This window comes from Triticum urartu, chromosome 5 (genome assembly GCF_003073215.2).
Source record: "Triticum urartu cultivar G1812 chromosome 5, Tu2.1, whole genome shotgun sequence".
Classification (NCBI taxonomy): domain Eukaryota; kingdom Viridiplantae; phylum Streptophyta; class Magnoliopsida; order Poales; family Poaceae; genus Triticum; species Triticum urartu.
Genome location: NC_053026.1, coordinates 185,058,324 through 185,130,412, shown reverse-complemented (window position 1 = coordinate 185,130,412; position 72,089 = coordinate 185,058,324). Strand labels below are relative to the sequence as shown.

At 45.8% G+C, this 72,089-nt stretch overlaps 1 protein-coding gene across 1 annotated transcript; it reads left to right on the top strand.

The window, feature by feature from the left end:
• Positions 1-42,844: 42,844 nt before the first annotated feature.
• On the top strand, positions 42,845-67,185 carry LOC125508341 (chaperone protein ClpC2, chloroplastic). Its single transcript, XM_048673035.1, has 10 exons — positions 42,845-43,005; positions 53,963-54,545; positions 62,581-62,696; positions 62,788-62,910; positions 62,987-63,172; positions 64,118-64,333; positions 64,490-64,707; positions 65,073-65,148; positions 65,228-65,317; positions 65,795-67,185. The coding sequence occupies exons 2-10, from the start codon at positions 53,987-53,989 to the stop codon at positions 66,971-66,973; spliced, it is 2,763 nt and encodes a 920-aa protein (XP_048528992.1). The 5' UTR covers positions 42,845-43,005; positions 53,963-53,986; the 3' UTR covers positions 66,974-67,185.
• The last annotated feature ends 4,904 nt before the right edge of the window (positions 67,186-72,089 follow it).

The following is a 72,089-nucleotide window of genomic DNA, read 5'->3' as shown; positions in this document are numbered from 1 at the left end:
GGCCCCTGCGCAGTCGTCTTCGGCTCCCTACCCCATTTGCGAGGGTAATGGAGGTCGAGCAGCCGCCGTGGTTGAGGCTGCACATGAGGGGCTGCTGCAACGACAGCATGAGGGCGGACGTTGAGTTCCCCGCTCCTCATGTCATGCTCCTCCTGCATGGCTAGAAGACATTCGTCCATGCCCATAGCTTGGCGGCTGGGCACGTTCTCCATTTCAAGTTAATGGATGCCGCCCTGCTCTCCGTCAAAGTCTTTGGATGCTCGGGTGCTCACTTGGGGTGCTGCATCGAGAGCTCGACTGACGACGAAGGCTCCTCCTCGAGCGATAGCGCTGAGGAGTACAGTGACGGCGATGACGATGGCGCTAATGGGGAGGATGACAGCTCCAACTCAGGCTGAACACTAGTCGCACCATCACCGTCAGCGGGAGGCTGGCGTCACCACCATCTGCACCTGCATCTCCTCCCCGGCAAGGTGATTTGCTAGGGTGTTGGGTGTGGATGGTGCCTCCGGCTCCTCCAGCAGTCTTCCAGCTGAGCCCTGACAGGCTTCCCCGTGGACTCCGACTTCAATCGCCATTCTGTGTCCTGCTGACCCTGGTGGCGGTGACCAGGGGATCGCCTAGCCGCTCTCCCTGCCCATCACCTTCGTCCGCGCCCTCCCAATCTTGTCAGGCTTCTCCTTGCAGCCCTTGACGGGGTCAGGCTGGGCTTCTGCCCAGGTGCTCCTTTTGCCCTCTTCACCTCCCACTATAGTTCCTAGGAGGAGAAGGACAAGAAAGGGATTACGGGGAACTTATCTTTTTTCAATCTAAAATATGTAGGCACCTGCCAAACTTTAGTTTCAAATATGTAATCTCTTTTATCCATGTTTGCACTCTGTAAGATTTGTACATGTTTACCTGCATATTAATGAAAAAGGGTGGTCTTGCCGGGTACTTGTGCATGTATTAAATCCATGCAGAGGTGGAATGCCTCTATACGTTTAAGTAAATAAGTTTTCTCCGGCAAGCTACCCTGTCGGTGCCTTCCGTTCGTTGCCACGTGGCTTGGCCTGCCGGGCTCGGAACTATGGAAGGAACCCCGCTCCTTGTCAGACCATCTCTGTCAAAAGCCACTACAACCATCTTGACTAAAGCAATGTTCGGGTCAAGGGATGGGAGCACAGATGCTTTGAAAGCAATGAGGTTTCTCTATGCACAAGGTTTTCCTCTTCCAGAGACAAGTATGGATAAACAGGAACTTATCTGTTTGGCTTGCCGGGGATCGGTATTTAGGCTTGCTTCCGTTTCTTCCTTTCGGGATCGAGTCCATGGCAACAGTGCTCCAGTAAGTGTAGAGGAAAGCAAGGTGATCATATGACCTCATCTACATGCTCGTCATATGTAGCAACATATGACCTCATCTACATGATCATGACATGCTCATTCTATGCTATGCATGCATGCAAGTTGTCGCGGGATATCCACGGCCACCTATGGGACCAGGAGGTCCCTTGCTGGTTCGGCAGGGGGACATCACATTGCACAAAGAGCAGACCAGCGTGAGGCAGCACGGCAGAGAGCACATAAGCAATTTACCCAGGTTTGGGCCGCCGTGAGGCATAAAACCCTACTCCCGCTTTGCTAGATTGATGGTAGAATGTGGATAACGCAATGCAGTACACTTGCCTGGCAGGGGTCGCCGTATAGCAGCGGCGACTACGCAGTGCGGGTTCCTCAACTTTCCAACCCCTCCTACGGGTGCCATGGGCCTCCTTTTATAGATTAAGGGGTCACCACAATGGCAAAGTGGTCATTATCCACTAATATGATAGCAAATAGTGCTATCATACCTAACTCTGTGGGCTGACAGGGTGCATTAAATGCACTGTTTAGTGTCACATCACTGGTTGCCCGGCAAGGCTTGTCGGGCTATCTCGCCAGCTCCGCGCTTGTTCGATTGACATGTCATAGGACGGGTGTCATCTGTATGTTCCTTCTGTAGGAAATGGCCTCCATGTGGAGAATGGCTGCCACTTAATCACCTTGCGGCTTGACACCGCACTGATTGATGACATGGGTCGCGCTTGAGTGGTTGGTGGGGTGGTTTCGCCCCCGGGAGCCCCGGCAGGCCCTGCCGGGGCGCCTTGGTTGCTTGCTTCTCGCGGTGGCCCTACCCCTTGCCTGGCTCGCCTGCCCGGCAAGGGAGGCCCTTCTCTTGCCGATATACTGCTCCTCTGGCTTAATCTTGATCCCTCTGAGTTGCATGTTAGTTCTTCGAATCTCTTGGTCCGTCAATCTCTGACTCCAAATGATGCTTCAATTCTGCTCTTGTGCCTATGCACAGTCTAGGCAATGGACCCAGGGTCTGTTGCACCGACAGAAGCCCCCGGGCCTGCCCTGAACGAGCTGTCGAGCGTCATCAGGGTAGGCCCTAAGAAGTGCACAGGCAGGGTTGCTGAAGGGGTTGGCCCCTTGAGATTTCCATTGCTGCTTCATTAGCCTTGATTTCAGCTCAGTTTTTGGGTTCCCCACGCATGGCTCATAACGTTGCGGGGGAACTTTGATCATGGCTTGTGAATTTGCCTCACCCCACGATCACGGGGCAGAAACCGCCATCCCACTTACCCCCCGTCCTGCATGCACCAGCCACGTGCTGCACATGCATTGGGCGTGGTAGGTGGTGGATGTGGAGGGCACGGGGAGGAGTGCCATGGTTGAAAATCGAATGTCGATGGTTGGAGTAGAGGGTCGGACTTGATTCCCAAAGTTGCCGAGGGTGCAGAGAGGCCGTATTGGAGGAGCAGGGTGGCCATCTTCTGCACGAGAGGCCAGCCCCTTGCCTCGTCCCCACTATAAAAAGAGACAACGGCCGAACCCCTATGCACATACCTCTCCTTCTCCGCAATTCTTCTCCCTTAGCCATGGTGAGAGGGCGAGGGCGTAGTAGTGTCCCGGCGGCGGCGGCGAGGGCTTCCACTCGGCAGCATATCCCTCCTCCTCCGGAACCCGAGGTGGCGGAGCCCGCCGCGAGAGGAGGAAGGAGGGGGCGAGGCCGAGGCCGCTGTGGTGCTCGAGGAGGAAGAGGGTGGGGGAGCTCTCTGGTTTGGAGGAAGCGGACGATGTGCCTTGCCCAAGTTGGAGCCTGGGGCTCGGCACCAAGGACTAGCGGCACCTCCTCGGCTATGGGAGCAACAACCTCATTCGCGGGGTCCATTGGCCCGGCTAGAGGGGGTGGTCCGGCAAGCTGTGAGGAGTTGTTTCCGGCAGGGTCTCTGCTGGGAGCGGATGGCTCGATCAGGAGAGGCTTACCGTCGTCCAACTTTCTCCTTTTCCATGCCATTGTGGTTGGTGCTACGGAGGGTTGATATAGACGGATAACAAAAGTTCCTGGTTCCACAGGAAGCTTCTACGCAACACACTTTGACAGGTGATTAGCTATGTTGTTTTCCGCACGTGGTACACGCTCTGTTTGCAACCCGTCAAAGTGCTCCTCCAATCTTCTCACTTCCTTGACGTATGCTTCCATCAACGGGTTTTGATAATCCTTGTTGACTTGTCTCACCACAAGATGCAAATCTCCTCATATGATCAACTTATTGATTCCCAATTCTGCTGCAATTCTGAGACCGACAAGGAGCCCTTCATACTCAGTTGTATTGTTGGTGGCTTCTTCCTGGGCAAAGTGCATCTCGACGACATACTTCAAGTGCTCCCCAGAGGGGCAGCAAGAAGCACGCCAGCCCCTGCACACTGTAGGGAAAAAACACCATCAAAATACATAATCCATTCTTGGGGTGATTCCTTGCTGGGCATAGCTGTCTCTGTCACTTCCTCATCAGGGGTTGGCGTCCATTCTGCAATAAACTCTGCCAGTGCCCTGCTCTGAATGGTTGATGTGCTCTCAAACTTCAAACCAAAGATGGATAACTCCAAAGCCCACACCACTATTATGTCGGTAGCCTCAGAGTTTCAAGGTATCCTTTGCAATGGAAAACTAGTAACAACCGTGATCTCATGGGCTTGGAAGTAATGGTGCAGTTTCCTTGAGGCCATAATGAGACCAAAAATCAACTTTTGCATGCCAGAGTGATACGTCTCCAACGTATCTATAATTTTTGATTGTTCCATGCTATTATATTATCTGTTTTGGATGTTTAATGGGCTTTAATATACCTTTTTATATTATTTTTGGGACTAACCTACTAACCAAAGGCCCGGTGCAAATTGCTGTTTTTTTGCCTATTTCGGTGTTTCGCAGAAAAGGAATATCAAACGGAATCCAAATGGAATGAAACCTTCGGGAGAGTTATTTTTGGAACAAACATGATCCAGGAGACCTGGAGTGGACGTCAAGAAATAAGCGAGGATGCCACGAGGCAGGAGGGCACGCCCCCCGCCCTCGTGGGCCCTCGCAGCTCCACCGACCTACTTCTTCCTCCTATATATACCCATATACCCTGAAAACATCTAGGAGCACCATGAAACCCTATTTCCACCGCCGCAACCTTCTGTACTCGTGAGATCCCATCTTGGGGCCTTTTCCGGCGCTCCGCCGGAGGGGGAATCGATCACCGAGGGCTTCTACATCAACACTATAGCCTCTCCGATGATGTGTGAGTAGTTTACCACATACCTTCAGGTCCATAGTTATTAGCTAGATGGATTCTTCTCTCTCTTTGGATCTCAATACAAAGTTCTCCTCGATTCTCTTGGAGATCTATTCGATGTAATTCTTTTTGCGGTGTGTTTGTCAAGATCCAATGAATTGTGGGTTTATGATCAAGATTATATATGAATAATATTTGATTCTTCTCTGAATTCTTTTATGCATGATTTAAAATCTTTGCAAGTCTCTTCGAATTATCAGTTTGGTTTGGCCTACTAGATTGATCTTTCTTGCAATGGGAGAAGTGCTTAGCTTTGGGTTCAATCTTGTGGTGTCCTTTCCCAGTGATAGTAGGGGCAGCAAGGCACGTATTGCATTATTGCCGTCGAGGATAAAAAGATGGGGTTTATATCATATTGCTTGAGTTTATCCCCCTACATCATGTCATCTTGCCTAATGCGTTACTCTGTTCTTATGAACTTAATACTCTAGATGCATACTGGATAGCGGTCGATGTGTGGAGTAATAGTAGTAGATGCAGAATCATTTCAGTCTACTTGTCGCGAACATGATGCCTATATACATGATCATGCCTAGATATTCTCATAACTATGCGCTTTTCTATCAATTGCTCGACAGTAATTTGTTCACCCACCGTAGAATTTGCTATCTTGAGAGAAGCCACTAGTGAAACCTATGGCCCCCGGGTCTATCTTCCATCATATTATTTTCATATCTACTTGCTATTTCTATCGTAGTTTATTTTGCAATCTTTATTTTCCAATCTATAAGATAAAACTGAGGGAAATACTTACGCTACTTTGCTGCATCACCCTTTCCTCTTCAAGGGAAAACCAACGCATGCCCAAGAGGTAGCAAGCAGGATTTATGGCGCTGTTGCTGGGGAGGTTGCACCAAGTCAAGTCAAGATTTGATCTCCCAGAAACTAGTCATTTCTGGCGTCGTCTACGCACAAGTCAAGACATACCAAGTACCCATCACAAACTCTTATCCCTCGCATTACATTATTTGCCATTTGCCTCTCGTTTTCCTGTCCCCCACTTCACCCTTGTCGTTTTAGTTGCCCTCTTTTCCGCTTGCCTCTTTTCCATTCGTCTCTTTTTGCTTGCTTCTTGTGTGGTTGTTTGTTGGATTGCTTGTCATGATGGCTCAAGACAATACTAAATTGTGTGACTTTTCCAATACCAACAATAATAATTTTCTTAGTACTCCGATTGCTCCTCTTACTGATGCTGAATCTTGTGAAATTAATACTGCTTTGCTGAACCTTGTTATGAAAGATCTGTTTTCTGGCCTTCCTAGTGAAGATGCCGCTACCCATCTAAACAACTTTGTTGATTTATGTGATATGCAAAAGAAGAAAGATGTGGATAATGATATTGTTAAATTGAAGCTATTTCCATTTTCGCTTAGAGATCGTGCTAAAACTTGGTTTTCGTCTTTGCCTAAAAATAGGATTGATTCATGGAATAAGTGCAAAGATGCTTTTATCTCTAAGTATTTTCTCCCGCTAAGATCATCTCTCTTAGAAACGATATTATGAATTTTAAGCAACTTGATCATGAGCATGTCGCACAAGCTTGGGAGAGGATGAAATTAATGATACATAATTGCCCTACCCATGGTTTGAATTTATGGATGATTATACAAAATTTTATGCCGGATTGAATTTTGCTTCTAGAAATCTTTTAGATTCGGACGTGGGAGGCACTTTTATGGAAATCACTTTATGAGAAGCTACTAAACTCCTAGATAATATTATGGTTAATTATTCTCAATGGCACACCGAAAGATCTACTAGTAAAAAGGTTCATGCTATAGAAGAAATTAATGTTTTGAGTGGAAAGATGGATGAACTTATGAAATTGTTTTCTAATAAGTGTGTTTCTTCTGATCCTAATGATATGCCTTTGTCTACTTTGATTGAGAATAATAATGAATCTATGGATGTGAATTTTGTTGGTAGGAACAATTTTGGTAACAACGCGTATAGAGAAAACTTTAATCCTAGGTCGTTTCCTAGTAATTCCTCTAATAATTATGGTAATTCCTACAACAACTCTTATGGAAATTTTAAGATGCCCTCTGATTTTGAGACTAGTGTTAAAGAATTTATGATTTCGCAAAAGAATTTCAATGCTTTGCTTGAAGAAAAATTGCCTAAGATTGATGAGTTGGCTACGAACGTGGATAGAATTTCTCTTGATGTTGATTCTTTGAAACTTAGATCTATTCCACTTAAGAATGAAATCAATGAGTCTCTCAAATCCATGAGAATTTCCATTGACGAGTGCAAAGAAAGAACCGCTAGGATACATGCTAAAAAAGATTGCTTTATAAAAGCGTGTTCTTCTAGTTTTCACGATAATAAGGATGAAGATCTAAAAGTTATTGATGTGTCTCCTATTAAATCTTTGTTTTGCAATATGAATCTTGATAATGATGGGACTGGAGATGAGTCAACTTTAGTTAAAAGGTGTCTCAATGATTCGGCGTTTTTAGGTCTTGATTCAAAAATTGGTAAAAGTGGGATTGAAGAGGTCAAAACTTTACATAGAAATGAACCCACTATTTTGGAGTTCAAGGAATTTAATTATGATAATTGCTCTTTAATAGATTGTATTTCCTTTTTGCAATCATTGCTAAATTCTCCTCATGCTTATGATCAAAATAAAACTTTTACCAAAAATATCATTGATGCCTTAATGCAATCCTATGAAGAAAAGCTTGAATTAGAAGTTTATATCCCTAGAAAACTTTATGATGAGTGGGAACCTACTATTAAAATTAAAATTAAAGATCATGAATGCTATGCTTTATGTGATTTGGGTGCTACTATTTCCACGATTCCAAAAACTTTGTGTGATGTGTTAGGTTTCCGTGAATTTGATGATTGTTCTTTAAATTTGCATCTTGCGGATTCCACCATTAAGAAACCTATGGGAAGGATTAGTGATGGCGTTATTTTTGCAAATAGGAATTATGTGCCCGTAGATTTCATTGTTCTTGATATAGATTGCAATTCCACTTGTCCTATTATTCTTGGTAGACCTTTCCTTAGAACAATTGGTGCAATTATTGATATGAAAGAAGGAAATATTAGATTCTAATTTCCATTAAGGAAGGGCATGGAACACTTCCATAGAAAGAAAATTAAATTACCTTATGAATCTATTATGAGAGCCACTTATGGATTGCATACCAAAGATGACAATACCTAGATCTATTCTTGTTTTTATGCCTAGCTAGGGGCGTTAAACGATAGCGCTTGTTGGGAGGCAATCCAATTTTATTTTTGTTTCTTGTTTTTTGTTCCTGTTTAGTAATAAATAATTCACCTAGATTATGTTTAGATGTGGTTTTATGTTTTTGATAAGTGTTTGTGCCAATTAGAACCTTTGGGAAGACTTGGGGGAAGTCTTTGTGATCTTGCTGTAAAAAACAGAAACTTTAGCGCTCACGAGATTGCTGCCATTTTTTACTGTAGAGTGCGATTAGGTTGATTATTTTTGCAGATGATTAATAGGGAAATTCCTCGTGTCCACCAATTTATTGCAGGATTTTTGGGGTTACAGAAGTATTCGAAACCTACAGATTACTACAGACTGTTCTGTTTTTGACAGATTCTTTTTTTCGTGTGTTGTTTGCTTATTTTGATGAATCTATGGCTAGTATCGGGGGGTATGAACCATAGGGAAGTTCGAATAAAGTAGTTTTAACACCCATATAAATAAATAATTAGTTCATTACAGTACCTTGAAGTGGTGGTTTGTTTTCTTATACTAACGGAGCTCATGAGATTTTCTTTGAGTTTTGTGTTGTGAAGTTTTCAAGTTTTGGGTAAAGATTTGATGGATTTTGGAATAAGGAGTGGCAAGAGCCTAAGCTTAGGGATGACCAAGGCAACCCAAGGTAAAATACAAGGACAGCCAAAAGCCTAAGCTTGGGGATGCCCCGGAAGGCATCCCCTCTTTTGTCTTCGTCCATCGATAACTTTACTTGAGGCTATATTTTTATTCACCACATGATATGTGTTTTGCTTGGAGCGTCTTGTATGATTTGAGTCTTTGCTTTTTAGTTTACCACAATCATACTTGTTGTACACACCTTTTGGAGACACACACATGAATCGGAATTTATTAGAATACTCTATGTGCTTCACTTATATCTTTTGAGCTAGATAATTTTGCTCTAGTGCTTCACTTATATCCTTTAAGAGCATGGTGGTGGTTTTATTTTATAAAAATTATTGATCTCTCATACTTCACTTATATCATTTTGAGAGTCTTTTAGAACAACATGGTAATTTGCTTTGGTTATAAAATTAGTCCTAATATGATAGGCATCCAAGATGGGTATAATAAAAACTTTCATAAAAAGTGCATTGAATACTATGAGAAGTTCGATACTTGATGATTGTTTTGAGATATGAAGATGGTGATATTAGAGTCATGCTAGTTGAGTAGTTGTGAATTTGAGAAATACTTGTTCTAATGTTTGTGATTCCCGTAGCATGCACGTATGGTGAACTGTTATGTGATGAAGTCGGAGCATGATTTATTTATTGATTGTCTTCCTTATGAGTGGCGGTCGGGGACGAGCGATGGTCTTTTCCTACCAATCTATCCCCCTAGGATCATGCGCGTAGTACTTTGTTTCGATAACTAATAGATTTTTGCAATAAGTATGTGAGTTCTTTATGACTAATGTTGAGTCCATGGATTAAACGCACTCTCACCCTTCCACCATTGCTAAACTCTCTAATACCGCACACCTTTCACCGGTATCATACACCCACCATATACCTTCCTCAAAACAGGCACCATACCTACCTATTATGGCATTTCCATAGCCATTCCGAGATATATTGCCATGCAACTTTCCACCGTTCTGTTTGTTATGACACGCTTCATCATTGTCATATTGCTTTGCATGATCATGTAGTTGACATCGTATTTGTGGCAAAGCCACCTTTATAATTCTTTCATGCATGTCACTCTTGATTCATTGCATATCCCGATACACCGCCGGAGGCATTCACATAGTCAAATTTTGTTCTAGTATCGAGTTGTAATTTTTGAGTTGTAAGTAAATAAAAGTGTGATGATCATCATTACTAGAGCATTGTCCCATGTGAGGAAAGGATGATGGAGACTATGACTCCCCCACAAGCCGAGATGAGACTCCGGATGAAAAAAAGAGAAAATGAGAGAAAAAGAGAGAAGGGACAATGTTACTATCCTTTTACCACACTTGTGCTTCAAAGTAGCACCATGATCTTCATGATAGAGAGTCTCCTATGTTGTCACTTTCATAAACTAGTGGGAATTTTTCATTATAGAACTTGGCTTGTATATTCCAATGATGGGCTTCCTCAAAATGCCCTAGGTCTACGTGAGCAAGCGAGTTGGATGCACACCCACTTAGTTTCTTTTTGAGCTTTCATATACTTATAGCTCTAGTGCATCCGTTGCATGGCAATCCCTACTCACTCACATTGATATCTATTGATGGGAATCTCCATAGCCCATTGATAGGCGTAGTTGATGTGAGACAATCTTCTCCTTTTTGTCTTCTCCACAACCACCATTCTATTCCACATATAGTGCTATGTCCATCGCTCACGCTCATATATTGCGTGAAGATTGAAAAAGTTTGAGAACATGAAAAGTATGAAACAATTGCTTGGCTTGTCATCGTGGTTGTGCATGATTAAATATTTTGTGTGATGAAGATAGAGCATAGCCAGACTATATGATTTTGTAGGGATAACTTTCTTTAGCCATGTTATTTTGAGAAGACATGATTGCTTTGTTAGTATGCTTGAAGTATTATTATTTTTATATCAATATTAAACTTTTGTCTTGAATCTTTCGGATCTGAACATTCATGCCAAAATAAAGAAAATTACATTGAGAATTATGCTTTGTAGCATTCCACATCAAAAATTCTGTTTTTATCATTTACCTACTCGAGGACGAGCAGGAATTAAGCTTGGGGATGCTTGATACGTCCCCAACGTATCTATAATTTTTTATTGTTCCATGCTATTATATTATCTGTTTTGGATGTTTAATGGGCTTTAATATACCTTTTTATATTATTTTTGGGACTAACCTACTAACCAAAGGCCCAGTGCAAATTCCCGTTTTTTGCCTATTTCAGTGTTTTGCAGAAAAGGAATATCAAACGGAATCCAAACGGAATGAAACCTTTGGGAGAGTTATTTTTGGAACAAACGTGATCCAGGAGACTTGGAGTGGACATCAAGAAAGAAGCGAGGAGGACACGAGGCAGGAGGGCGTGCCCCAGGGGGGTGGGCACGCCCCCCACCCTCGTGGGCCCCTCGTAGCTCCACCGACCTACTTCTTCCTCCTATATATATACCCATATACCCTGAAAACATCCAGGAGCACCACGAAACCCTATTTCCACCGCTGCAACCTTCTGTACCCGTGAGATCCCATCTTGGGGCCTTTTCCAGCGCTCCGCCGGAGGGGGAATCGATCACGGAGGGCTTCTACATCAACACCATAGCATCTTCGATGATGTGTGAGTAGTTTACCATAGACCTTCGGGTCCATAGTTATTAGCTAGATGGCTTCTTCTCTCTCTTTGGATCTCAACACAAAGTTCTCCTCGATTCTCTTGGAGATCTATTCGATGTAATTCTTTTTGCGGTGTGTTTGTCGAGATCCGATGAATTGTGGGTTTATGATCAAGATTATCTATGAACAAAATTTGATTCTTCTCTGAATTCTTTTATTTATGTTTTAATATCTTTGCAAGTCTCTTCAAATTATCAGTTTGGTTGGCCTACTAGATTGATCTTTCTTGCAATGGGAGAAGTGCTTAGCTTTGGGTTCAATCTTGTGGTGTCCTTTCCCAGTGACAGCAGGGGCAGCAAAGCACGTATTGTATTGTTGCCATCAAGGATAAAAAGATGGGGTTTATATCATATTGCTTGAGTTTATCCCTCTACATCATGTCATCTTGCCTAATGCGTTACTCTGTTCTTATGAACTTAATACTCTAGATGCATGCTGGATAGCGGTCGATGTGTGGAGTAATAGTAGTAGATGCAAAATCGTTTCGGTCTACCTGTCGCGGACGTGATGCCTATATACATGATCATGCCTAGATATTCTCATAACTATGCGCTTTTCTATCAATTGCTCGACAGTAATTTGTTCACCCATCGTAGAATTTGCTATTTTGAGAGAAGCCACTAGTGAAACCTATGGCCCCCGGGCCTATCTTCCATCATATTATTTTCATATCTACTTGTTATTTCTATCGTAGTTTATTTTGCAATCTTTATTTTCCAATCTATACAACAAAAATACCAAAAATATTTATCTTATTATCTCTATCAGATCTCACTTCCGTAAGTGATCGTGAAGGGATTCACAACCCCTTTATCATGTTGGTTGCGAGGTTCTTGTTTGTTTGTGCAGGTACTAGGCGACTTTCATGCTACCTCCTACTAGATTGATACCTTGGTTCTCAAGACTGAGGGAAATACTTACGCTACTTTGTTGCATCACCCTTTCCTCTTCAAGGGAAAACCAACGCATGCTCAAGAGGTACAAGGAGCTGACGAAGTACACTGAGCATTGCACCACCTTCTTCCTTGCCGCATCCCTAGGGTTGTTCTCATTGTCGTGCTCACTGCTGCTCTGATCCTTTTCTGACTTTGCCATTATCTATCCACTTTCTGCCTCATCCACTTCTTGTTGTGCTACGAAGGCCGCACTGACCACTTGGTTGGTTGCCGCCAAGTACAGCAACAACGGCTCTTGGGGTTTATGTGCAACCAAGGTAGGCACAGATGACTGGTAGGCCTTCAACTCCTGCAGAGCTCCATCTGCTTCTGGGGTCCACTTCATAGGCCCTGCCTTCTTCAAAATTTTGAAGAACAGCAGGGCACACTCAGCAGACTTGGAAATGAATCTACTTAGCACGGCAATGCATCCCGTCAAGCGTCTCACATCCTTAACTGTCCTTGGTGCTTGGATTTGCTCGATGGTGTCGGCCGCACCGTCGCCTAGCTCCTGATGACGCCAGCGGCGGTGATAGTGGTGGTGTTGCGTCCACGTAGTTGTGGGGCGACCGTCTGGGCAGCGGGATCGCGCGGCGGTGGTGCTCGAGGGTCAGCAGCTCCGCCGAGCGCAGCAGTTTGGTCGAATCATCCGAGAGGCCGTAGTCGCTCCTGCGATGGGGGCGGCCGGAGGGCAATGGCTCACCCCCACCGAGCGCCATTGTTGCGGTTGTACCCGTCATTGGGGGGAGAGGGTGCAGGCGAAGCGACCCCCTCGCCCACACCTTGCAGAGCACGACCGTCAAGGTGTTGTTGATGCAGTTCTCCTCCGACATCTCCAGCCCCCGTGTTGGCTGCAGGGGGAGTGGCGATGGCGCCACCTGCTCCAACCACGCCGGCGGCAGCGTTCACGTCTTCGCTCGCCTCCGCATCCTCTGGACGGATGGGCCGAAGGACCGGACTTCTTCTTCTTAGGCGCCATGGTCGAGGGCGCCGTCGATGACAAAGATGGTGATGAAGATGACGTGTTGCGCACACTTTCAGGTTCGCGCAAGCGAGCCCCCTACCTGGCGCGCCAAAGATGTCACGGGATATCCACGGCCACCTGTGGGACTAGGAGGTCCCTTGCTGGTTCAGTAGGGGGACATCGCGTTGCACAAAGAGCAGACCAGTGTGCGGCAGCACGACAGAGAGCACACAAGCAATTTACACAGGTTCGGGCCGCCATGCGGCGTAAAACCCTACTTCTGATATGGTGAATTGATGGTGGGATGTGGATAATGCAACGCATTACACTTGCCCGGCAGGGGTCGTTGCATGGCAGCGGCAACTACGCGCGTATGGGGTGCGGGTTCCTCAACTTTCCAACCCCTCCTACGAGTGCCATGGGCCTCCTTTTATAGATTAAGGGGTCACCACAATGGCAAAGTGGTCATTATCCACTAATATGATAGCAAATATTGCTATCATACCTAACTCTGCGGGCTGACAGGGTGCATTAAATGCACTGCTTAGTGTCACATCACTGGTTGCCCGGCAAGGCTTGTCGGGCTATCTCGCCAGCTCCGCGCTTGTTCTATTACCACGTCGTAGGATGGGTGTCATATGTATGTTCCTTCTGTAGGAAACGGCCGCCATGTGGCGAATGGTTGCCACTTAATCACCTTGCGGTTTGACACCGCACTGATTGACGAGATGGGTCACGCTTGAGTGGTTGGTGGGGTGGTTTCACCCTCGCGAGCCCCGGCAGGCCCTGCCGGGGCGCCTTGGTTGCTTGCTTCTGGTGGTGGCCCTGCCCCTTGCCGTGCTCGCCTGCCCAGCAAGGAAGGCCCTTCTCTTGCCGATATACTGCTCCTCTGGCTTGATCTTGATCCCTTGATGAGGACATCAATACCATTGTTACACCCACAGCCCCTACTGTTACATATACTGGACCAATTACTAGAGCTCGCGCACGCCAATTAAATTACCAGGTACTTTCATTTCTTGGTAATGATTCTAATGTTCATGAGATTATGATGCTGCCTAAATTGGATACATTTGTTTTGCTTACAAATGAAGGTCCTAGCTTGGAGAAGGATGAACATTGGAGCAAGAACACGAATGGAGTTGATGGCATGCGCAAGGGGATCAAGAACGGAGTTACAAGTGATGATTTCAGGACTTTGAAGCCGCCATAAGGAGTGCATGAAGCCTTGGACGAAATATACAAGATGCCACTTCATAATATTCGTCCATAGGCTATTCTAGGTGCTGCGTCACCTTATTAATGGGCCAGGCCCATGTAATTTCGAAATACTTAAGTATAGGCTATTTTTTAGAGTCCGTATGTGTGGGGAAACAAGAGTTAGGGTTGGTTTCGGACCCCACCCTCAAGGGCCACGAAATTCCCCTCTCTTCCTCCATATATACAGCCCTTAGGGCGTCGTTTAGACTTGGGTTTTGTTTAGATTAAAAGTTCGCCATAGCTGCAACTTCGCGTACTTCGTTTGTGTCCAACGACCAGACCAAGACGTCACAGAACCCCACCTTGATCAATAAAGCTTTCATCTTATATTCGCAATATCCAGATTGCAATCTCAGCTTCTTGCTTGTTCTTCGTTTGCTCGCAGGAAACAGGCCCTCGTGGTCAGGTTGATCGTGCTCCGGCGTGGTCAATAACCCCTCGGAAGTTGGTTTAGCGATTGCTAAGGCGCGATGTCTCGCACGTTCGTAGTCGGATCGTCAAGGTCGACTCCCACAGAAAACGATAGCCACCATCTCATCGAAACATCGGGACACCTTTGCCTCTATCATCCCTCTGAGCTTCATGTTGGTTCTTCAAATCTCTTGGTTCATCAATCTCTGACTCCAGCTGATGCTTCAATTCTGCTCTTGTGCATGTGCACGGTCTGGGAAATGGACCCAGGGTCTATTGCACCGACACAAGTTTTAGGGGGGGAAGCTCTTCGTTTATTTATCAGTTGCTCAGGGTCTGCGCCTGGCTTTGTACAAAGGGTTACATGCAACATTGGCAAGGCTTGTACAAAAGGGCAGCTGCCGGGCAGGGCCCGATAGCCGCACCTTATGGGTAGAACTTACGGAGATGCTCAATATTCCATGAGTTTTGCAATTGAATGTCATCTCCGGTCTCCAGACGGATTGCGCCAGGTCTAGTGACTCGTACTACCCGGTAAGGGCCTTCCCACTTTGGCGTCAACTTGTTTGTGCCCTTGGCGGACTGAACACACCTAAGGACAAGGTCGCCTTCCTCAAGGCTCCGGGCATGAACCCTGCGGCTATGATAGCGGCACAGGGCTTGTTGATAGCATGCAGCACGCGTAGCAGCCCGGAGACGGTTCTCCTCAAGGAGCACGGCATCGTCATGCTGGTGCCGCTCTTGCTCTACTTCATCGTAGGCAAATACTCGAGGTGACCCGTATATGAGTTCCATGGGGATCACTGCTTCAGCCCCATAGACTAGGGAGAAGGGAGTCTGGCTAGTAGCTCGATTTGGTGTCGTACAGAGGGACCAAAGAACCACCGGTAGCTCGTCAATCTAGCGCCTGCCGCACTTCTATAGCTTGTTAAAAGTTCTTTTCTTGAGTCCTCACAGCACTTCAGCATTCGCCCTCACAGCTTGTCCATTGCTTCTGGGATGGGTGACAGAGGTGAATGAAACTTTGCTTCCGAGGGCTTGAACATATTGCATGAAGGCGCGGCTTGTGAACTGGGTGTCGTTATCAGTGATGACTCTGGCGGGTACTCCGAAGCGGCACACCAATCCTTTCAAGAACTTGATAGTTGATTGTGCGGTCACCTTCCTCACGGGCTCCACTTCTGGCCACTTTGTAAACTTGTCGATTGCCACATACAAGAATTCAAAGCCCTCAGTAGCATGGGGGAAGGGGCCCAGGATGTCGAGCCACTGGACCGAAAAGGGCCATGACAAAGGGGTCGTCTGGAGAGCTTGGGAAGGATGATGGATATTCTTGGAGTGGAACTGGGAGGCTTCACAGCTGGTGACTAGCTCAACTGCGTCTTGGAGGGCCGTGGGCCAATAGAAACCTTACCGAAAAGCTTTTCCAACCAAGGCTCTTGACCCAATATGGGAGTTGTACATGCCCTTGTGTATCTCTGCCAATAGTTCCTTTCCCTCTTCCTAGCAAATGGACTTCAATTTCACTCCATTGGCCCTCCTTCTATACAGCGTGTCATCGACAAACTGATACATACTGGCCCTCTAGGCTATTCTTTCAGCTTCCTCTTGCTCTTCGGGAAGTTCTCCTATTTGGAGGAAATGGACTGTGTCGTGCCCAAGTTGGAGCCTAGGGCTCGGCAACAAGGATCAACAACACCTCCTCGTTTGTGGGAGCGCATGTCTAAACCGCAAGAACTGATAGTTCGGCAGGAGGGTGCTTCTCATCAGACGAAGTGGAGTTGTTGACGCCGACCTCTCTTCCAGGAGCTTCGGGAAGCTCCGCCAGGAGAGGCTTGGCGGAGTCCAGTTTCCTCCTATTTCTGACCTTTGTCGTTGGGGATATTAAGGGTTGAGTTAGGTGGAGAACAAAGGTCCCTGGTTCCACAGGAAGCTTTTGCGCAACACGTTTTGACAGATGATCAGCAATGTTGTTTTCCGCACATGGTATGTGCTCTATTTGCAATCCGTCAAAACGCTCCTCCAATTTTCTCACTTCCTCTATGTATGCCTCCATCAATGGACTATGGTAATCCTTGTTTACTTGTCTCACCTCTAGCTGTGAATCTCCACAAATGATTAACTTCTTAATTCCCAACTCTGTTGCGATTTTGAGCCCGACGAGGAGTCCTTCATATTCTGTAGTGTTATTGGTAGCTTTCTCTCATGGAAAATGCATTTGGACCACGTACTTGAGGTGCTCTCATGTAGGTGCGACAAGGAGCACGCCAGCTCCCGCAACCTGTAGTGAAAAGGAACCGTCAAAGTACATGATCCATTCTTGGGGCGCTTCCTTTCCGGGGATAACTGTTTTCGGCGTGTCTTCATCTAGAATGGGTATCCATTCTGTAATGAATTCCTCCAGTGCTCTACTCTGAATGGTTGACCTGCTCTCAAACTTCAAACCAAAGCTTGATAACTCCAAAGCCCATTCCACTATTCTGCCAGTGGCTTCCGGGTTCCTCAGTATGCGTTGCAAAGGGAAGCGGGTGACAACTATGATCTCATGGGCTTGGAAGTAGTGGTGCAGTTTCCTTGAGGCCGTAATGAGGCCAAAAAATCAACTTTTGCATGCCAGAGTACCTTGATCTAGCCCCTATAATAGGGAGATGACAAAGTATATCGGCCGCTGCACCACCTTCTTCCTTGCCGCGGTCTTGGAATCATCTCTGTCATTCTGATGTTCTTTTTCTTGATCTGCACTGGGTCCTGCCGGGATAGGTTCATTTCCTTCTTCGGAGGGGACAGTAGCTGCAGCTGCTTCCTCATCTACTTCGTGTTGCGCCACCAATGCTGCACTAACCACTTGATTGGTTGCCGCTAAGTATAGCAGCAACGGCTCTTGTGGTTTAGGAGCAACCAAGGTGGGAGTAGAGGAAAGATAGGCCTTCAAGTCTCACAGCGCTGCTTCTGCTTCTGGGGTCCACTTCATTGGCCCTGCCTTCTTCAAAATTTTGAAGAATGATAAGGCATGCTCAGCATACTTGGAAATGAACCTACTCAGCAAGGCAACACATTCGGTCAAGCGCCTCACGTCCTTGACTGTCTTGGGTGCTTGAATCTGTTCACTTGCTCTAATCTTGTCGGGGTTGGCCTCTATCCCTCGGTGAGACATGAAAAAGCCAAGTAGCTTGCCATAGGGAACACCAAATACACGCTTCTCTCGATTCAGCTTCAAGTTGACTCTACGCAGATTTGCAAAGGTTTCTTCTAGATCTTGGATGAGTGTTGATCTTTCCTTGGTCTTGGCCACTATGGCATCCATATAAGCTTCGATATTCCTATGCAACTGAGACTCAAAACCAATTTGCACTACTCTCGCAAAGGTAGACCTGGCGCTCTTTAACCCGAAGGGCATCCGTACAAAGCAGTACATGCCACATGGAGTTACGAATGTGTTCTTCTCCTCGTCTTCCTTGGACATGAATATCTGGTGATACCCGGAGTAAGCATCCAAGAAGGAAAGAAGATCACACCCGGAAGTGGAGTCCATGATCTGATCGATGTGCGGCAAGGGGAACGGGTCCTTCGGGCATGCTTTATTTAGATCTGTGAAATCTATGCAAAGCCTCCATTTCCCATTCGCCTTGTGCACTACCACTGGGTTTGCCAACCATGTTGGGTGCATTACACCTCTAACCAAACCAGCTGCTTTGAGTTTCTTGATCTCCTCGGCAATGAACTGTTGCCGCTCCAGAGCTTGTTTTCTGACCTTTTGCTTGACGGGTCGGGCGTGCGGGCAGACAGCAAGGTGGTGCTCGATTACCTCCCTAGGAACACCGGGGATGTCGGATGGTTGCCAAGAAAACACATTGACATTCGCCCGCAGGAAGGCAACGAGCGTGCTTTCCAATTTGTCGTCAAGGGTGGAGCTAATGGTGAACGTACCATCAGCGCCTCCCAGCCCTGTCGGGACCTTCTACACAGCAGGTGCAAGAACCTTTGATCTTTTGCTAGTGGGGCATTCCGATAGATCATCGATGGGTGCAGCACACTCCGGAGAGGTGCGCTTCCCGGATTCCTTGCTGGTATCCTTGCTAGCTTTCTTCCCTTTCTTATTTTCCTTGGCGGGAGTTGCTGCTTCCACGGCCTTGGCACCGACTACATCTCGGTACATCTTATCCACGCATATGATGGCATCCTTCTTGTCTGACGGAATGGAAATGACGCCCATCAGCCCTGGCATCTTCAGTGTGTTGTAGGCATAGTGGGTAGCCGCCATGAATTTTGCCAGGGCTGGACGACCAAGGATTCCATTGTAGGGCAGGGGGAGATCAACCACGTCGAACACAATTTTCTCAGTCCAGTAGTTCAATTCGCCCCCAAACGTTACCGACAAGGTAACCTTTCCCTTTGGACGACTCCTGTCGGGGTTGATCCCTTGGAACATGCCAGTAACCTTGAGCTCTTCATCTGATATCTGCAGCCTGGTGATCACCTTAGGGGAAATCAGATTCAACCCGACCCCGTCGTCAACCAACACATTTGTGACTTTGAGATTGTGGATTATTGGCGAGACCAACAACGGCAAGCACCCTACCACGGTGGTGCGGTCAGGGTGATCCTCTTTGTCAATGATGATGGGTGTGCGAGACCACTTGAGTGGTTTCCGAGAATCTGCCGCTGGCTCCACAACATTGACCTCACGTGCCCACTGTTTAAGTTGGCGGTGAGAGGAGTGCGAAGATGCACCTCCGTCAACGCACGGGCGCCCGTGGCTTTCTGAAACTCTTGCTCACCATTTTCCTATTCATCCCCTTCATCACTTTCATCATCACCTTCCTTCTTCTCACGGCCTTTAGAAGGTTTCCCTTGATGCTGAGGGACCTTGCCGGGGCGACCTCCTCTGCCACCTCGGCCCTTCCCGCCAATGCCTTCTTGGTCTCTCTCTTTGTCACACTTCTCGTACTCGGCTTTCTACTTCTTGATGAGTTGATCAACTTGAGGACACTCTTGGAGATCATGGCCCTTGGTCTGATGGATCTTCTAGTATGGGCCGCTAGCCTTCTCGGCCGCCACTGCTTCCCAGCAGCCAGTGCACACAGCAACTTCCTTGCCAGGAGCTTCGATCTTGGCCTTCTTGCCAGTACTAGGAGTGCTTGAGCCTTCCACAACCAATACTGCCTTCTCCTTGCGCTTCTTGTTCTTCTTCTTCTGGTTGATTGCATCGTCGTCATCTTATGAGTCAGCTTTGATGCCATATTCTTCTTTGGGGAGTCGCCCCCCTCCTCTATGCGGGCACACTTATCTGCTAGGGTGTACAGCTCATTCAAGGTCTTGGGCAACTGGACGTTCATCTTGGAACGTATCCTCCTATTGTGCATGTTGGACTGGAACACGGCAATCACAGCTACCGGGTGGATGTCTGGAATGTTTCTGTGCACCCGGCTAAACCTCTGCATGTACTTCCGCAAGCTCTCCCATTCCTTTTGTGGGAGGAGTTGTAGATCATTGGGCCATCCTGGTTCTTGATGGCCACCCGTGAAGGCGCCAACAAACTCGTTGCACAGGTCAACCCATGATGAAATGGAGTTCTCTGGAAGGTGCATCAGCCATGACCTCACATTTGGCTTGAGTGCCAAAGGGAAGTAATTGGAAAACACCTTCTCATCTCTTCCCCCGGCGGAATGAACAATGATGGTGTAGATGCTCAAGAATTCTGTCGGGTTCAGTCTTCCGTCATACTTCTCTGGTATTTCTGGCTTGAAAACGCGGGCAGATGGCCAGCGGACTTGCCGCAACTCGTGAGTGAAGGCGGGGCACCCAACCTCGAAAGGTAAGTACCCGCCCTCAGTGGGCGCGGGTTCGTCGACGTCTAGGAAATTGCGCCTGTCGGACTAGCGGCGAGTTTCACGGCGTTGCTCTATGGTGACGCGCGCGTCCTCCCCCCCCCCCCCACCGATCCTCCAGGACCTGTTGTTGGTCTCGACGGGCTCGAGGGCCAAATGAAGCCATCGACACCTCATCAGGCTCTCGGTCGCGTGGTACTGGCTGCAGCCTCTATGCTAGCTACCGTGGAAGGGACTGCACCGTCGGAGGGACCCCTTCCATACGGTCAGTAGCTCCGGCCATTGTTTCCGCTGGCGGGTGTCGTGGCGGACCTACCTGCTGTGATCCTTCCACCTCAGTGAAGCCAATCAAACTTTGGATGGTGGCTCTCCACTCATCCATTTGATCGGCTGCTGACGGGAATCTCAACAGGAGCTAGGCTCGCGCCATGGCTTCCTAAGCAGTGCTTAGCATTGACGATGATGCAGACCGTGATGTTGCCCGGCTTTCGACGGGGCCGGTGGTGGCGGCTCTGTGCTCTCGCGGCCGCGAGCCGGTCGCCATGGTGGCATGACGACGAGAGGGATGTGCCTGGGGATTGACGACCACATTCGGCGCTTCGTCTTGATTATCTTGCCCTGGTGAAGGCGCGCGTCCCATAGCCGCGCCCATGGCAGGGACAGCTAGGGAGTTGCGATTCACGCCAGAGCGAGCGCCATCACTGCGGTTGTGTCCTTCAGCAAGGTGGAGAGCGGAGACTGAATATTCTCCACACCTGCGCCTTGCGGAATGTGAGCGCAGGGGTGTTGCTGGCGCTGCCCTCCTCCGACGTTTTCTGCTCCTACCTTGGTGATACGTCCATTTTGCATCATGCTTTTATATCAATATTTATTGCATTATGGGTTGTTATTACACATTGTGTCACAATACTTACGCTTTTTCTCTCTTATTTTACAAGGTTTACATGAAGAGGGGGAATGCCGACAGCTGGAATTCTGGACTGGAAAAGGAGCAAATATTAGAGACCTATTATGCACATCTCCAAAAGTCCTGAAACTCCATGGGAATTATTTTCAGAATATATAAAAAATATTGGGCGAAAGAAGTACCAGAGGGGGGCCACCCACCGTCCACGAGGGTGGGAGGCGCGCCACCCTGCCTCGTGGGCCCCCTGGTGGCCCTCTGATGCCCATCTTTGGCTATGTGGAGTCTTTCGTCGAGGAAAAAATCATAAGCAAGCTCACGGGACGAAACTCCGCCGCCACGAGGCGGAACCTTGGCGGAACCAATCTAGGGCTTCGGCGGAGCTGTTCTGCCGGGGAAACTTCCCTCCGGGAGGGGGAAATCATCACCATCGTCATCACCAACGATCCTCTCATCGGGAGGGGGTCAATCTCCATCAACATCTTCACCAGCACCATCTCATCTCAAACCCTAGTTCATCTCTTGTATCCAATCTTTGTATCCAAACCTCAGATTGGTACCTGTGGGTTGCTAGTAGTGTTGATTACTCCTTGTAGTTGATGCTAGTTGGTTTACTTGGTGGAAGATCATATGTTCAGATACATTATGCATATTAATACCCCTCTAATTGTGAACATGAATATGCTTTGTGAGTAGTTATGTTTGTTCCTGAGGACATGGGAGAAGTCTTGCTATAAGTAGTCATGTGAATTTGGTACTCGTTTGATATTTTGATGAGATGTATGTTGTCTTTCCTCTAGTGGTGTCATGTGAACATCGACTACATGACAATTCACCATTGTTTGGGCCTAAAGGAGGGCATTGGGAAGTAATAAGTAGATGATGGGTTGCTAGAGTGACAGAAGCTTAAACCCTAGTTTATGCGTTGCTTCGTAAGGGGCTGATTTCGATCCACATGTTTCATGATATGGTTAGGTTTACCTTAATACTTCTGTTGTAGTTGTGGATGCTTACAATAGGGGTCAATCATAAGTGGGATGCTTGTCCAAGGAAGGACAGTACCCAAGCACCGGTCCACCCACATATCAAATTATCAAAGTACCGAACGCGAATCATATGAGCGTGATGAAAACTAGCTTGATGATAATTCCCATGTGTCCTCGGGAGCGCTTTCCTTTATATAAGAGTTTGTCCAGGCTTGTCCTTTGCTACTAAAAGGATTGGGCTATCTTGCTGCACCTTATTTACTTTTATTACTTGTTACTCGTTACAAATTACCTTATCACAAAACTATCTGTTACCGATAATTTCAGTGCTTGTAGGGAATACCTTGCTAAAAACCGCTTATCATTTCCTTCTGCTCCTCGTTGGGTTAGACACTCTTACTTATCGAAAAGGCTATGATAGATCCCCAACACTTGTGGGTCATCACTTGGCCGTCGAGGGAACGATGACAGCACTGCCTGCACCGGTCATGTTCCCCGTGGCGGTCGCGTCCCCCGACACCACCGTAGTCCCCACAGTAACAGTGGCTACATGTGAGGGGGTCATCGAGGTGGAGGGGTGAGCTGTCGCGCCGGGCTTCTTCTTGGGCGCCATGGATTATGAAGCAACTGATGGAGACAATGATGATGAGGATCGATGCGCTGCTTACGACCTCAGGTTCGCGCAAGCGTTCCCCCTACCTGGCGTGCCAAAGATGTCGTGGCAGAACATGATCACCTATGGGGCCATCGATCCCTTGTGGTTCGGCAATGGGGAAGGGCGTGTTGCACAAAGAGCAGAGGCCGTGGAACAGCATGACAGTGGTGACGCTGGCGATTTTTACCCAGGTTCGGGCCGCCGTCAGGTGTAAAACCATACTCATGCTTTGGTGGATTGATGGGAGGACTGTGGTGAAGGCACAGCGCCCAAGCCTGGCAAGGTCACCTCGGGACGAGAGCAGCTACGGATATATGAGTGTATAGGGGTCCGAACCTTTCTAAGGTTGCCACGTCCCTCCTTTTATAGGTCAAGGGGTTACCACAATGGCAAAACAGTCATTATCTAGTGATTAGATAGCCAACAATGCTATCATACCGAACTCTGCAGACGGGACAAGGTGCATTAAACGCACCGCTTAGTGTCACGTCGTGGGTGTAGCCCGGAAAGCCTTGCCGCACTGTTTTAGCCATCTCTCTCACGTCTGCTTGACATGCCTCTAGACGGGTGTCACATGGAGATAATCTTCCTTCCAAGTGGCTACCACGCGCCAAATGATGGACACTTAGATATCTGGGGGCTCGACACCGCATCGATGGATGACATGCACGTGATGCGGTGGAGCGGTGGAGTCCTGGCGGGGACGCAGACCATCAGCAGCCCTGGCAACCCTTGCCGGGGAAGTCTTGGGACTTGTTCTCGAGGTAGCCTCGACCTGACCAGTCTCGCCTACTCGGCAAGGGAGGTTTCTTCTTGGTGATGTCTTGGCCTGTCTTGGTCTTCTTGATCTGCACTTTGATTTCTCAAATAGCTTCTTCTCAGGCTTGGTTCTTGGCTAGCATGCTTGATGTAGCTTGCTTCCTTGATGTTGTGCCTATGTACAGTCTGGGCAACACACGCGAAGGTTTGTTGCATCGACACCTTTGTGTGCGAAACGGCATACGCTGCCCCCCTCTTGATTTTTTACAAAGCAAGCATAGAACTATATGAGTGTCGTGTTAAAATTTGGAATTATTTCAGGTTCGTTTGCCCCTTTTTATGCATTAATTGAGTTTCTGCGCATTTGACATGAATAATTCAAATATGAACTACAAGCACATGCTCCAGTGCACCAAGGTTGGTTGAAAAATCACATGTGTGTCCTTGGGTAAATTTCTAGGTCCCATGCAAGAAATGGGAATGATTCAAGCATCTGGGTGTCGTGGCTCAGCCAGTAACATTGAGAAACTAGGTTGTTTAAATTCCTGTAAATTCAAAAGTCACCTGAAAATCATGAAACTTGGCATGGTGTCATTTTATGGCACCAACATGTTGTGTGATACGTCTCCAATGTATCTATAATTTTTTATTGTTCCATGCAATTATATTATCAACCTTGGATGTTTTATATGCATTAATATGCTATTTTATATGATTTTTGGGACTAACCTATTAACCTAGAGCCCAGTGCTAGTTTCTGTTTTTTCCTTGTTTTAGAGTATCGCAGAAAAGGAAAATCAAACGGAGTCCAATTGACCTGAAACTTCACGGAACTTATTTTTGGACCAGAAGAAGCCCACAGAGTATCAGAGATGGACCAGAAGAGTCCCGGGCTGCCCACGAGGGTGGGGGCGCGCCCACCCCCCGGGGCACACCCCCCTGCCTCGTGGACAACCCGGAGATCCACCGACGTACTTCTTCCTCCTATATATATCCATATACCCTAAAAACTTCGGAGAACACAATAGATTGGGAGTTCCGCCGCCAGAAGCCTCCGTAGCCACCGAAAACCAATCTAGACCCATTCCGGCACCCTGCCGGAGGGGGAATCCCTCTCCGGTGGCCATCTTCATCATCTCGGTGCTCTCCATGATGAGGAGGGAGTAGTTCTCCCTCGGGGATGAGGATATGTACCAGTAGCTATGTGTTTGATCTCTCTCTCTCTCTCGTGTTCTTGAGGTGATACGATCTTGATGTATCATGATCTTTGCTATTATAGTCGGATCTTATGATGTTTCTCCCCCTCTACTCTCTTGTGATGAATTGAGTTTTCCCTTTCAAGTTGTCTTATCGGATTGAGTCTTTAAGGATTTGAGAACACTTGATGTATGTCTTGCATGTGCTTATCTGCGGTGACAATGGGATATCACGTGATCCACTTGATGTATGTTTTGGTGATCAACTTACGGGTTCCGCCCATGAACCTATGCATAGGGGTTGGCACATGTTTTCGTCTTGACTCTCCGGTAGAAACTTTGGGGCACTCTTTGAAGTTCTTTGTGTTGGTTGAATAGATGAATCTGAGATTGTGTGGTGCATATCGTATAATCATACCCACGGATACTTGAGGTGACATTGGAGTATCTAGGTGACATTAGGGTTTTGGTTGATTTGTGTCTTGAGGTGTTATTCTAGTACGAACTCTATGATAGATTGAACGGAAAGAATAGCTTCGTGTTATTTTACTATGGACTCTTGAATAGATCGATCAGAAAGGATAACTTTGAGGTGGTTTCGTACCCTACCATAATCTCTTCGTTTGTTCTCCGCTATTAGTGACTTTGGAGTGACTCTTGGTTGCATGTTGAGGGATAGTTATATGATCCAATTATGTTATTATTGTTGAGAGAACTTGCACTAGTGAAAGTATGAACCCTAGGCCTTGTTTCAACACATTGCAATACCATTTGTGCTCACTTTTATCATTAGTTACCTTGCTGTTTTTGTATTTTCAGATTACAAAAACCTATATCTACTACCCATATTGCACTTGTATCACTATCTCTTCGCCGAACTAGTGCACCTATACAATTTACCATTGTATTGGGTGTGTTGGGGACACAAGAGACTCTTTGTTATTTGGTTGCAGGGTTGTTTGAGAGAGACCATCTTCATCCTACGCCTCCCACGGATTGATAAACCTTAGGTCATCCACTTGAGGGAAATTTGCTACTGTCCTACAAACCTCTGCACTTGGAGGCCCAACAACGTCTACAAGAAGAAGGTTGTATAGTAGACATCAAGCTCTTTTCTGGCGCCGTTGCCGGGGAGGTTAGCGCTTGAAGGTATATCTTTAGATCTTGCAATCGAATCTTTTTGTTTCTTATTTTACCACTAGTTTAGTTTATAAAACAAAACTACAAAAAAACTGGAATTGAGTTTGCCTCATACGCTTCATCTTTTTAATATCTTTTGTGAGAATGATGGAAAGGAAAATTGCGCTCAAATGCTAGAAGAAGAATTCTATAAAATGTTTGGCACTAAATCTTTGAATGATGAGCATGATTGCAATGTTGTTAGTATGAACTCCTTGAATATCCATAGTACTAATGATGATTGCACTAGTCATGATGAAAATATCTCTTATAAGCATGTCGATTTTTGTGGAGTGCATAGAGTTTGTAATTACATACCAAACAGGGGAGATAGATTTTGCAAGAGGCATAAGTATTTGGAAACTAAATGGTTGCAAGAAAGGCTAGATGTTTGTGCTGAAAATTTAAACTTTCTTGGCCCTACTTGTGAACTTTGCAATGAACGTGATCATTTCAGTACCCAATGCAAATTGTTTCATGATCGTATCGTGTCCAAAAATTGTGATGACTTGATTTCCCTTGCACATCATAATGAACTTAGTTTGCTCTTGGGTTATGAAGAAATGAAATGTATATCTAAGGTTATTCCAGAATTTGCCCTTTATAGAGTTCTTAATTTTGATCTAGAGGAAATTTATATGTATTGTGCGGTGAATTGCATTGAAAATCCTTATATTGCCAATTACATAAAGAAAAGAAAACAAATAGAGGATGAAGAGAATACTAATGAAAGGGAAGAGACTTCCCAATATCCTCCTATTATTTCTTATGATGAATCAGGTAACGAGGAGGAGCCTCCTATTCAACCAATCTCATTAATAAGGAGCTCCGAAAAGAGGATTAAACCCACACATGATGTGAAGAAGAAAAAGAGAAGACGGAGAAGCAACGGTAAAAAGGTATCTCTCCCAAATGATGTTGCTCCTATTACTCCTTGTGATGATGATAATTGCTATACTATCGGTGCTATCCATACTATTAATGATGAGAGTGATTATGCTTATGATATGAAAAGGCCCAAGATTGGGGATGCCATGTTTGATGAAGATGATGTTTTTGAGAATGTATTCAATGCAATTAATGTTAGTCCCAAGCTTGGGGAAGCTATGTTTAATGAAGATGATATTTGTAGTCTCCCAAGTTTTGATATGCAAATTTATTATGATGATAGCATGCCTCCTACTTATGATGATTATATTGATGAAAGTGGGTTTGGAATAGTGTCAACTTTAGGAAGTAATGATCCCACTATTTTGGAGGATGTTGAATCTTATTATGATAATTATGAAAGTGGATTTGGAGAGGTCATGACTTTATTTAGTGATGATTCCACTACCTTGGAAGAGGTTTCAATCGATTATGATGAGAACAAAGTTGCTACTTATGATAATTATTGTGATGATACATATGCTATAAAAATTAGTGATGGTTATATTTATAAAACTTGTCATGATTATGATTACCCTTTTTCTGAACATTACTCTTTTTATGTGGAAACAATTTATAGTATTCGAGCCTCTTATGATACTCCCACTATTCCGATTGAGAAGAATTTTGCTTATGTAGAGAGTAGTAAATTTTCTATGCTTGTAGATCATGAAAAGAATGCTTTAGGTGCTGGTTATATTGTTTAATTCATTCATGATGCTACTGAAAATTATTATGAGGGAGGAATATATGCTAGTAGGAATTGCAATAATACCAAGTTTCCTCTCCATGTGCTTAAAGTTTTGAAGTTATGCTTGTTTTGCCTTCCTATGCTAGTTGATTATTGTCCCCATAAGTTGTTTGCTCACAAAATCCCTATGCATAAGAAGTGGGTTAGACTTAAATGTGCTAGTCATATTATTCATGATGCTCTCTTTATGTTTCAATTCTTATCTTTTATGTGAGCATCATTGAAATCATCATGCCTAGCTAGGGGCGTTAAACGTTAGCGCTTGTTGGGAGGCAACCCAACTTTATTTTTGTTCTTTGCTTTTTGCTCATGTTTAGTAATAAATAATTCATATAGACTCTGGTTAGATGTGGTTTTATGTTTTAATTAGTGTTTGTACCAAGTAAAGCCTCTAGGATCTTCTTGGGTGATTGTTATTTGATCTTGCTATAAAAAACAGAAAGTATGCGCTCACGAGAATAATTTTCATTTTTTACCAGAGAGCGATAAAATACCAATTCCACTTGAATTAGATTAATAAACAAATTTCCTAGGACTTCCTAATTTCTCAGGATTTTTGGAGTTACATAAGTATTCAAAACCTATAGATTACTACAGACTGTTCTGTCTTTGACAGATTCTGTTTTCTATGTGTTGTTTGCTTATTTTGATAAATCTATGAGTAGTATCGGAGGGTATGAACCATAGAGAAGTTGGAATACAGTAGATATTACACCAATATGAATTTGTAATGAGTTCACAACAGTACCTAAGTGGTGATTTATTTTCTTATACTAACGGAGCTTACGAGTTTTCTGTTAAGTTTTGTGTTGTGAAGTTTTCAAGTTTTGGATAAAGATTCGATGGACTATGGAATAAGGAGTGGCAAGAGCCTAAGCTCGGGGATGCCCAAGGTACCCCATGGTAATATTCAATGACAACCAAGAGCCTAAGCTTGGGGATGCCCCGGAAGGCATCCCCTCTTTCGTCTTCATCTATCGGTAACTTTACTTGGAGCTATATTTTTATTCACCACATGATATGTGTTTTGCTTGGAGCGTCTTGTATGATTTGAGTCTTTGCTTTTTAGTTTACCACAATCATCCTTGATCTACACACCTTTTGAGAGAGACTCACATGATTTGAAATTTATTAGAATACTCTATGTGCTTCACTTATATCTTTTGAGCCATATAGTTTTTGCTCTAGTGCTTCACTTATATCTTTTAGAGCACGGCCGTGGTTTTATTTTATAGAAATAATTGATCTCTCATGCTTCACTTATATTATTTTGAGAGTCCTTTAGAACAACATGGCAATAATAAAAACTTTCTTATAAGTGCATTGAATACTATGAGAAGCTTGATACTTGATAATTGTTTTGAGATATGGAGATGATGATATTAGAGTCATGCTAGTTGAGTAGTTGTGAATTTGAGAAATACTTGTGTTGAAGTTTGTGATTCCCGTAGCATGCACGTATGAGTTATGTGATGAAGTTGGAGCATGATGTATTTATTGATTGTCTTCCTTATGAGTGGCAGTCGGGGACGAGCGATGGTCTTTTCCTACCAATCTATCCCCCTAGGAGCATGTGTGTAATACTTTTTTTCGATAACTAACAGATTTTTGCAATAAGTATGTGAGTTCTTTATGACTAATGTTGAGTCCATATACGCACTCTCACCCTTCCACCATTGCTAGCCTCTCTAGTATCGCGCAACTTTCGCCGGTACCATATACCTTCCTCAAAACAGCCACCATACCTATTATTGCTAGCCTCTCTAGTATCGCGCAACTTTCGCCGGTACCATAAACCCACCATATATCTTCCTCAAAACAGCCACCATACCTACCTATTATGGCATTTCCATAGCCATTCCGAGATGTATTGCCATGCAACTTTCCATCGTTCAATTATTATGACACGCTTCATCATTGTCATATTGCTTGCATGATCATGTAGTTGATATCGTATTTGTGGCAAAGCCATCGTTCATAATTCTTCATACATGTCACTCATGCATCATTGCACATCCCGGTACACCGCCGGAGGCATTCACATAGAGTCATATTTTGTTCTAAGTATTGAGTTGTAATTATTGAGTTGTAAGTAAATAAAGTGTGATGATCATCATTATTAGAGCATTGTCCCAAGTGAGGAAAGGATGATGGAGACTATGATTCCCCCACAAGTCGGCATGAGACCCCGGACGAAAAAAAGAAAGAGAAAGGCCATAAAAAAGGAAGGCCCAAAAAATAAAATAAAAATAAAAATGAGAGAAAAAGAGAGAAGGGACAATGTTACTATCCTTTTTCCACACTTGTGCTTCAAAGTAGCACAATGTTCTTCATATAGAGAGTCTCCTATGATATCACTTTCATATACTAGTGGGAATTTTTCATTATAGAACTTGGCTTGTATATTCCAATGATGGGCTTCCTCAAAATGCCCTAGGTCTTCGTGAGCAAGCAAGTTGGATGCACACCCACTTAGTTTCTTTTGTTGAGCTTTCATATACTTATAGCTCTAGTGCATCCGTTGCATGGCAATCCCTACTCACTCACATTGATATCTATTGATGGGCATCTCCATAGCCCATTGATACGCCTAGTTGATGTGAGACTACCTTCTCCCTTTTTTTGTCTTCTCCACAACCACCATTCTATTCCACCATAGTGCTATATCCATGGCTCACGCTCATATATTGCGTGAAGATTGAAAAGGTTTGAGAACACCAAAAGTATGAAACAATTGCTTGGCTTATCATCGGGGTTGTGCATGATTTAAATATTTTGTGTGGTGAAGATAGAGCATAGCCAAACTATATGATTTTGTGGGGACAACTTTCTTTGGCCATGTTATTTTTAGAAGACATGATTACTTTGTTAGTATGCTTGAAGTATTATTATTTTTATGTCAATATTAAACTTTTGTCTTGAATCTTATGGATCTGAATATTCTTTCCACAATAAAGAAAATTACATGGATAAATATGTTAGGTAGCATACCACATCAAAAATTATGTTTTATCATTTACCTACTCGAGGACGAGCAGGAATTAAGCTTGGGGATGCTGATACGTCTCCAACGTATCTATAATTTTTATTGTTCCATGCTATTATATTATCAACCTTGGATGTTTTATATGCATTAATATGCTATTTTATATGATTTTTGGGACTAACCTATTAACCTAGAGCCCAGTGCCAATTTCTGTTTTTTCCATGTTTTAGAGTATCGCAGAAAAGGAAAATCAAGCAGAGTCCAATTGACCTGAAACTTCACGAAACTTATTTTTGGACCAGAAGAAGCCCACGGAGTATCGGAGATGGACCAGAAGAGTCCCGGGCTGCCCACGAGGGTGGGGGCACGCCCACCCCCCTTGGGCGTCCTCCCTGCCTCGTGGACAGCCCGGAGATCCACTGACGTACTTCTTCCTCCTATATATATATCCATATACCCTAAAAACTTCGGAGAACACAATAGATCGGGAGTTCCGCCGCCAGAAGCCTCCGTAGCCACCGAAAACCAATCTAGACCCGTTCCGGCACCCTGCCGGAGGGGGAATCCCTCTCCGGTGGCCATCTTCATCATCCCGGTGCTCTCCATGACGAGGAGGGAGTAGTTCTCTCTCGGGGCTGAGGGTATGTACTAGTAGCTATGTGTTTGATCTATCTCTCTCGTGTTCTTGAGGTGATACGATCTTGATGTATCGCGAGCTTTGCTATTATAGTTGGATCTTATGATGTTTCTCCCCCTCTACTCTCTTGTGATGAATTGAGTTTTCCCTTTCAAGTTGTCTTATCGGATTGAGTCTTTAAGGATTTGAGAACACTTGATGTATGTCTTGCATGTGCTTATCTGTGGTGACAATGGGATATCACGTGATCCACTTGATGTATGTTTTGGTGATCAACTTGCGGGTTCCTCCCATGAACCTATGCATAGGGGTTGGCACACATTTTCGTCTTGACTCTCCGGTAGAAACTTTGGGGCACTCTTTGAAGTTCTTTGTGTTGGTTGAATAGATGAATCTGAGATTGTGTGATGCATATCCTATAATCATACCCACGGATACTTGAGGTGACATTGGAGTATCTAGTGACATTAGGGTTTTGGTTGATTTGTGTCTTAAGGTGTTATTCTAGTACGAACTCTATGATAGATTGAACGGAAAGAATAGCTCCGTGTTATTTTACTACATACTCTTGAATAGATCGATCAGAAAGGATAACTTTGAGGTGGTTTCGTACCCTACCATAATCTCTTCGTTTGTTCTCCGCTATTAGTGACTTTGGAGTGACTCTTGGTTGCATGTTGAGGGATAGTTATATGATCCAATTATGTTATTATTGTTGAGAGAACTTGCACTAGTGAAAGTATGAACCCTAGGCCTTGTTTCAACACATCGCAATACCGTTTGTGCTCACTTTTATCATTAGTTACCTTGCTGTTTTTATATTTTCAGATTAGAAAAACCTATATCTACTATCCATATTGCACTTGTATCACCATCTCTTCGCCGAACTAGTGCACCTATACAATTTACCATTGTATTGGGTGTGTTGGGGACACAAGAGACTCTTTGTTATTTGGTTGCAGGGTTGTTTGAGAGAGACCATCTTCATCCTACGCCTCCCACGGACTGATAAACCTTAGGTCATCCACTTGAGGGAAATTTGCTACTGTCCTACAAACCTCTGCACTTGGAGGCCCAACAACATCTACAAGAATAAGGTTGTGTAGTAGACATCACTGTGGTAAAAAATCGTCGAATTGGGACACGTTTTGGTATAAGCTTCTTGCAAACTGAAGCTTCTCTCAAGAAGACTCGTGGTTCCGAGAGGGAACGTGTCACCTTTGTCTGTGAAACGATATACACTGTCTCCCCCCCCCCCTTGATTTTTTACAGAGGCAACATAGAACTATATGAGTGCCGTGTTAAAATTTGGAATTATTTCGGGTTCGTTTGGCTTTTTTATACATTAATTGAGTTTCTGGGCATTTAATGTGCATAATTCAAATTTGAACTACAAGAACATGCTCCAATGCACCAAAGTTGGTTGAAAAATCACATGTGTGTCCTTGGGTGAATTTCTAGGTCGCATGCAAGAAATAGGGATGAAATTCAAACATCTGGGCGTCGTGGCTCGGCCAAAAATATTGAGAAACTTGGTATTTTAGTTCCTGCAAATCCAAAACACGCATGAAAATAATGAAACTTGGCATGGTGTCATGACATGGCACCAACATGTTGTGGTAAATTTTTCGGCCGAATTGGGACAAGCTTTGGTATAAGCTTCTTGCAAAACGGAGCTTCTCTCAAGAAGGCTCGTGGTTCCGAGAGGCAACGTATCACCTCCGTGTGCGAAACGACATACACTGCCTTCTCCCGCCTTGATTTTTTTACACAGGTAGCTTAGACCAATAGGAGTTTCGTGCTAAATTTTGGAATTATTCTGGGTTTGTTTGGCCTTTTTTATAAATTAATTGAGTTTCCAGTCATTTAATGCACATAATTCAAATTTGAACTACAAGCACATGCTCCAGTGTGCCAAAGTTAGTTGAAAAATCATTTATGTGTACTTGGGTGAATTTTTAGGTCCCATGCAAGAAATGGAAATGAAATACAAACATCTGGGCGTCTTGGCTTGGCCGGAAACATCGAGAAACTTGGTTTTAAAATTCCCGTAAATCCAAAACTCGCCTGAAAATCATGAAACTTGGCATGGTGTCATGACATGGCACCAACATGTTGTGGTAAATTTTTTGTTCGATTTGCGAAGATGCACACATTAACAAAACGGAGCTTCTCTCAAGAAGGCCCGTGGTTCCGAGAGGCAACGTATCACCTCCGTGTGCGAAACGACATACACTGCCTTCTCCCGCCTTGATTTTTTTACACAGGTAGCTTAGACCAATAGGAGTTTCGTGCTAAATTTTGGAATTATTCTGGGTTTGTTTGGCCTTTTTTATAAATTAATTGAGTTTCCAGTCATTTAATGCACATAATTCAAATTTGAACTACAAGCACATGCTCCAGTGTGCCAAAGTTAGTTGAAAAATCATTTATGTGTACTTGGGTGAATTTTTAGGTCCCATGCAAGAAATGGAAATGAAATACAAACATCTGGGCATCTTGGCTCGGCCGGAAACATCGAGAAACTTGGTTTTAAAATTCCCGTAAATCCAAAACTCGCCTGAAAGTCATGAAACTTGGCATGGTGTCATGACATGGCACCAACATGTTGTGGTAAATTTTTTGTTCGATTTGCGAAGACACACACATTAACAATGAACAAAGTCATTTTGGAACAAGTGTTATCACTTTACAATTGGAAACACAAGTATTATTGAAATCATGGGCGTTCTACTTACCATTTACGTGCCGCCACGCGTCCAATTTTTTATTGGCTAGGAGGTGCCATGCAGGGTAGCTATTTGAGTACGGGAGGCATGCGATCAGACCCCTGCACGTGTTTATCAGGAGGAGAGCCCTTTGACCTCTACCCATCGCCCACCTCTCTCCCAACGTCTCCACTAATGGCGCCCGAGCCCCTGTTTAATAGCGTGGCTATGTCTCACTCAACTGAGATTTAAGAGAGAAAAAAGGAAGTCTAAAAAGAAAGTTTTGCACGGATCTTGATGTAAGATCCGACGGACCTATACAGCATCGACTGCGTCTTATAGCAAGACTGATGAATATAAGGACGATGACAGTGGATAATAATTGTCTTACATATTTAGGAGGATAATTAAAAAAGCAACATGTGGCAACGCCCGGAATACACAAAGGGCAAAAGAAGAAGGAAGACGTAGACAACGATCTGGCTCGCTGATCTCTACATTCTTGATGCGTTGCTACAGGCCGCGGAGACTAGTTCTCGCGGTGAGCGGTGATGAGCTCTTTCGTGTGCTCAAGACGCTGCTTGAGAGCATCCATGATTTCCTCCACCAACCTTTGGCGCTCGATGCGAAGCATCGTGATACGTCTCCAACGATCTATAATTTTTGATTGTTCCATGCTATTATATTATCCATCTTGGATGTTTTATATACATTTATATGCTATTTTATATGATTTTTGGGACTATCCTATTAACCTAGAGCCCAGTGCCGGTTTTTGTTTTTCCTTGTTTTTGAGTTTCCCAGAAAAGGAATTTCGAACGGAGTCCAATTGACCTGAAAATTCACGGAGAATATTTTTGGAAAATATAAAAAATATTGGAACAAAAAGTTATCGGAGAGGAGTCCCGAGGCCACCATAAGGGTGGAGGGCGCGTGGCCCGTCCTTTTCGTCGCCTCGTGGGCCCCCCTGACTTGTTCCCGGCGCCAACACCTCTTATAAATCCCAAAAACTTCAGAACAAAACCTAGATCGGGAGTTCCGCCGCCGCAAGCCTCTGTAGCCATGAAAAACCAATCGGGAGCCTGTTCTGGCGCCCTCCCGGAGGGGGCAAACCATTATCGGTGCCCATCTTCATCATCCCGGCGCTCTCCGTGACGAGGAGGGAGTAGTTCACCCTCGGGGCTGAGGGTATGTACCAGTAGCTATGTGTTTGATCTCTCTCTCTCGTATTCTTTATTTGGCATGATCTTGATGTACCGCGAGCTTTGCTATTATAGTTGGATCTTATGATGCTTCTCCCCCTCTACCTTCTTGTAATGGATTGACTTTTCCCTTTGAAGTTATCTTATCAGATTGAGTTTTTAAGGGTTTTGAGAACACTTGATGTATGTTTTGGTGATCAACTTGCGGGTTCTATGACCTTGTGAACTTACGCATAGGGGTTGGCACACTTTTTCGTCTTGACTTCCCGGTAGAAACTTTGAGGCACTCTTTGAAGTTTTTTGTGTTGGTTTGAATAGATGAATCTCAGATTGTGTGATGCATATCGTATAATCAAACCCGCGGATACTTGTGGTGACATTGGAGTATCTAGGTGGCATTAGGGTTTTGGTTGATCTGTGTCTTAAGGTGTTATTTTAGTACGAACTCTAGGGCTGTTTGTGACACTTATTGGAATAGCCCAATAGATCGATCAGAAAGAATAACTTTGAGGTGGTTTCATACCCTACAATAATCTCTTCGTTTATTCTCCGCTATTAGTGACTTTGGAGTGACTCTTTGTTGCACGTTGAGGGATTGTTATATGATCTAATTATGTTATCATTGTCGAGAGAACTTGCACTAGTGAAAGTATGAACCCTAAGCCTTGTTTCTAAGCATTGCAATACCATTTTTGCTCACTTTTATTATTAGCTACATTGCTGTTTTTATATTTTCAGATTACAAAAATCTAACCATCCATATTACACTTGTATCACCATCTCTTCACTGAACTAGTGCACCTATACAATTTACCATTATATTAGGTGTGTTGGGGACACAAGAGACTCTTTATCATTTGGTTGCAAGATTTTTTGGGAGAGACCATCTTCATCCTACGCCTCCCATGGATTGATAAACCTTAGGTCATCCACTTGAGGGAAATTTGCTAATGTCCTACAAAACTCTGCGCTTGGAGGCCCAACACGAGTCTACAAGAAGAAGGTTGCATAGTAGACATCACATCACATTCTCGTCAATAAGTTTCTTGACAATGACGCCGATCCTCTTCAACAAGGCAGTGGTATCCTCGTGCTGCTTCTTCGTTCTGACAATCTTCTCCCTTAGCAGACCCCACTCGGTGTCGAGCTTCGCCTTGTCCTCCCCTAGTCCCCGGATGACTTTGGTAGCATTTTTAAACGAGGCATTCATCTTGTCCTGCAGCTTCGTCCAGTCGGAGATCCGACCCATTAGGTCATCGAGCATAGCGCGCATGCGCCTGTGAGAGTCCTCGTCTGCCCACGAGACATTTTCCCAGGCCACCGCGGCACGGGAGGACATCTCTGCTGCATTCGCAGCACGGCGGGACATCTTTGCTGCTTCCGTGGCGCGACCGGACCAGTCTGCCACATCGACGATGCGGCGGGACCTCGGTGCTGCTTCAGTGGCGCGGCGGGAACTCTGTGCGGCTATGGCGGCACATCGGGACATGTCGTCTGCTTTCGCGGCGAGGCGGGACATCTCTCGTTCTTGCGCTTCCATGCTCGCCTGTCCCTGGTAGTAATCTCTTGACCCAGAACTCAGGCGGGCCATGGCAGACACAAGGGAACGATGATGAATGACTTGTTTGTTTTTTTGGATGAGGAATTGAGGAGAAATGTGCAGTCATCTTGGAGTAGGTAGTATTTATAACCGAGTACTAATACGCTCCTAAGTGGGAAATCATTTAGGTTTTGATCGGTGTGAACAAATTTGCAATTAAATATAGTGTGGTAGTAATTTGGATTGTACGGGACGCATGCCCAAAATTTATTGACGGTTCTATAATATCTAAGTGCGACACTATTCCCGGATGGCGTAACGTGGCGTTTGCACCATAGGGTGCACCGCAATAGGCGATGTCAGCCCACGTCTTGTTCCATCAACCGTGCGCACTCGTTATTACTATCACGCACGCTTCTTTTGATTAGAATGTGTGCCTGTATAGCGCACACACGTTGATCTGTCTAACTGTTTATGTTTGTTGTGGCTAATCGCAAACAGTTCATCCGTGTGAAGTGTATGCCGTCAATCGTAGATACCTTGATCTGGCTAACCATTTCTGTTGTGTTGCCTAATCGCAAACAGTTCATCCGTCTGAAGTGTATGCCCACAATCGCAGAGACCTTGATTTGGTTGTCCGTTTCTGTTGTATTGCCTAATCACAAACAGTTAATCCGAGTTAACTGTATATCGTATATCGCACACACCTTCATCTGGCTGCCCGTTTCCGTTCTTCTGCTTCATCGCAAATAGTTCATTGAACTGAACTGTATGCCCCACATCACACACAACTAAAATCTAAACCGTGTTTGATGTATCCGCCACCGCAAATGTTTTGCATCTTTTTGACATTTTTTTATATCACCGTTTGCGATCAATGCATCGCACATAGTTTCGTCTAAGGGTCTCTGATTGTAGTGTTGCGTTAGCAGCATCCTATAGTAGTGTTAGTGAATACATGAACTCCTCAAACTACGGTAATCACTGGAAAGAATCCTAATTATTGTCACCTTGGGGTATGCGAATCATAACTCATAATAGGTGTCTACAACCTGCAAGATAGGATCAAGAACACAAATATATTCATGAAAACATAATAGGTTCATATATGAAATCATGGCACTCGGGCCCTAGTGACAAGTATTAAGCATAACAAAGTCATAGCAACATCAATCTCAAAACATAATGGATACTAGGGATCAAGCCCTATCAAATCTGACAACGATTACATAACAAATCTCATCCAAATCCAATCTACCTCCGTATCCTACAGAAGAATTACTCACACATGGATGTGAGCATCATGAAATTGTTGATGGAGAAGGGTTGGTGATGACAACGACAAATCCCTCTCTTCGGAGCAAGAAACCCATAAGAAGCTGATACGTCTCCAATGTATCTATAATTTTTGATTGTTCCATGCTATTATATATTCTGTTTTGGATGTTTAATGGGCTTATTTATACACTTTTATATTACTTTTGGGACTAACCTATTAACCGGAGGTCCAGCCCAAATTGCTGTTTTTTTGCCTATTTTAGTGTTTCGCAGAAAAGGAATATCAAACTGAGCCCAAACAGAATGAAACCTTCTGGAGCGTGATTTTTGGAACAAACATGATCCAGAGGACTTGGAGTGGACGTCAAGCAACCAACGAGGAGGCCACAAGGCAGGGGGGCGCGCCTACCCCTGGGCGCGCCCTCCCCCCTCGTGGCTCCACCGACCTACTTCTTCCTCCTATATATACCTACGTACCCTGAAAACATCCAGGAGCACCACGAAACCCTATTTCCACCGCCGCAACCTTCTGTACCCAAGAGATCCCATCTTGGGGCCTTTTTCGGAGCTCCGCCGGAGGGGGCATTGATCACGGAGGGCCTCTACATCAACTCCATGGGCCCTCTGGTGATGTGTGAGTAGTTTACTTCAGACCTTCAGGTCCATAGTTATTAGCTAGATGGATTCTTCTCACTCTTTGGATCTCAATACAAATTTCTCCTCGATTCTCTTGGAGATCTATTCGATGTAATCTTCTTTTGCAGTGTGTTTGCCGAGATCTGATGAATTGTGGGTTTATGATCAAGACTATCTATGAACAATATTTGAATCTTCTCTGAATTCTTTTATGTATGATTGGTTATCTTTGCAATTCTCTTCGAAATTATCAGTTTGATTTGGCCTACTAGATTGATCTTTCTTGCAATGGGAGAAGTGCTTAGCTTTGGGTTCAATCTTGCGGTGCTCGATCCCAGTGACAAAAAGGGAAACGACACGTATTCTATTGTTGACATCGAGGATAAAAAGATGGAGTTTATATCATATTGCATGAGTTTATCCCTCAACATCATGTCATCTTGCTTAAGGCGTTACTCCGTTCTTATGAACTTAATACTCTAGATGCATGATGGATAGCGGTCGATGTGTGGAGTAATAGTAGTAGATGCAGGCAGGAGTCGGTCTACTTGTCATGGACGTGATGCCTATATACATGATCATACCTAGATATTCTCATAATTATTCGCTTTTCTATCAATTGCTCGAGAGTAATTTGTTCACCCATTGTAATACTTATGCTATCTTGAGAGAAGCCACTAGTGAAACCTATGCCCCCCGGGTCTATTTTTCATCATACAAGTTTCCAATCTATTTTATTTTGCAATCTTTACTTTCAATCTACATCATAAAAATACCAAAAATATTTATCTTATTATTATTATCTCTATCAGATCTCACTCTTGCAAGTGGCCGTGAAGGCATTGACAACCCCTTTATCGCGTTGGTTGCGAGGTTCTTATTTCTTTGTGTAGGTACGCGGTGACTCGCGCATGGTCTCCTACTGGATTGATACCTTAGTTCTCAAAAACTGAGGGAAATACTTATGCTGCTTTGTTGCATCACCCTTTCCTCTTCAAGGGAAAACCAACACATGCTCAAGAGGTAGCAGAAGCCTTTAGTCCGAAACAAGTTGGGGTAGACTAGAGGTGAAACCCTTAAGATCTTGCAACCAACTCATGGTTCTGGCACATGCATAGCAAGCTTCCACGCACCCCTGTCCATGGTTAGTTCTTTGGTGATACTCCAATCCTTCAGATCTCTCTTTACGGACTCCTCCCATGTCAAATTCGGTCTACCCCGACCTCTCTTGACATTATCTGCATGCTTTTGTCGTCCGCTATGCACCGCAGCTTCTGGAGCCTACGCTGAATATGCCAAAACCATCTCAGATGATGTTGGACAAGCTTCTTCGGAGCAAGAAACGAACTCCATATTAGGTCTCCAGATGAAGAACATGAGGTGGCGACATCTCCGTATCATAAAACGTGATGATATTTTTTTTGTGTTTTTGCACATATATGGGAATTTATGGCGATGGAATCATCAGAAGGCGCTGGACAGGAGGCCCGCACAGCCAGGTGGCACGCCCTGGGGGGTAACGAGCCACCAGCCCGTGTGGCGGCCCGGTGGCCCCCTCTATCACTTCTCACTCCATAATTCATTATATAATCCAAAGTAAGTCCCCAACTATCCCCACCCAATTCTATTTTTTATTTCTATAGAAAACAACATCATGATAGTTTGCTGAAAACAACGTTAGTCCGGATTAGTTTCACTCAAATCATAGAAATTAGAGGCCAAAACAATAGCAAAAGTGTTTGGAAAAGTAGATTCGTTGGAGACGTATCATGACATGGCAAAGTTATGAATATTTTTGCCATGACAAAATGTGTATTAGTTATATGGCAAAAATAGGATTCAAGACATTGCAAGAGGTATAGAAAGATTGTTGCCATGCAAAAACATTTAACAAATTGTGTATTGCAATGATATTTGGCCATGGCAAAAGTCCCATCAGCAAAATTTGTATTCGTAATGGCAAAAATTGTATGGTGACATGGCAAATGTTATGAAGATTTTTGCGATGGCAAAATGTGTATTGGCGAGATGGTAAAATGGGATTCAAGGCATTGCAAGAGGATTAAAATATTGTTGCCATGCAAAATGAATTACCAAATTGTGTATTACAGTGATATTTTGCCATGGCAAAAAAGTGTATTCGTAACATGGCAAAAACTGAATTCTAGACATTGCAAAAGTTTTAAGATTGTTGCCATTGCAACAGATTGAAAAAGATATAAATTGCAATATATTTACCATGTGCAAAAGTATTTTAAAAATTTGCCCATAAAATGGCGGCTTTCTAACGCATGACAAAATTACAAATATTTGTACAAATCACATGGAAAAAGTTTATGATATTTTCTGTTCTAGGCCATGGCATCTTTACATACATGGCAATTTCTAGAATTTTTTTGATTCATGAATCATGGCAAAACTAGAGTTTTAATGTGATGGTCACATGGCAAATGTATGAAAAAATTGCGATCTATATCGTGGCAAAATGTAGAGAAAAGACATATTGCAAGTGACGAAGGCAAAAATTATACTGGACACATGGAAAATTTAGCATGATTTGTTTTGTTTTTCCACAAAACACAAAATCATGGCAAATTTGCCATGTGAACACAATTTAGGTTGCCATTGTGTCAAATAGAACCTTAATTAGACAAAATTCAGTACATGTACATAACCAGAAAAATCGGGTGGCTCAATCACTCTGAAATAATATGTGCTACAAATAACACCTCACCAGGCCGAATCGGCGATGCACAGACCATACAAGGAGTCGTTGCCGATGAAGCTCGCACACTAGGTGTGGCAGCGGGCGGCGCAACGGCTGGGGAAGACGGTTACCGACGTCTGCCACTGGAACGTGGTGGAGAAGGTTGATCTAGAGGATAGCTGGCGGGGCGCGGCGTTCCCGGTGACAGACTGTGGCGGGAAGCACCGGATCAAAGCTCCATGGTGGCGTGTGTACGAGATAGAGAGAAGGTGAGAGAGCAGGTGGAGCAATGATAAGAAAACAGAGGAGGCATAGCGCCACCACGACGGCGACAACAATCGAGCGCCGCCCTCGAGCTGCTTCTCTCCATGTCGTTCGCCGTCAATAATTTCTCCTTCGAAATCTTGCTGCCGCCGGGTGTGGAGATGCGGAAGGAGGAGGGGAAAGGAAGAATATGAGTGCAACAAGGCCTCACCAATGAGTTGCGGCTGCTCCATATGTCCATCGGGAGGCTTGGTGCGGCGACGGAGGAAACCCATCAACGAGCAGCTCGTCTCTCCCTCTATGCGAGGATGGCGACAAAAAATGGAACGGAAATGATAGTGTCAAGGGGGAGTGAATAAGGTGGCGGTTGACTTGTCGTGAACGCGCGTTCGCGCGGACGCGTCCCTACGACATACGAACTGGAAACATGACCTAGCAACCAAATGTGCTTCAATATCCGTGCAAATAATCTGACGGCAATCGATGTGTTAGCCCTAGAAACCTAAAAGTCCGACGCCAGATTTTTATCATTTTCGGTAATTAATGAAGCATGTGGGCCTTCATGATCCTTGCTAGTGTTCATTAAAAGGAAGACAATGTAGGAGTATATTCAAATCTTCATTAGCATCATCTCTGCACCAAGACTTGTGCTAGCTGTTAATGTCTCAAATTTTGTTGAACCCAAGTCTTTTTCTTCCGTCCCAACATTTTACGTGCATCGTATGAACAGCTGCAGATTCTCTTCTCATGAGATGAAAAAAAAATATCTAAACCGCCAAAGAAATATCTGCCACCATGCTTGGCGGGTAAATTGGTGACTTGTCCAAATCCCCAGCCCTCATAATAATTCAGAAAAAAAAGATACTTGTGGAAACTAAAGGAGAGAGAGAAAAGAATCAGCCAGAATGAGCATGAGGCCAAAACAAAGAAAGGAAAGAGCAATTCTCTTCTCTGGTTGCTTGTTGGGCACCCCCAACCAAGCGACTCCTCTTCTCCCTTCTTATCTCCTTCTCCTTGGAGGAGAAACAAACAGGGCCGCGCTCCTTTCTCTCCCTCTCTCGGTCTCTCATCGCAGGTGAGTAGTTCATCCTCGTGGCTTCCCTCTCTCGATTTCCTCGCTCTTGGTTCCGGTAATCGCTTGTTCTCGGGCGAGGGCTTGATTCTTCAACGCCAATATTTCACCTTTGGAGTGATTATTGGTCATGAAGCCCCTGGGATGTTCTCTTCCCCTTTGTTTTTAGTTCTTATATTCTGGTTAAGGTTGCCCTGGGCGATCTCGCGGCAGCATTAGTTGATTGATGCGGCAGAAAGTTCAAGTGCGCCAGCGATCCTTATCTTTAAACGGACGGGCGAACCGACGGAAATGTTCTTTTCTTCCGCTTGACACTACTCCAACAACAACAAAGCCTTTCAATCCCAAATAAGTTGGTGTAGGCTAGAGTTTTGTGGGTGCAATAGCTACCTTCCACGCACCCTGTCCAATCTTTGGTGATATTTCAGTTCTTTAGATCTCTCATTATGGACTTCTCTCGTGTCAAGTTTGGTCTATCCTTATCTTTCTTGATATTATCAGCATGGCTTAACCATTCGCCATGCACTGACGCTTCTGGAGGCCTGCATTGTATATGCCCAAGCCATTTCAGACGATGTTGGACAAGATTGACAATACTCCAATCTAGCAATTTTTTTCCTGAGGCAGCCCCTTATTTTGCCAAAGATGCCTTACAAAAGAGCAACTCTAGCAGTGTTGCCATATTGGCAGCCTCCATATCACATATGGAGCAATATGAGGCTGCCGAGCCAAGTGCACACATAGAATCAGCATAAGAGCTTCCTTCATATCATGGGACCCATTCGTCAGTGGGACATATTTTTTTCCCAATCTCTGATACATATATATTCAGTTAAACCTGAGCATGGCGACGAGGGCTTGGATGGCCAGTAGCACGACAGCGAGGGCTTTACAACGGGGTACCAATTGCGACTGTGATTTGGTCGTTGGCGACCCGTTTCCAGTACTGATTTCAGCTTCAGGGTGTCAGTTCCGATGGCGGCAACTCGATTCCGATGGCGATGCTCAAAATCTCCATAGATTCCCCGCTTCTTAAAATTTCAAACATCATCGTCGATTTCATTCCTCCACGCTTCTCGCCGTAGAGTCGTCGATTTCTTCCCATCTGGTGGAAAAATTATGCTAACCATTTTTGGGACACATATGGTGATCCTTGTGGAAATCCTTATGTGTCTCCCAAAATGGCTGACATAAATTTTACCACCACTTCTCCTCCGAGAACAGCACCTAGTCCGCCGGCTGTTATAGTGGAGGTTGTGATCGGCGAGAAGGGGAGTGGAGGCTGCGGGGCTTTTCATAGCTGCGAGCTGTGACAGTGGGAAAAATGGCGGTAAAATTGCCATGAGCCAGCGCGGGAGGTTGAGGAGGGAGGTGAAACTTCCCTCCCGCATGAGCGGATGGCACGTGCTCCAAACCAACGTCCCCAGCCTAGTCATATTGACGGTTATTATGCCAATTGGCCCGATACTGCTAGAGTTGCTTTAAGAGTATGGAACGGAGGCCATCATCTAACATCATCTCCCCCTCCCCCTCCGTCGCCCCCGCGCGGGAGACCATGGGGTCCCAACCCTCCGCCATTGGGCCCCTCCTTCCTGCTCTCCCCTCCCTCGTCGTCGGTGGTCGGCGCCGGGCTAAGCCCGCGCGTGCGATGGAGGCGGCGGAGGCATCGCCCTCTCACCCCGGGCTAGGGATGCGTGAGATCCCCGATCTCAAGGATGAGGCCCCGATCTATGGCAGCGACGCCGATCTAGTCCAGGGCTGTCTCCATGAGCACGGAGGATGAGGCCCCGATCTATGGCAGCGACGCCGATCTGGTCCAGGGCGGTCTTATAACGCCCTCGATGCGGCTATATCTCCCACGTGTCGAAGCACGACTTAGAGGCATAACCGCATTGAAAGCAATGTCGCAAGAGAGGTAATCTTCATACAACCCATGTAATACATAAGGGAAAGAGATACATAGTTGGCTTACAGTCGCCACTTCACACAATACATGAATAAAGCATTACAACATACAAATACAATCAAGGTCCGACTACAGAACCAAAATAAAAGAAGAACCCCAAATGCGACAAAGGTCCCCGATCGACCCCAACTGGGCTCCACTACTAATCAACTAGAACGAAGCAACACAAAGGACAAGATCTTCATCGAGCTCCTCCTGAGCTTGGTGGCGTCATCTGCACGGTCTCATCGGCACCTGCAAGCTGGTTTTGGAAGTATCTGTGAGCCACAGAGACTCAGCGATCTCGCACCCTCGCGATCAAGACTATTTAAGCTTATGGGTAAGGTAAAGGTATGAGGTGGAGCTGCAGCAAGCGACTAGCATATATGGTGGCTAATATACGCAAATGAGAGCGAGAAGAGAAAGCAAAGCACGGTCGATAAAAGTATGATTAAGAAGTGATCCTAAAACAATTTACGTCAAGCATAACTCTAACATCGTGTTCACTTTCCGGACTCCGCCGGAAAGAGACCATCACGGTTACACACGCGGTAGATGCATTTTAATTAAGGTCAACTTCAGGTTTTCTACAACCGGACATTAACAAATTCCCATCTGCCCATAACCGCGGGCACGGCTTTCGAAAGTTCAAGTCCCTGCAGGGGTGTCCCAACTTAGCCCACGACAAGCTCTCACGGTCAACGAAGGAATAGACCTCCTCCCGAGACATTCCGATCAGACTCGGTATCCCGGTTCTTCAAGACATCCTCGACAATGGTAAAACAAGTCCAGCAAGACCACCCGATGCGCCAACATCCCGATAGGAGCTGCACATATCTCGTTCTCAGGGCACACCGGATAAGCTAAGCGTATGGGAGCCAACGTAACCCAAGTTGCCAAGGGACAGCCCTGCACGGTGCTCTGGGTTGGACCAACACTTAGACAAGCACTGGCCCCGGGGGGGAGGGTTAAAATAAGATGACCCTCGGGATGCACGACTCCCAAGGGAAAAGGCTAGGTGGCGAATGGTAAAACCAAGGTTGGGCCTTGCTGAAAGAGTTTTATTTAAAGCGAACTGTCAAGGGGTTCCCATTATAACCCAACCGCGTAAGGAACGCAAAATCCGGAAACATAACACCGATATGACGGAAACTAGGGCGGCAAGAGTGGAACAAAACACCAGGCATAAGGCCGAGCCTTCCACCATTTACCAAGTATATAGATACATTAATTAAATAAGAGATATTGTGATATCCCAACAAAATACCCATGTTCCAAACATGGAACAAGCTCCAATCTTCACCTGCAACTAGCAACGCTATAAGAGGGGCTGAGCAAAGCGGTAACATAGCCAAACGACGGTTTGCTAGGACAAGGTGGGTTAGAGGCTTGGTTCAACAATATGGGAGGCATGATAAGCAAGTGGTAGGTATCGCAGCATAGGCATAGCAAAAGAGCGAGTAACTAGCAAGCAAAGATAGAAGTGATTTTAAGGGTATGATCATCTTGCCTGAAATCCCGCAAGGAAGAAGAACGAGTCCATGAAAAAGACAAACGGACGTAGTCGAACGAATCGTCACAAACGTGACGTTACCAGAACCAACCCGAAGAGGCAAACACCGGAAAGAAGCACACAACATAGTAAACAACCAACACAAGAACATGGTATGAGATGCGGGATGCGGTATGCGATGCATATGCATGATTTGCAAGGGAATGAAAGAACCTGGCCTCAACTTGTAAATCCAAGTGTGCCACTGGAAAGATGAGATGAAATCGCTTGAAAACGATATAAAGAACGCCGGAATCGGAGACACGGTTTGGAAATGGCGAGCAATTCAAATATGGCACCGGTCTGCGATATACAGCAAGTAGCCTTCTAAATGCAACAAGATGAACATGCTACAGCACCCAAACATGGCAACAAAATACATGGCAGCGATCCACTCATGATGCTTAACAAAAGATGAACACTGAGCTACGGCCAATTCATCCATTAACAGGTTCAAACAAGTATGGCAAAAATGCATATGGTAAACAGATTTCAGACTTAGTGAAATTAACACTTGTCTGGAATTTCAGATCAGGTAACACACTTTGGAGCATGAAAACTATATGCTACAGGGCCTGAACATGTCAAAGTAAAGCATGGCATGGAGCTACTCAAAGAGCTTAACAAAAGTCCTTTAGTGACCTTGAGCCAAAAGGGATCAGAAAATACAATTGCAAGCATGCGAACATGGCAAAAACATAATCAGTTCACAGACTTAGTGAAAACTGGAGCATGCTGAAAACAGATATCAAGTAGGCATGTTTACAAGCTCGATGCACTCACTACAGAGCAAGTCATGACAATCTAAGCATGCACCCATTAAGAATACACAAAATACAAGCTAGACATGGCAAGAACAATAACATAGAATGCACAGATCAACTACAACATCCTTGGCAAAATCGCTAACAAGTAGACAATCTGCCAGGATTCACGAAATGACAAAAGTAGAGCTCGATTGACTCAAGCTAGGGTGATCCATAATTGCAAACAAAGACATGGATGGATAGAGCATTACAAGATTAATAAAACATCCTTACTGATCATCCTCAAAAGAGGCACGGATCACTAGGAAACAACATGAACATATGGCCAAATGAGATAAACAGTCCAAGGACTTTAGTGGAAATGCTAAGTCCCTGAAAACAGCATTACCAAGTGCCTCACTTGGCAAGCTTGTGCTAGTCACCACACACATCACAAAAATACATGGGTTGCACCTCTGGATAGATGGCAAAACATATAACAAAACACATGTAGAGCTCAAGGGCATATCATGCACACAATAATCATGGCAAAAATGAAAAATATCTAAATGGAGCAGCAGATCTGACAATTATCTCAACTAGCATACTTTCAACAAAATTTCGGGCATTAAGATGAACTCAAATGAAAATGATGCAATGGAATGAAATGATGTACTCTCTGAGACGAACATTTTGATATGCTATATGCCCAAAACGGAGCTACGGATGCGGAGTTACGACATGATGAATATGGGCATATGAAACATGGAAATCTCGGGGACTTAGTGAAATTATACCTCCGCGAAAAAGTCAATGCGGGATGAGGATATCCGGGATGGGGTGGATCCGGTTCGGGATGGCGCCGTTTGGTTCATCTCGATCCACCGGGGCGGATCTGGATCTGCACGCTTCTCGAGGTGGCGCCGGGCTCGCCGGTGAATCGCCGGAACAGGGCGCCGGAGTTTGGGGAGGAGCTGCGGCCGGAGTTCGCCGGAGGCGGCGGGCGAGACCGGAGGGTGCGGCGACCGGCGCGGGTGGCGCTGTGGCCGGCGGCGAGCGCAGCGGCAAGGGGCGAGGGGCGGCGAGGTGCCTCGGGTGGCGCGCGGCGCGAAGGAAGGCGGCGGCGAAGCAAGCTGGCGGCCGGTGGAAGGAGCCGCGGCTCGGGCGGGAGGAGAGCCGGGCGTGGGCGGCGGCGCAGAGATGGGCCGGGCTGGCCGGCCTCGGGCCCGCAGGGCCGCGGCGGCGCGGGGGAAGAGAGAGGAGGGTGCGGGCGACACATGGCGGCGGCGGATTCGCTGGAGTCGGCGGCGGAGCTAAGGTGGCGTCCTCTGATTGGTGGAGGTGAGGTGGCCGGCGGAGCGGACATGTTCGGGCGGCGCGTGGACGCGTCCGGCGGCGCGAGGGGAAGGATTAGGGTTTCGTCTGCGCGAGAATTTCGGAGGGAGACACATATTTATAGGTAGAGGGAGTTAGGGGAGTCCAAATGAGGTGCGGTTTGCGGCCACGCGATCGTGATCGAACGACCGAGATGATGGAGCAGGTTTAGGTGGGTTTTTGGCCACTTTGGAAGGGTGTTGGGCTGCAACACACACGAGGCCTTTTCGGTCCCTCGGTTAACCGTTGGAGCATCAAACGAAGTCCAAACGGTACGGAACTTGACAGGCGGTCTACCGGTAGTAAACTAAGGCCGCTTGGCAAGTCTCGGTCCAAACCGAAAATGCTTAATCCCCACACACGAGAAGAAGGTAGAAATGACCACCGGAGGAGAACGGAGTGCCGGATTGCAAAACGGACAACGGGAAAAATGCTCGGATGCATGAGAAGAACATGTATGCAAATGAAATGCACATGATGACATGATATGCAATGCATGACACGCAAGCAATGACAAGGCAACAACAGCGAATAACTGGACGACACCTGGCACATCGGTCTCGGGGCGTTACAACACTCCACCACTACGAGAGGATCTTGTCCCGAGATCTAGAATGGCACCGGAGGGAAAACGGAAGAGAAAGAGAAGAGGTAAAACTAAGTTGCTCCTTTGCCAAACGAGTGAAACCAAAGAACCCTGAAAAAGATTAAGCCATATCCAGAAAAGAATACAAGGGAGATGACGAAGCTGAGAACACTCCGTTAGAAAAGAGGAACAAGGAAGAACAACTTCGAGCAGCACTCCGATTGAAAAGAAAAGGAATTGAATAAGAACTTGGTAAGATGAGAGGATACTTGATGAAATCAACAACACACTACCTCCGTAACTATTGAATGAATGGGGCAAGGGAGTAAGAAAGATCTCGGACAGCACTCCGGTTCAAAAGAGATGAAAAAAAACTAGATAACATGAAAGAGCTTGAGAAAAGGGACACAATACTCCGGTTAAAAGGATAAGCACGATCAAAACATGGTCCTGATAATCCGAGAAGATGGGTTGAGGAGAGCAACATCACAATGTCTCCGGAACGAAGGGAAACAAGATCTTGAGAGAGCACGGTTACAACAAATGCTAGAACGGAGTTGTTGAAAACCAACAACGAAAAGAATAAGCTTGATATGGTCTTATGGAATACATCTCAAATTATGAGGTGACAACCTGCCACTCACGGGAAGAAGAATTGAATTGATATGGACAAGGAGACGAGAAAGTATTTCACCGGAAGGATAAAGAAGAGCTTGGGTCAAATATAAACACCATGATAGCAACAATCCTCAGGGAAGGCTTTAGGTGAAATATAACCCAATATAACTCCAATGAAGAGATTGATGGACTTAAAATACCTCATTCTTAACAATATGTGAATCATGAAGCATGAACTCAAATTATCAAGAATGACATAATACCACCTCCAAAGATACGGTAGAAAGAAATCGCACTCAGGAATGCAAGATGAAGAATGCTAGAGCTCCTCTGAAAAGAATCTCGATGAACACTTCGAGAAGGAATCAAATCCTTGATGAACCATCATGTAGAACCTCCATGAAGAACTCCGGTAGTAAAAGAAATGATCAATCGAAATGGAGGATGAAAAGAATAAGATTGAAGCCTTGTAATGATTTAAATGGATCTCGCGATGAAATAATTGAGAGAACTTGGAACTCCGGAAAGAAGAGCACTTGAAACCCAGAATAAGTATGATGAACCACTCCGGAAAAATAGGAATTGAACAAACTCGATGAAACAAGAATAAGAATTATATTATGCTCGTCCTTCATCAATTAAATTGATGACAAACAATGCATTTGGCACCCTACTTATTCTCGTAGAAAGGATTAAGAGAGATATAGCGCAAACTTGAGAAGGTATTGAACGAACCACCGGAAGGGTTGAAACAACGAATAAATTGATATGGTGACCAAGGAAGAGAACTCTTGAACGGACCACCGTAAGAATTGAAAATGATCGAAGTAGGGGTGCATCACCGGTAAGAATTAGCAAATGAACGAAGGTGCTTGAGACAAACTAGATACATGAGAACGAAGAGATCAAGAACTGATTAGAGGATATTTGATTGATGCACCGGCAAGATAGGAGAATGATAACTGACAGCTGAGAATGAATAAACCTGAATTGATGGACTCCGGATAACAAACTGAGAAAACTCTTGAATTACTCCGGATAGGTGAAAAGAATTCTCACGATCAAAACAATTACGAGAGGATGGCAACAAGCTAGAATCACGAATCTTGAAGAGAATGGAGCAAGATTAAAGAGAAACTCTTCTTCGGTCTTCAAAATTCGAGAATGACGACGAGAAACATCACCAAGAATTATTTAGACACTCCGGAAGAATCAAAACGAAGAGGTTGAGCCAACGATGAAAAGAATTGTGAAAGATCTAGGAGATGGCATTTGACTGATGATAACTCATTCTTACGTCAAACTTTAAAAGGAATTTAGGATAGCTCCGGGAAAATAAGAAGAGTCAGGTAAGATCCTGGGAAAAGACCTGTGGGTTAGTGCCCACTCAAAAGAAACACCGTTGAAATGATTTAAAAGAGAGGTTGCACCGGTTGAATTAAATGACTTGAATGAGATAACATCCTCGAAAGATCTTGAAAGAATCTTGAATGACAAGACGAGCCTTTTTAGAAAATTTGAGCATGCCGGAATAAATGAATAGCGAGAAGTGAATTATTATGAAGTACACCGGTATGAGAAGGCATTGAAATGAGGAAAAAGGGTAAGGTTAACAAAGCTTGACTTGAAACCACCGGAGAAGATAAAAGAAACGAAGAATGATGAACTAGAAGCTCCGTTAGAATCTTCATGAGAATCACCGGATAAGAATATTGACAGGAAAGGATGGAGAGACTTCACAAGAATGAAAGATACTTGATTAAGACATCTGAGTCCTTAAAGAAACAAAGGGAGGGAGGATGGGAAAAACAAAGGCAACTTGGAGACGGATGAAACAAACAACGTTGAGAAGAAAACCTGAAGTGGCGATTCATTTATTGTGTGAAGTGGCGATTGTAAGCCAACTATGTATCTCTTTCCCTTATGTATTACATGGGTTGTGTGAAGATTACCTCTCTTGCGACATTGCTTTCAATGCGGTTATGCCTCTAAGTCGTGCTTCGACACGTGGGAGATATAGCCGCATCGAGGGCGTTATACGTCTCCATGAGCGCGGCAGCGTGGCGGCCAGCCGGTTCCTAGGGGCGCTCGTGGCGGCAGCCTGGCGATGCTCTGCCTGATCTGGGGCGGAGGCTGCTGGATCCGGGGCGACGGCCCCTAGGCTGGCCTCCTCGTCCGAGCGCGGCGGGGCAGGTGGGCTGCCGGGGATCGGATTGGGCGGCCGGTGTTCCTCCGTCGGTTTCCGCGGCGTCAGATCTGGTGGTTCCCCTCCCTCCTGTTGCCTTTCTTGTCGTCCCGCTGGTTTGCGGCTGTAGGCTCCGGTGATGGTGAGCCCTGGTGGTGTACCTTGGGTCCGGGGGAAACCTTGGCCGGTTTGACTGTTCCAGCGGCGGCGGTGTCCATGGGCATCACTTTCCTTCATAAAGGCGCAGCTGAGGGCCCAATCTACCCACCCTGATCTCATGCCGGGTGAAAACCTACAATCCTCTTCGGTTTTGGCGGCAGTGGCGCTTCACGTCGTGACCTTCCTGGAGGTGTCGTCAGGGGTCTTGGGGCTTGGTTGGGAGTGCAGAGGAATTGCAAGTGAAGGGGATGGGACCAGTGGCAGCAGGTGGTGTTCGCGAAGGAGGTGTGGCGTTGCATCTGACACGTCGACAATGGCGGTTCCCAGCGGCATGGAGCAGCGGGGTTTCACTGCTGGGCGTGTGTTGATGGACGAGCGCAGAATGGCGGTGTTGTCTCGCGTCATGGCGGCGTCGACGACAGCTAGACCGGGCAAGGTTGATGCGTCAGTACAGCTCTGAAGATGGATTGGTGGCAGTTGGCGGCGGCGGCCTCTGAGTGTGCGCCGGACCGGTGGGTGCTCCATACCCGGCAGGTGGCTTGGTTGGGGCCTCAGGTCTTAGATGTTAGGTTTGTCTTAGATGTTAGGTTTGGCTGCGAGGTCTGTTTGGTATTAGGCTCAGACTATCAGCATCCCTTCATCAATTGGAGTAGCGACAGATTTTGCCTAGACGGTGGCTTCAGTCTTACTGATATATTACTTTGTAAGATCTTTTGTGAATAATTAATAAAGTGGCTGCATGCATCGCCCAGATGCAGAGGCCGGGGGTCTTCCTCCTTTTCCAAGAAAAAAAAGTATGGAATGGTGGACTAGTATTTTCATTTACAGTGCAAAATAAAGTCCATGATGAAGTGCATGTCTTATTTTATTTCTTCCACTAGGGGTGTGAGGCAGAAAGGGAGTGTGGTTTAGGGTTTTAGGAAAGAACAACAGCCGCCACTTGAAAAAAATTTGAGTCCCCTCGCCTCTGGCTGCCATCTTGGCCTCAGAGTTTTGTGGCTGCCATCTTGGCATTGAGAGATGGCGGGACCTCAGCTCCTTCGTTTTGTGGTCTTCGTTAGGGTCTCTCTAGTGGTGGATGTGGTGTTTTTGTGAATAAAGGTACCGTGGTTCTTTCTCTATCGTGGCGGTGCCATGTGATGAGTTTATGTTATTGATTTGTGTTGTTTTTGTTGGCTTTCTTTCTAGAGTCGGAGCCCTTCCTTGACGTTTTGGCAAAGATCTTGCAATTCGAAAACCTGCACCTTTTTTTAGATTGACAACCTGCACTTCTAGGGGATCATCCAGGCCCAAATCCATTCATAACTTACGGCTTCCTATCATCTTTGATGATCGACTCAAGGGGCTTCCAAAAGCATTTATTGGCAATCAAGCTTGTGCGGGTAAACGAGTGGCAGTGTCGCTGCTCCGGTCCAATTGCAGTATCTTTAATAAAACCTTGACTATAGTTCATCTTGCAAAGACTGATACCACGGAGAAGATGTCTCTTAAGAGATTACATTATAATTCTTAGTTGTAGGTGTTACTGTGTAGTTTCTTGGACTTTGGATCCAGAGGATTGTACCTGTGATGGTTGTCGAGTATGAATGAAGTTACATGTGTTTCTCAAAAACAAAAGAAAAAAAGACTTAGGGACGCAAGACGAAGAGGTTAAAGCTAAATAAACATTGACTTGTATCGTTGTTGTACTAAAGTATTTCTATTGTGTTTTTCTCTGAGCATTCAGCTTACTTCTCTTTGAGGATCAAGTATCTAGAATGGTTTCTAACTACTTCTATGCTAACATCTTGCACAGGTTTGGGACAACTTACTTTTGACCATGGCAGGGACCTTAGTCCTGCCGGTTGCTCTTGAGACAACTTTTGCAGGCCGTACAGGCGGTCGGCACTGCAAGTCTCATGGAACCAGGAGGACTCCCTCAATGTTGGCAATGTCATTGAACCGTCCTGTAAGGATGGCAGCATTTGTCGGTCTGAGATCGGTACATAGCTTCTCAGCCGTGCGCTCGTCCAACTTCAGGTCAACAGTTGCATCTTACAGATTCTCTAGACGGGGAAGGCGTGCTTCTTTTGTAACCAGAGCAATGTTCGAGAGGTTTACTGAGAAAGCTATAAAGGTCATAATGCTTGCGCAAGAGGAAGCGAGGCGCCTGGGCCACAACTTTGTCGGAACCGAGCAAGTTCTATTGGGTCTGGTTGGAGAAGGCACTGGTATTGCGGCAAAGGTGCTTAAGTCCATGGGTATAAATCTGAAGGATGCCCGTGTGGAAGTGGAGAAGATCATTGGGAGGGGCAATGGTTTTGTTGCTGTCGAAATACCATTCACACCACGTGCAAAACGTGTTTTAGAGCTTTCATTGGAGGAAGCTCGGCAGCTAGGTATGTCAGTCAAGAGGTCTTTCTATAGTTTGATCCATTTTATTTTATTTCTATGGTTCCTAGGTTACTGCCAGACAAACTGAAACCTAACAAAGGGATAGTTACATCTCTGTTACTGGAACGATTGATGCCTTTTTCTTAGCTAGCTATCAGTTACTCTCTCTGTAAACAAATATAAGAGCGTTTAGATTACTATTTTAGTCATCTAAATGCTTTTATATTTCTTTACGGAGGGAGTACAACTTAAAAGTTTTCAGCAACCAAAACATGAATTCGTTCCATCACTAAGTGTTCCAAGTTGAACTAGCGGCAATTGATATCACTAGGGTTGAATTTGTGACTGATAATGCATATTTGATTATGGTGACCATCACTCTTTCCATTATGCTTCCATCCAGGATGATTGAAGCGAAGGTAAAGCATGTTCTCTTCACACTTCTAATTGCTACTGCGCTTTTTCATGTTCCTCACCAACTATAAGTCTAAATTTTATCCGTTGGCCGGTTCGCCCACACAATTGGCTAGCTACCTGACTACTTTCATGTAACACCCACAATGCGGCTATATCTCCCACGTGTTGGGGCACGACTTAGAGGCATAGCCGCATGGTAGGCATGTCACAAGAGGGGTAATCTTTACACATCTCATGTACTGAATAAGAAAAAGATAAAGAGTTGGCTTACAGTTGCCACTTCACACAATACATACATATTCATACATCATCCAAGGTACAAACAAATGTCCGACTACGGAATCAAAATAAAAGAAGACAACTCCAAATGCTAGATCCCCGATCGTCCCAACTGGGCTCCACTACTGATCAACAGGAAATGAAACAAAACAACGATCAAGATCTTCATTGAGCTCCCACTTGAGCTGGGTTGCTTCACCTGCACTGGTATCATCGGCACCTGCAACTATTTGGAAGTATCTGTGAGCCACGAGGACTCAGCAATCTCACACCCGCGAGATCATGACTATTTAAGCTTATGGGTAGGAAAGGGTAGTGAGGTGGAGCTGCGGCAAGCACTAGCATATATAGTGGCTACCATACGCAAATAAGAGCGAGAAGAGAAGCAACGCACAGTCGAGAAACTACAAGTGATCAAGAAGTGATCCTGAAACTACTTACGTTCAAGCATAACACAAGAACCATGTTCACTTCCCGAACTCCGCCGAGAAGAGATCATCACAGCTACACACGCGGTTGATTCATTTTAATTAAGTTATAAGTGTCAAGTTTTCTACAACTGGATATTAACTAATTCTCATCTGCCCATAACCGCGGGCATGGCTTTCGAAAGTTCAAACCCTGCAGGGGTGTCCCAACTTAGCCCATCACAAGCTCTCACGGTCAACGAAGGATATTCCTTCTCCCAGGAAGACCCGATCAGACTCGGAATCCCGGTTACAAGACATTCGACAATGGTAAAACAAGACCAGCAAAGCCACCCGATGTGCCGACAAATCCCGATAGGAGTCGCACGTATCTCGTTCTCAGGGCACACCGGATGGGCAAGACGTCGGGTTGGCATAGACCCTGGTTGCCCAGGGGGCGCCGGACATCGCCCAGTTTGAACCAACACTCGGAGGAGCACTGGCCCGGGGGTTCAAAATAAAAATGACCCTCGAGTCTGCAGAACCCAAGGGAAAAAGGCTTAGGTGGCAAATGGTAACACCGGAAACAACCATCGCATAAGCAACCCGAAGAAGCAACACCGGAAAGAAGCAAACAACATAGTAAACAACCATCGCATAAGCATGGCATGATGCACAACCAAGTATGATGCATGTCCGGTTTAATGAGGCATGGCATGGCAAAGTGCACAAACAATACTAACACCACATTCAAGTTATTTAGTTCGATCTCGTTTATGTACCCAACAATATTAAATGTTGATTAACATGGCAAGAGGTGAAGCATGAGTAAAATACACCGCTAGGCATTTTAAATGAGGCCGGAAACATCAAACAACAATTCCGGTAAATCCCCATATGCATTTAGCAAACAACAATTTAAATGAGGCCGCAAACAACAATTTAAACATTCTTGGTGTTGTTATCATGATGCGGATGACATACGCAAGTTTATGCAAGTTTTATGAAAATATTGATAAGAGCATTATGAAGCATTTGTCACCGTGGTGGAAAGAAAGTGTGCCACGGCGACGAATCCGAAAATGATGCCACGGCAACATGTCGGTTCCGGTAGCTCATGGAGATACCGGTGCAAAAGGAAAAGTGACGGAAGCGTGTCAAAAGATGGTGGGGTGGTCCCGGTAACCGGGTGTCCCACGAGACGACGGTATGGCAAAAGGGAACATGCAAGAAACACGTCGGACACGGTGCACACGCGAGCATTTCATACAACACACAACATTCGTTCACGCGCGTCGTCTCGGTGGTTATACCTTTGAAGCGTGCATTTCGGGCGGAACGAGTTTGTAGTGGAAGTAGTCGTTCATGGGTCGTCGAGGGAAGTAGTGGTTCACGTTCGCTTTGGGAGAGGTACTTGACGAATCCAAGGTTTCCGGGGGCGACGGTAGTAGAACTTCGCGAATCCAAGTTCTTCGGAGGTCGTCATCGAACTTGGTCAAATACACGATGTGGGTAGACGTTCACTCGACGGCCTTCGACGACGGTAGTTGTACACGGGTCTTCGGCCACGGAAGTAGTCGTACACGTTTTCGTAGAGGTTCGGGGTCAACGACACGGAACTTGACGTCCACGGGGTCTTTGCGGGTCGACGGTAGTGGTTCACGTTTTGTAGCCGTTCGAGTCATCGGTGGAGGAACTTGGCGGTCCATGTAGTCGAACTTGGTGCATCCGAATGGTACTGGGTGAATCCCCGTAGTCGAACTTGGTGGCCTTGACGAACCGAAGTGGTAGTAGGCAAAAAAACACGGTCACGGTAGTCCCCGGAGATGTAGTCTCGTGTGCGGAACTTGACGGGTCAGGAGACCTCGGGAAGGAAGAAGCTCGGTTCATGCCAAGGTCTCGGAGGGGCCAGCCATGGCGTTCCTGATAGGCGGGCGGGGCAGCGCAGACTTCTGGAGGACCATGGGCGCGCGAGGAGGCAAGATGGTGCGGCGGCAGCGCAGGAACGGCGGCTCCGGCGTGGGGCTGCCGGGATCTCGTCGGAGACATGGCCAGAGGCGGGCGGCGCGGCTTCCTGAGGAGCCTAGGGCGGCCATGTAGGAGAGGGAGGCGCAGGCAGGAGGAGGCGTTGAGGCGGACGGGTGAGGCGACGGCCACGGCGGCGCTGGCCGCCGGCATCAGGCCGTGTGGCCCGTGGGCAAGCAGCGAGGGCGAGGAGGCAGCCCCAGGCACGGGGAGGCAGCAAGGCGCTGGGTCGCGCGTGGGGTGGCCTTCCTGATGGAGCTCGGCGGCGGTAGAGGCATGGGACGCGCGGCGGCGAGGGTAACTCGCGGTGGTGGCGGCAAGGGGATCGAGGACGAGGAGCTCCTCTCCTGGGCGTGGCGGCGCTGTGTGGGAACGAGGGAGAGGACGAGGGGATCGGGGAGATGGGGGTTGCGAGGGAGATGGGGATCGGGCGTGCGGTTCCCTGGTGACGGTGCTAGGAGGAGGCAGGGGAAGTTGGGGATCGATCAGATGGGCTCTCCCCCTGGCGCTAGGGTTACGGGGGAGTGGGCCTTGGGCCAAATTGGGCTGCGGGCTCCCTTCTCTCTTTCTCTCTTCTCTTTTTATTTTCTTAGCAGAAAACAATTAAGGAGAAGAAAAGGAAAGAGGGAGGTTAGGGAAAGAATTTGAGTACGCAGATAAATTTCCCGGACTCGCAAAAATACGAGGAATTTGACAAAAATGGCCTGAGGATTTTTAGAGGAAGTAAAATCCACACACGTTGGATTTAACTCGGCAAGTTTGAATTTTGAAACCCATTCGAATGAACTCCAAATGGGTTGAAATTATAGGAGGTGACCCTACACAATAGATGTGATTTATGGGCAGATTTGGGACATTAATGGAGAAAGTAAAATTGCAACCCAATTTGCAATTTAACTTAAAAGGTCGAAAAGAAAGGATAGGAGGTTGAGTCGGGTAAGGGAAGAGTTGAAGAGTAGTGCAATTGTGTTATGGGTGATTCCAAGTTAACGGAATATTTTATAATAGCTCCCTAAATATTAGGAGGATATGTTATGAAGAGAACTCACCATGTGAATTCCCTTGATTTAAATGGATCAAAGATCCATGCCATTTATTTAGTTGAGTTAAAAAAAAGACATGATGGCATGATGACATGATGCAATGCACATGATGCAATGATGAATGCAACAAGCAAAAAAAAAATCACACAATGAATCTCGGAAACCCTGGAAGGCATCTGAAGCTCCGGTCTTGGGGCATCACATTTCAGTTACAACTTAAAAGTATTTTTGTTTTGAGAAAATCTGAAAGCCTTTCGTCTCGATAGATACAAGAGGTTATTTACAAGCCTATGACTAGGCCTATGACAAGCACAACAACTCAACAAGCACCACACCCCTATGAGCTATCTTCTGCCCGTAGTGACGCTTGGAGCTAGCCTCTCCCGCTGTAGCCCGTAACTATGCTTCTGCAGGATGGTATTGGGCAGCAAGGTGATGCAGGGCCTCTCCCTGTTGAGGATGGCAGCATTTTGCTGCTTCTAAAATCCACCAACTATGAGCATTAGGCATGGCGTAGTGCAGTCAACGGCCAGTTACTGAGTCGCCACCAGCCAACGAAGTTGTCTCCAGCTATCAGTAAACATACAAGTCTTGGACAATCTGTAGGATTTGCCATTGGTTAAGTGATCCAGGCTGATCCAGCTGGAACAGACACCACAATGACTGTGACTCATAATTTAATTTTTGCTACAGCAGCCATTCTATGAATTCACACTCTCCTCATTCCCATTATGCTGTTTTCTGAAGGGATTGTAGTTGAACTCACCAACATATGCTTTAGTGCATCGTATTATGTTGACACTTGCACTTGCTAAAGTGCCATTTCATCGTTCTTCTACATGAACTAAAAGTCTAAATTTTGAATTTATAAGGGGATACATGGATGTACTTTTATCATGCACTTCATTATTTTGGTTTCCCAATATATAGTTTTTCAATAATGGACATCCTTGTATTCCTTATGTGAATTCTTCCCTCTGTTTTCATGATGTGGTTGGTAGAAACTAGGGTTCTACCGGGTCTAGGGCGGAGATTGTAAGGGAAGGAGGGGGCTGGACGTGGGCGATCTCGCGGTCGCCGGCGGCTAGGCGCCGTCGTGCGCGAGGGAAGAGGCGTTGGCGTTGGCAGGAGGCGGCTAGGGTTAGGTCTACCGGCTCCCTTCGGGAAGCCGAGCAAATAATGATTGCTTCTTGCTTAATCTCAAAACGGGTCCTTACATGAGTTTATATAATCCTCCTAATGATATAATTGGGCTAAGCCCCTAACACGATAAGATAACTGGGTCGGGCCCCTAACTGCCTGGCTGTAATATATGCCGCTCATAACATTTCTCCCCGCCTGCACAAACAGCTCATCCTCGAGCTGGAAGGCGGGAAAGCGCTTTGCGGAACTCCTCGAGGTGAACAGCCGTCACCAAACACCTTCGCGGCAACTGGGGCGTGCAGGTCGCCGAGCCCGGCGGCGGCGGCTTCCTCCTCCATGTAGTCCGCAACCTCCAGGTAGAAGAGACGCGAGTAGACGTGGCCGGGCACGTAGGGCTCGTCTCAGTTGAAGCACAACCCTTGGCGGCGACGCTCGAGCAGCTCGGCCGAGGTGAGCCGGCGGAACGGGCGCGCCGCGGTCGCGGCGAGGGGTGCCGCGGAAGCCTGAGCAGGCCAACCCTGCGCGGGAACATCCGGCCAGGGTGGCGATCCAGCGGCCCTGTACGGTGATGCCTGCTGGATGGCCACCGCGCGACGCTCGAACACGCGTGCGTAATACATGGCCGTCTGAAGGTCCTGGGGTCCCTGCAGTTCCACGTCCACGTGGATATGATCTGGCAGACCGCCAACAAAGAGCTTGGCCCGCTGGCGAGACGTCACGTCGGGCGCGTGGCACGCCAGGGCCTGAAAGCGGTCGGTGAAGTCCTGCACCGTAGAGGTGAAGGGGAGGCGGCCCAACTCCGCCAGCCGGCTCCCGCATATCGGCGTCCGAAGCGAAGGAGGCAGAGCTCGCGAGAACGCTCCCATGGGGGCATGCCGCCCTCGTCCTGCTCGAGGGCGTAGTACCACGTCTGTGCGGCACCGCGGAGGTGATAAGAGAGCCAGGTGCGGTCCGACACGAGCGTCCGTTGCCCTCGGAAGAACTGCTCGCATTGGTTGAGCCAGTTGAGGGGGTCCTCGGTGCCGTCGTAGGTGGCGAAGTCGAGCTTGGCGAAGCGCAGCGGGGTCGGAGTCGGACCCCCGTGGGCGTGCGGCTCGGCGGTACGGGGCAGCGAAGAGAATGATGCCGGGTTGGTGGGCACGGGGGGTGCCCCGTGAAACGGCGGTCCCGCGCGGCCAGCGTAGGCACCCGCAGAGCCGGAGGGCCCGTCGTACTGCAGGGTGGGCGCCGGCTGTTCCCCGGCCATAGTGTAGGCCGGCTGTGGCGTCGACCCGGCCAACCAGGCCAGAAGCGGTGACGGTGAGGGTGGGAACCGAATCTGCTGGATCGGAACGCCCGCCGGCATGGTCGTCGCCAGCCCGGTGCTGAGCGGCGGGGGTGCCTGGGGCTGCAGTGGCTGCTGCATGGGCGTGACGGACGCGGCGGGATGAAGCTGCAGCTACTGCTGCATGTGGGCGACGGGCGTGGCGGGAGCCGCGAGGGCCGTCGATGGCCACTGCGGCTAGATGGGGGTGCTGGCGGGGGGCGGCTGCAGCGGCAGTGGCTGCTGCATGGGGGGCGTCATGAGAACCGGAAAAAGCTATTCTTGGTAGATCCACTTGTCAAGGCGTGGAAAGCCGTGTTCCTTCTCAGCTCACGCTTTCCTGATTGATTTGAAAGACCCTACACACCACCGTATCCTTGGAAACCTTTTATCGGACAATATAACTGAGTCAATTTGCCCAAATTTTCAATTCGCAAAATTCATGTGACTAAAATACATACCGGCGCGCTACGGCAACACCCCCTGCTTGCTTCTTTCTGTTCGACGCGGAGGGAAGAATGACAATGGAAATCATAAAGCTCAGCGAGGAGCACATTACTATGAATAATAATGGAGAGGGACATTAAAGGGGAAAACTGAGCAAGGCAACGGCCACTGCGGGGTGGTGGCGGGCGGTGGCTGCAGCGGCCCAGCGAACGCCGCGGAGGCTGCCGAGTGCGGCGAGTAACACGGCAGGGCCGGCGGACTGGTGGCGGCAGCCGGCAGCGGGGGTGGCGGAGGCCTGTAGGGGCTGGCCAAGTACAGCCGGATCTCCTGGACCGCTGCAACGAGGGCGTGAAGGACCCCGGTGACCTCCGGGGTGTAGATGGCGGTGGAGGGCACTGGCAGCTGGGCGGTGGGGGCGCTGGAGGTGGGGACCAGTGGCGCGGGTGGGGAGGACAGCGGCTCGGTGGAGAGGGCCAGCGGCGCGGTGGAGAGGATTGGTGGCACGGTGGTGATGTGGGCAGTGGTGGGGTGGGCGGTGGTGCAGACATGATCGGAACCGAGCTATCTAATACCAAATTGGTAGAAACTAGGGTTCTACCGGGTCTAGGGCGGAGATTGTAGGGGAAGGAGGGGGCTGGATGTGGGCGATCTCGCGGTCGCTAGCGGCTGGGCGCCGTCGTGCGCGAGGGAAGAGGTGGCGGCGTTGGCAGGAGGCGGCTAGGGTTAGGTCTGCCGGCTCCCTTCGGGAAGCCGAGCAAATAATGATTGCTTCTTGCTTAATCTTAAAACGGGTCCTTACATGAGTTTATATAATTGGGCTAAGCCCCTAACACGATAAGATAACTGGGCCAGGCCCCTAACCGCCTGGCTGTAATATATGCCGCTCATAACAGTGGTGCATCTGTTTTGTCATTACATTTGAACAAACTGCTTAGAAGGTTCCTGTTTACTGGAGCTGATACCCTCATCTTTCCAGGACACAACTATATTGGGTCCGAGCACTTGCTTCTTGGATTGCTTCGTGAGGGGGAAGGGGTGGCAGCTCGCGTACTTGAGTCTCTTGGTGCTGACCCCAGCAATATTCGTACCCAGGTAAGCTATATCTGAGATTGCGGTCTCTTTGAAAAGCAAGTCTTTTTTTTCTTCCTTTTATCTTGTTTTCACAAATGTTATGCATCTATAGGTTGTCCGGATGATTGGTGAGACAACAGAAGCTGTTGGTGCTGGAGTTGGGGGAGGGAGCAGTGGTAACAAGATGCCAACACTTGAGGAGTATGGGACTAATTTAACAAAATTAGCCGAGGAGGTAATATTTTCATTTTACTATGACACAATAGGTGCTAGTTCAGGCCTCTAATTGTTAAGTCCAATAATATCTGTAGGGAAAGCTAGATCCTGTTGTTGGGAGGGAACCACAGATTGAACGCGTCGTACAAATTTTGGGCAGAAGAACCAAGAACAATCCCTGCTTAATTGGAGAACCGGGTGTTGGGAAAACAGCTATTGCAGAAGGGCTTGCTCAACGCATTTCTAGTGGCGATGTGCCTGAGACGATAGAGGGGAAGAAGGTATACCTTGGTGCTTTAGTGCAGTTGTATACCTTGTTGCAATTCTTATATGTTGATCCTAATATTTGCTCTGTTAATTGATTCTGGCATTCCTGTGAAGTGTTCACCCAGTAGATTAGGTGTATGGCTCTCATTGTATTTCTACTACGTTTGATTACTGCCTTGTGTTTGGTTTATCCATGCTGTTCTGCTTGAGCTTGTACCTTACTATGACAAATCATATTTTTCTTTTAGTGGAAAACATAATTTTCGAGCAAGTGTATGTCCAATTTCTTTAATTATCTATGCTGATGCACAGACTTACAAGCAAAATTGCAGAACTTGTGTGCACGTCTTTTGGACAAATAATAAGGGTAACATGTGCAATTAACTCCACTGGCTGGTGTATGCAATCAACCCCACTGGCTAGTGTATGCAATCAACTCCACTGGCTGGTTCATAGAGCTAAGAGGAAATGATAGAAAAGACTTACCAGCATGGTTTAACTCCTTCATTTAAGCACATGCCTTAGTTGTACTCTCTTCTTTTGGGCATAATGCCTTGTCATAGCTAGATAGTAGATGGTCTTTTTTAAGTTATGTATATTCATACAAACTACAATTTCCTTTTAATCACAGTAGGGAAACCTACTGTTTTCTTCACACACAAAAAACCGTATGAAATCAGCTTCACAATTGGTTAATGACACAAAGGAAAATTATAAATAATTATGTGTTCAAAAATTACTTACGTGCGATATCTGTTATGTGTGCAAATTAGGGGCCATAGTCCCAACTTCCAAGGTCCATGCCCCGCAATCTGCACCAGTCAGATGTGGACCTTTTGAGACTACGATCCTTATTTGTACTATACTTCATACTTGTCACTTTTTGTGTGTGTGTGTGTTCCCGCATTGTTTTGAAAAGATTGGAAGGAAATGATCATCTTCGAAACCATTTACTACAGGTCATTACCCTTGATATGGGACTTCTTGTTGCTGGTACGAAATACCGTGGAGAATTTGAAGAACGGTTGAAGAAACTGATGGAAGAAATCAAACAGAGCGATGAGATAATTCTCTTCATCGATGAAGTTCACACCCTCATAGGAGCAGGAGCCGCCGAAGGTGCTATTGATGCTGCTAATATTTTAAAGCCAGCTTTAGCAAGAGGAGAACTACAGGTATGTCGATGAGATTACTTGGCACCGTATTGGGACACAGGGCTAACAATCTGCTTTCTTATGCTAAACATTTCTAGTGCCTGGTATTATTCCATCAAGCTGAATCTGTAGTTTCTTTTGATTTTACTGAACCTTTTTTACAACTAACCTTCTCAGTGTATTGGAGCCACCACGCTTGATGAATACAGGAAGCATGTTGAGAAAGATCCAGCATTAGAAAGACGTTTCCAGCCAGTAAAGGTACCGGAACCATCAGTTGATGAGACCATAGAAATTCTCAGAGGGCTCCGGGAGCGATATGAGATCCATCATAAACTTCGTTACACTGATGATTCTTTGATTGCAGCTGCTAAGCTATCTTATCAATATATCAGGTATGTGAACTATGAGATAGAGTCTATCACCTTAGCTGGTCATGCTAATATTACAATACAACTTACCAAGTAGTTTATGATACAAAATGAACCTGTGCTGCAACCAAAATGTGGCTGAGATTCCGAATTAAAAGGTCAAATTTTTGTTGACAGTTAATAGCTTAACATAACCATCAGAGTCTACAACATCAATACTTAGAAAACCAAATGAGGAGCATATATGCTCTGTGATGTGATGTATGATATTCTCAGGCTTCAAAAACATTGCAGAGAAAAATTATACTATGTTTCTTGTCCGAATCTCATATACAACTTGGCTGCTATCCTGTATCCTTTTAATATCTGGCGAATTGTTTTGTTTGCAGTGATCGTTTCCTCCCAGATAAAGCAATTGATTTGATTGATGAAGCAGGTTCACGTGTTAGGCTTCGACATGCCCAGGTAGAGAATGTGTTTAAATGTTGGCCTTTTCTATTTTCTGCACGCCCCGCACAAAATCTAAACAGAATCACTTATGTAGGTTCCTGAGGAAGCCAGAGAGCTTGACAAGGAGCTTAAGCAAATAACGAAAGATAAAAATGAAGCTGTCCGTGGCCAGGATTTTGAGAAGGTATCAGCCTATGGTGGACTACTATATTTTGAATTCTCTTAATGCTGATAGAGCAACCCAACTGTTTAAAAACTTCATGTGGGATGTTAATCCACCATATTTAACTTGTTTAGAGTGTTCATTGATATAATTGGAAGATGACATGTAATTTCATAGTATGATCTAGGAGTTCTTGTCGGTGCGGTCGGTCTCAGTTGATGATAAAAAATGTTTGTCATACTTCTGACATTAAATAGTTATCACTGCAAGTAAATTATTACTAGTGTCCTTGAATCTGCCTTTTCTCTAGCATAAAAACCGCACTAGTGTATGTTTATTCTATTCATGTGGGTTGATGATCTCAACTTTCTGGATGCCAACCACCATATATCTGCACTTTCTTTGATATAGATGCTAACTAATAGTTGCTATTAATATATTCCCTTTATCGAAAAAAAACTAATGGTTGCTGTGCCTGTTGCAATGTTATGCCATTAGGCTGGAGAGTTGCGAGATCGTGAAATGGAATTGAAGGCCCAGATAACAGCCTTGATTGACAAGAGCAAGGAGATGAACAAAGCAGAGACTGAGTCGGGAGAGACGGGGCCGATGGTGCATGAATCAGATATCCAGCACATTGTGTCATCATGGACTGGTATTCCAGTGGAGAAAGTCTCGACTGACGAATCTGATAAACTTCTTAAGATGGAAGAGACATTGCATAAGCGTGTCATCGGCCAAGACGAGGCTGTGAAAGCAATAAGTCGGTCCGTTCGCCGTGCTCGTGTGGGCCTCAAGAGCCCCAACAGACCAATTGCGAGCTTCATTTTTGCAGGTCCCACTGGTGTTGGGAAATCAGAGCTTGCAAAGACTCTGGCATCATATTACTTCGGCTCTGAAGAAGCCATGATCCGGCTGGATATGAGTGAGTTCATGGAGAGGCACACTGTGTCCAAGTTGATCGGTTCACCACCAGGCTATGTGGGATACACTGAAGGTGGGCAGCTGACGGAGGCGGTTCGACGGCGGCCATACAGCGTTGTGCTTTTTGATGAGATTGAGAAGGCACATCCGGATGTGTTCAACATGATGCTCCAGATCCTGGAAGACGGAAGGTTAACCGACAGCAAGGGGAGAACAGTGGACTTCAAGAACACGCTCCTGATAATGACATCAAATGTTGGGAGCAGCGTGATTGAGAAGGGGGGGAGGAAGATCGGGTTCGACCTCGACTCGGACGAGAAGGACAGCAGCTATGGCAGGATCAAGAGCTTGGTGATCGAGGAGATGAAGCAGTACTTCCGACCAGAGTTTCTCAACCGTCTGGACGAGATGATCGTCTTCAGACAGCTGACCAAGCTGGAAGTCAAAGAGATCGCGGACATAATGCTGCAGGAGGTTTTCACCAGGCTCAAGACCAAGGACATCAACCTGCAGGTGACGGAGAAGTTCAAGGAGCGGGTCGTGGACGAAGGGTACAACCCTAGCTACGGAGCGCGGCCGCTGAGGAGGGCCATCATGAGGCTCCTGGAGGACAGCCTCGCGGAGAAGATTTTGGGCGGGGAGGTCAAGGAGGGCGACTCTGTCATCGTTGATGTGGACCCGGAGGGGAAAGTCATTGTGCTGAATGGCGAGAGCGGACTGCCGGAGCTTCCAACCCCGGCGGTCGCTGTTTAGTTGTTGGTACTGTATAGAATACGTAGAAGATTGTTAAGCATATATATACAATACAGCGTTTTCATTTCCTTCCAGCACATATCTCTTCATAGGTGCGGCAGTCAGGTCAGGTGTATATAATTCTATAACTGTATGTATAAAATATACAGTAATATGCATATATAATTTAAGGGGAAAGGAAACATTGCTGGCTTTGGCTCTTGATTGATCCACTCAAGTGCATTGCTCCTGAGCAGTTCAGACACTGATTCCTGCTCGAGTTTTTCTTTTTCTTTTTTGTGAAATACTCCCTCTGTGTCAAAACACCCTTATATTAAGGGACGGAGGGAGTAGGCACCAGTGATGTTCTTGGAAACCGCTTCTTGCGTGGAATCCAGGTGCTTCAAATAGGGTGCATTTGCTCTTATCCTCTCTACAGTTTTTTGTATTGTAAACTGCGTAAAGATGGGAGTAAATCAAATTTTTTATATAGGGGTCCTGCATAGTCTAAATAATTATTCAATTTTTCAATCCGGGTCGGGCTATTTTGGGCCCGGTGTAGGATCGAAAGTATGTTTGAGGAGGAGGGGTTGATTAGACTATTCATCAAATAAAAATCTAGCATTTTTTCAATTTTAAGTCTTGGTAGATTTTATCAACTTAACACAAGTCAAGCAATCAACCTACACATGTAATTCTAAGAGTATAGCAGCGGAATGTAAATCATTGCATATAAAGGTAAAGGAGAGGAGTTTGAAGGGAGCAAACACAATGTAGACACTGAGATTTCTGGCGTGGTTTCGATAGGTGATGCTATCATACATCCATGTTGATGGAGACTTCAACCCACGAAGGGTAACGGTTGCGCGGGTCCATGGAGGGCTCCACCCATGAAGGGTCCATGGAAAAGTAACATTGTCTATCCCACCATGGCCATCGCCCACGAAGGACTTGCCTCATTTGGAGTAGATTTTGACGAAGTAGGCGATCTCCTTGCCCTTACAAACTCCTTGGTTCAACTCCACAATCTTGACGGAGGCTCTCAAATGACACCTAACCAATCTAGGAGACACCACTCTCCAAAAGGTAATAGATGGTGTGTTGATGATGAACTCCTTGCTCTTGTACTTCAAATAATAGTCTCCCCAACACTCAACTCTCTCATAGATTTGGATATGGTGGAAAAAAGATTTGAGTGGAAAACAACTTAGGGGAGGCTAGATATCAAGATTCTTGTGGTTGGATTGGAATGTCTTGGTCTCAACACATGAGTAGGTGGTTCTCTCTCAGAAAATGAATGCTGGAAGTGTAGGCACGTTTTGATAGTCTCTTTAATGGAGAGGAGGGTGGAGAGGTATATATAGCCTCCACACAAAATCTAACAGTTACACACCATTTACCAAACTCGATGGGACCAAATACTGAAACTCGGTCAGACCGATATGGTTCAAAATGTGAACGTTAGGCTTTTCGGTAGGACCGACAAGATCAACTCGGTGGGACCGATGTTAGGGTTAGGGCATAACTTGATCTCGGTTTGACCGATTACTTCAACTCGGTGAGACCGATTTCAGTAATAAGCAAACAGAGAGTTGGTCAGGCAAACTCGGTGGGACCGATCGCTCATTTCGGTGAGACTGAAACGTTACGAAAAGGAAGCAGAGAGTTTGCATTGCGAACTCGGTGGGACCGATCGCTCATCTCAGTTTTGGGGAATGTAGTAATTTTAAAGAAAAATTCCTACGCACACGCAAGATCATGGTGATGCATAGCAACGAGAGGGGAGAGTATGTCTATGTACCCTCGTAGACCGAAAGCGGAAGCGTTTATCAACGCGGTTGATGTAGTCGTACACCTTCACGATCCGTCCCGATCAAGTAAAAGTACGGCACCTCCGCGTTCAGCACACGTTCAGCTCGATGATGTCCTCGCCTTCTTGATCCAGCAAGAGGGGCAAAGTAGTGTATGAGTTCCGGCAGCACAACGGCGTGGTGACGGTGTTGGTGAAGAACAATCTCCACAGGGCTTCGCCTAAGCACTACGAAAACTATTACGAAGGATAAACTAGAGGGGACGGGCACACGGCTTGGTGTTTCTTAATGTGTCTTGGGTGCTAGCCCTGCCCCTCTATTTATATATTGAGCCTTGGGGTTGAAACTTGGAGTAAAAGCCTCCACAAAGTCGGTTTCACCCGAAAGGCAAGAGTCCTTCTTGGACTCCAGGGCCGAACGCCAGGGTTCCCGGCGTCTGGGCCCAGACGCCAGGGACCCTAGCGTCTGGCCCCTGGACTCCGCAAAACTTCCTTTTGTCCTTTCCAAAAACCTTGTGGGCTTTCCCCTTTGGCCCAAATAAAGTGTTCTCGTGCCCAAACATTTCGGGAAACATCCGGAACCCCTTCCGTTGAATTCCGGAACCCTTCCGGAGACCAAACACTATTATCCCATATATCAAACTTTATCTCTGGACCATTCCGGAGTTCCTCGTCATGTCCATGATCTTATCCGGAACTCCGAACAACATTCAGTTACCAACATACATAACTCATAAATACTATATCGTCAACGAACGTTAAGCATGCGGACCCTACGGGTTCGAGAACTATGTAGACATGACCGAGACACTTCTCTGGTCAATAACCAATAGCGGAACCTGGATGCTCATATTGGCTCCTACATATTCTACGAAGATCTTTATCGGTCGAACCGCATAACAATATACGTTGTTCCCTTTGTCATCGGTATGTTACTTGCCCGAGATTCGATCGTCGGTATCTCAATACCTAGTTCAATCTCGTTACCGGCAAGTATCTTTACTCGTTCCGTAATGCATCATCCCATAACTAACTCATTAGTCACATTGCTTGCAAGGCTTGTAGTGATGTGCATTACCGAGAGGGCCCAGAGATACCTCTCCGACAATCGGAGTGACAAATCCTAATCTCGATCTATGCCAACTCAACAAGTACCATCGGAGACACCTGTAGAGCACCTTTATAATCACCCAGTTACGTTGTGACGTTTGGTAGCACACAAAGTATTCCTCCGATAATCGGGAGTTGCATAATCTCATAGTCATAGGAATATGTATAAGTCATGAAGAAAGCAATAGCAGTAAACTGAAACGATCAAGTGCTAAGCTAACGGAATGGGTCAAGTCAATCACATCATTCTCCTAATGATGTGATCCCGTTTATCTAATGACAACTCATGTCTATGGTTAGGAAACATAACCATCTTTGATCAACGAGCTAGTCAAGTAGAGGCATACTGATGACACTATGTTTGTCTATGTATTCACACATGTATTTTGTTTCCGGTTAATACAATTCTAGCATGAATAATAAACATTTATCATGACATGAGAAAATAAATAATAACTATTGTTGCCTCTAGGGCATATTTCCTTCAGTCTCCCACTGGCACTAGAGTCAATAATCTAGATTACACAGTAATGATTCTAACACCCATGGAGTCTTGGTGCTGATCATGTTTTGCTCGTGGAAGAGGCTTAGTCAACAGGCCTACAACATTCAGATCTGTATGTATCTTGCAAATCTCTATGTCTCCCACCTGGACTTGACCCCGGATGGAATTGAAGCATCTCTTGATGTGCTTGGTTCTCTTGTGAAATCTGGATTCCTTTGCCAAGGCAATTGCACCAGTATTGTCACAAAAGATTTTCATTGGACCCGATGCACTAGGTATGACACCTATATCGGATATGAACTCCTTCATCTAGACTCCTTCATTTGCTGCTTCTGAAGCAGCTATGTACTCCGCTTCACACGTAGATCCTGCCACGACGCTTTGTTTAGAACTGCTCCAACTAACAGCTCCACCGTTCAATATAAACACGTATTTGGTTTGCGATTTAGAATCATCCGGATGAGTGTCAAATCTTGCACCGACGTAACCATTTACGACGAGCTCTTTGTCACCTCCATAAACGAGAAACATATCCTTAGTCCTTTTCAGGTATTTTAGGATGTTCTTGACCGCTGTACAGTGATCCACTCCTGGATTACTTTGGTACCTCCCTGCTAAACTAATAGCAAGGCACACATCAGGTCTGGTACACAGCATTGCATACATGATAGAGCCTATGGCTGAAGCATAGGGAACAATTTTCATTTTCTCTCTATCTTCTGCAGTGGTCGGGCATTAAGTCTTACTCAACTTCACACCTTGTAACACAGGCAAGAACCCTCTCTTTGCTTGATCCATTTTGAACTTCTTCAAAACTTTATCAAGGTATGTGCTTTGTGAAAGTCCAATTAAGCATCTTGATCTATCTCTATAGATCTTGATGCCCAATATATAAGCAGCTTCTCCAAGGTCTTTCATTGAAAGACTCTTATTCAAGTATCCTTTTATGCTATCCAGAAATTCTATATCATTTCCAATCAACAATATGTCATCCACATATAATATTAGAAATGCTACAGAGCTCCCACTCACTTTCTTGTAAATACAGGCTTCTCCAAAAATCTGTATAAAACCATATGCTTTGATCACACTATCAAAACGTTTATTCCAACTCCGAGAGGCTTGCACCAGTCCATAAATGGATTGCTGGAGCTTGCACACTTTGGATCGACAAAACCTTCTGGTTGCATCATATACAACTCTTCTTCCAGAAATCCATTCAGGAATGCAGTTTTGACATCCATTTGCCAAATTTCATAATTATAAAACGCGACAATTGCTAACATGATTCGGACAGACTTAAGCATCGCTACGGGTGAGAAAGTCTCATTGTAGTCAACCCTTGAACTTGTCGAAAACCTTTCGCAACAAGTCGAGCTTTGTAGACAGTAACATTACCGTCAGCCTCAGTCTTCTTCTTGAAGATCCATTTATTCTCGATGGCTTGCCGATCATCGGGCGAGTCAACCAAAGTCCACACTTTGTGTCTCATACATGGATCCCATCTCAGATTTCATGGCCTCAAGCCATTTTGTGGAATCTGGGCTCACCATCGCTTCTTCATAGTTCGTAGGTTCGTCATGGTCAAGTAACATGACTTCCAGAACAGGATTACCATACCACTCTGGTGCGGATCTTACTCTGGTTGACCTACGAGGTTCGGTAGTAACTTGATATGAAGTTTCATGATCATCATTAGCTTCCTCACTAAT

What these genes read in the sequence shown, in the direction of transcription:
- LOC125508341 (XM_048673035.1), top strand. Translation starts at nt 53,987, where the DNA reads ATGGCAGGGACCTTAGTCCTGCCGGTTGCTCTTGAGACAACTTTTGCA. An exon ending in CCAGCAATATTCGTACCCAG is followed by an intron (nt 62,697 to 62,787) that starts GTAAGCTATATC and finishes ATGCATCTATAG; the next exon opens with GTTGTCCGGATGATTGGTGA. An exon ending in TTAGGCTTCGACATGCCCAG is followed by an intron (nt 65,149 to 65,227) that starts GTAGAGAATGTG and finishes TCACTTATGTAG; the next exon opens with GTTCCTGAGGAAGCCAGAGA.